Source organism: Schistocerca nitens, chromosome 9 (assembly GCF_023898315.1).
Source record: "Schistocerca nitens isolate TAMUIC-IGC-003100 chromosome 9, iqSchNite1.1, whole genome shotgun sequence".
NCBI lineage: Eukaryota > Metazoa > Arthropoda > Insecta > Orthoptera > Acrididae > Schistocerca > Schistocerca nitens.
The window spans coordinates 200814248-200886336 of record NC_064622.1 but is presented as its reverse complement, the minus strand read 5'-3'; the positions used below and the strand labels follow the sequence as shown (position 1 = coordinate 200886336).

The window sequence follows — 72089 nt, the reverse complement described above, 5'->3', positions numbered from 1 at the left end:
CTGCGGTACACAACACTAGAAAACTGTAATTTGTATCAGAACCAAGCTAGATTCCCCATTTTTGTGAATAGTTAGCTCCCAGTGAACTGAAGTATAATTCAGAAATCGTAGGGGCTGCGGTGCTCGGCAACCCAAGTTGTAGAGATTGTTATATGGGTGTCAGGATCTCAGAAAATACTTGGTAGTCTTCCACGAGGCTCATCTCCTCATTGCGTCCGGTTGGTTGTTGTAGGTGGATTTTCTGTCATGGTGAGTCTCATCTTATGATGTGTGGTCTCTTGTTGCTTGTCTCTCAGCCAGGTACGCTTTCAGTTCATAGGCTGGTACTTCAGCTTCAACCCCAGCTAGTCATTCCTTATTATTGTATTATTGTATTATTTGGTACATCTCTTGCGTGTAAAGGCAAAATCTCAGAATATGTGGCCTAGGATGCCGATTTCTTCACATTCACAAGTAACTGCTGTGCTTTGTCATATTTTTAGTAACTTGATGGGATATGAATCATGTCCCGACAGGGTTGTATAGCTTCTCTGGTTGAAAGGATATATGACATTCTGGCTCATTCTTTTACATTAGCAAGCAACTGGTACCTTCTCCTATTTCTGCCCTGCTCCATATTTCTTGCCATTCTCTGTAAAGGCATGTCTTTTGTTTCTTTAAACTATGAGGCCCTTATACTCAAAATCTCCTTAACTTTATAATATGTGCCGTTTTAGCCAATGTTGTGCACCTTATAGATTGGTCCAGAGGTACCAGTGTATCAGCACCAGCACCTCAGTAGGTGTTGTTCTATACGCGCCTGTCAGGTGCAGCAGTACACCTCCCTATGCTCGCTGTCTTTAACGTTCTGACTGTCTGCGTCCAAACCCTCGACCCGCTGCCCACAATAGAGATTAAGACTGCCTTGTCGTACCTTTTTAGTGCATTTATTGGCAGCTGAGAACTTTGTAAGTACGACTGAAAGTCATGAGCGAGGTGTGCGACCATTTTGAAATTATTTTTAAAAAAGCAGATAGTTCGCAAAATGTATGCACTGGATGTTAATGCAACACGTTTGTTTTCATAACGCGTTTCAGGCGTAGCTTGTCATCACGTGACCTGCAAAATTACGAATGTTAAAGCGTACAGAAACGTATTGATATAGGCACACACTTGCGAAAAAAATGTATTATCTTTTTACGGAAGTCTGTCGTATAGCACAATGTACTTATAAAACTATGACAAAGAAGTCTTTCCACTGATAGTAACATCATAATCTTGTAAGTCGAAAGACTATTTTGTCTCGGCTTCGTAATTACATTGTATTGCTGTACGTATTTCTGTAAAATAATTTTATTATGAATTTTGGCTTCGAAACATTTGTGCCTGTGTTAATAAATGGCATTTCATTACGACCGGGAGAGCGGTGTGCTGACCCCACGCCCCTCCTATCCGCTTCCTCCTCTGAAGATGACACGGCGGTCGAATGGTCCCGATGGGCCACTTGTGGGCTGTAGACGGAGTGGTTTAATACATGGCATTATGCTTTCAAATTTGTGATATAAGAGTGTGTTATTAATTTGTCAGGTCACCTGATGATAGGCTAGGATCGAAACACCTTCTGAAAGTAAAGGAGTTCCATTAACATCTGGTGATCATTACCTTGGGACCTGTCAGCTATTATAGAATAATATTAAAATCAGCTGAAAAATTCTTTGACCAATTCCTGGTATCTTTTTATGATTTCAGTGGCTCTCTAACAAACGACATAAAGTTAGTTCCAAGGTGCCTATATGCTGCTTTTCTTTCCACAGCTTGGTCATTTCTCCTGATTTTGGGGCTTCTCGTTCTCGATAATGTTTCATTTAGTAAGATATAAATTACTTTCTTTGCTGGTGGCGTTAATTATTTTTCTACGCACCAGTAACTTTGACTATCAAGAACGACCACCGTAAGGGGTAGCCACGCGGTCAGGGTCGCCTTGTCACGGTCCGCGTGGCTCCCTCCGTCGGAGGTTCGAGTCCTCCCTCGGACATGGGCGTGTGTCCTTAGCGTAAGCTAGTTTAAGTTCAATGTTAAAAGTTCTTTATTTTTATATAGCTGCTCGATAGAAGCTCAGTCTTCTTTAACGTCCCGATCTCGCCTTTATATGGTTCAAATGGCTCTGAGCACTATGCGACTTAACTTCTAAGGTCATCAGTCGCCAAGAACTTAGAACTACTTAAACCTAACTAACCTAAGGACATCGCACACATCCATGCCCGAGGCAGGATTCGAGCCTGCGACCGTAGCGGTCGCTCAGCTCCAGACTGTAGCGCCTAGAACCGCACGGCCACTCCGGGCGGCTCTCGCCTTTATAGCTCCGCGTCTTAAGGCCTGTAAGATGGGACTGCAGGGAATTTTGAGACATTTTGAGGTCTTCATAGGTGTTTGGATAACCTTGTCTTGTGCCTTCTGTAACACTTGGATTTGGCGGCGCCATCAAATCCACTTCATTGCAGTGGTTTTATCAGCGTCTAAGTCATTATTGTCAAATAATTGTGAAATAGTGAAATAAACAAGATTACTATCGCTTGTTTTAAGTTCATCACTGATCTTCGAGATTGCAATGTGGTCATTGACTTCAGAGTCTGTGAGTGTGACATGAATGTTCGTTGTGACAGCTGCACGATTTTTGAAACCAGACGGATTGAGAGTCCTATTCCCGACAAGAAGGCCACGTTCTTGCACTGAGTCCTGAAGGCAGATTCCTCAATCGTCAGTTACTCCGCCGACCCACACTACTTATTTCGCATCTGTATAACTTTTATACATGATCACATTGAAAATATTGATTAATTACATAAAATGTTCCTAGGGCAGCCATTAATTCCATTGTCACCTAATGTTCGTCACACATATGATTATCTTCTTTGCCAATGTTAAATATTTATCTAGCTCCTTAATATCAGCCATCGGATGATGACCTGTTTTTATGTTCTGTGTTGTAACTGGCATGTGGGGTAATGCCCCGTTTCTGGAATACGGATCCTGTATACATAGTATGTGTAGGTCCATCTCCTGTAACACTTTCCGGAGTTCTTGCATCACCATAGCACAGCGCATAGCATTTATCTGAGCAATTTCCATCGTTTGTCTTCATTGCACTGCCGTTGGAAACGATTATTGTATGTGAATGCTACGGTAACCCAGTGAACGTATTGCGATGATATCTGGGATGTTACTAATTTGAAGTGTAGTTTCAACTGGTTTAGAAGGAGTCACAGTTTCAGTAACAAATCATACAATCTGTTATCCGCCATTAACTGCTATCCACTGAAACCTTCACAGTAGACTTCCTAAAAATGCTAGCAGAGAAATACATACAATTGGAACGTTGGAGGTAGAGAGAAATAGCGGAGCACTATGAGAGTGTATCATGGTGACTGCCATTACCCCACACTCATGGTGTAGTCCAGTGGTGCTATGATGGGTCATCTTAAATGGTGACCAACATTACCCCAATCATGATTACCATCACACCCCGACTGTATGGAGGATACTATTGATCTAATGACGAGCAGCTGAGATGCTGACTGGCATTACTGTTATATCTCTTTTGTATGTATGTGTGACATTATCAGTGCCGCTGATTGAAGAAAATCATTGACTCCTCCGTGGCAGATGTTTTACTTTAGCTGGAAGGCGCTAAGGTGGTGGTTATCAGGTTCGTAACGAAGGAAACTGTCTCAAAACGTTTAATGACTCACCTACGTCTTTGTATCCTGTTCCGTGAATATAGTTCCTAAAAGACGGTTTGCTACAAGAACAGAAAGTTTTACAGTCAGAACAATGAATGATCACATAATAATTTATTTGAATACCATGGGTGTCAGCTTATTTACGCTCTCCCCTTCAAAGTTGTTTGTGACTGTTCATCACGATGAATATCCTGATGATAATTACACCGTTCAGCATCACCTCGTCTAAAAGAAAGATACCATACAAGCCACTTCTAATTACATAGGCCACCCATCCTCCATAGTTTACTATCTCCCTCTTTTTCTGAGTCAAAATAACCAGCTTTTGTCTGCTCTGTACACAGTCATTGCCATCGTTCTGTAAACATAAACTTCCTTGAGTGAACCAACACGATCATTGTTTTCCAGATATTTTTAGTTCTCTTCTCTATTCTGTGTCGACTCTCTCTTCTGTTGTCCCTAGTCATGCACATTTCTCTGTCGAAACTTCAATATTTCAATGTTGCAACCGCTATCACCCCTTTCGGGCCACACATTCATTCTGCTCGTCTCTGAAAAACTGAAACTGCTTCCAACTTCCCCTGAATTTCGGCTCTCTTTCCCACATGCCACCATTACAAAATATGTTCATTTCTCCTCTAACAAGCTGTCTTATCGTCTCCGTCCATCTTCCACTTTATCCCCCCATCGTCAACTGTCTCTTCGTTCTCAATAAAATTAAAAAGATAAGACTTAACTCTGCTGCAACAAAGCCCTTTCTACTGAATGTATATTAGATAGTTAAATTTGAACTCGTATTAGAAACTTGAATAATGGACAACAGCAATGGACAAAATATCCGTCACCGATTCTGAAATACAGTCTCAGAAGTCTGAACAGAAGAGATCGCTATATAATAGCTCCACACTCTACACCACTATTTACAGTACAGTGTAACATGTATACCGTGTTAGTTTGGCTGTTGCTCTTTCCGATAACAGACGTCACATTTTCGATCTATTTATAATAAAATAATTTTATGTATCAAATTTACAGAGTTAATACTGAATGAATCATTTTGTCTGATTTCCTCCTGCAAGGCTTTTCAAGTTCGCTATATGCATTTACGTTTGTCCGAATAGTGTAATGTGACGATACTTGGCATCTCATTTGTCCTTTCGTGAAAAGAGGACATTGTCTCTCTGCACAATGTGCCATAATGATAGGCGAAAGACAAATGAGAACCACGTTGACAGCGCCGCTTGGTGCGAACAAGGGTCGGTTCATGTCGGAACGAAAAAGCTGTGGCACCAACCCGCCTACCGAGAACGAGATATAAATCACATTACGTCGCTACGCTTGTAGCAGTGTTATAAATAGCAAGGTACTGCATGCGATGGGCTTTACACTGAACTCTGAATGGACATAGCCCCTAACGCTGTTTTTAGACGTTTACCGTTCATATTTGTTGAATGGATTGAGATCAGAAACTCATGGTGTCCAGTGGCAACGCTCTAGGCAGTTTTATGTATTACACATGTAATGATTTAGTAAGTGCTTATAAGAAAAGTATTAAAAATTAATTGCAGTTTTTATTTTCCTAATTTTGTAGCAACTGCTGTTTCAGCATGTTCTTAGCGCTTCTGTCCTCACGACAACAGGGTTCAATGTACATATTATAAATATGAGCGGAACGGGAAACGAGTAATGAAGGGCCATGTATATTTTGGTGCACAAAATTTTGCATTAAACTGGCGTTCAGCTCAGTTTAAACAACAACGCAGCATAACACCTGTTTCGAAAGACGATGTCTCAGCTAAAGGACTGAGCCTGGCTGATCTGACCACGACAAGGGAAGTTCGACACGTGTTGTGTTTCACTCTAGGAGAATATCTGTACTTGCGTCGTAAATAATTGAATATTTGCAAATTCACTGGGAATAAAATCGGAGTTTGAGTCTTGATTTTTTATTTGTGCTGTCAAAGAACAGAATAAAGAAACAGTTCGTTTTCTCTTGTTATTCAAGTTATATCTCCTCAGACAGCAAATGAAGCCGTGGACGAGCTCTTAACGACAATACGACACAAACATAGACCAGCGTATCTACAGACATGATGAAGTTGGATACCCAACGACGGAAATTCATAGGGAAGGGATTATTTGCCGAAAATAGATATTAGGTAAATGTAAGACTGTCCGATACTTCCAAGATAGATTCTTTTCTCTACGCACAGAGGAACTGAAAAAAGAAAGAAATTAGCGATGTGTCGCTACGCCGCATTCGATTCCTGATAAAGTCAGCATTGCACCAGCAGATTTTAGAATATTGCTGTTCTTCACAGCTGTATTTACGCGATGCTCTTGTAATCTGGTTACTGCCATCGCCCAGTCTAATGACGGTGTTTACTGCAAGTCTGAGCAGAAAGCATGGGAAAAGCAACGTGACACTCTTTATCAGTGAACTCCATGAGTTGTGATCGGAATTTTATTGATTTAATTTTTCCTCCTTTCCCTAGAACTTTCTGAGGAAACCGAATATGTGGAGACCTTCTACACTGCATGAATTCTTGAGGTTCTAACTAGGTTTACTTCATTAAGTTTCTCAATCAGAGCAATTACTTCGTGATTTGCAGGGGTTCGGTTACATAACATTGCCTACATCACACTCCAATTACTTAACGCCTTTGCACAGGTCGAAGGAGCAAAATAACCTAGGTACAGATAATCGTATGTAATTTGAACGTCACACTTCCGTTACTATTTAATTAATTAGTAGAGAAACTATGCCACAACACAAAATTACTTCAAGGTCATATTCTCAGAAAATTTTAAAGCCAGCATATCCTTTGCTCTCGTATTAGAAAATAATATGCATCAGTACAAAATACTGCTCGTCAGTATACTTTTTATATAAAAATAATATTTAGTACTTTTGTAATATTAATATTTTATGCTTCCGTGAAACGCGATTGAAGCACATCATTTGAAACAGTGAATCTGTTCTGCAAGGGCAACAACTTATAATTGCCAAACATGTATTACAGTCGGAAACCGGACTTTACTAAATGAGGTGCTTACTTTTTAAATATATGGGTTGTACATTATCAAGGAGTTACTAACGTTTCCAAACAGAACAGACTGAGATTCAAAACTGAGGTCACATTTGAAATGTTAGTCTGTCAGTACCGCTGTATGATAGAGAAGCTGTTCAGTTGGCGACCCGTTAACAGGTGTGGTAGCGGGTGGAATGCAAGTAATAGCTAGTATGTTTGTTTGTGAAACAGCAATCGTTTGCATAATGTGTTTCTATTAATTATTGAATTCAGTTCCATCAAGTCAACAAACAGGTCACAAATAGCGATTACGCAACCGGGTGTAAATGAAGGTACCTGTTTACCTTTGCGTGGGTGTTCATTCCAGCACTTGTTTCGTTAAGGAGAGTCACATGTCGCGTTAAAAAAGCGACAAATTGATAAGGGATGATGTAAGTTCTTAGACCGATGACTATTTTCCGATAACATGAATTGTAGACCGAAATAGATACCTTCATCACGAGTTAAGATTTAGTGGTGAAAACGTTTTATGCTCGGACCCTTCAGCGCGATTTCTTACATATGAGTAATAAGGAATGGTGTTAACGAATTGCCGGCCGGAGTGGCCGAGCGATTATAGGTGCGTCAGTCTGGAACCGCGTGACCGCTACGGTTGCAGGTTAGAATCCTGCTTCGGGCATGGATGTGTGTGATGTCTGTAGGTTAGTTAGGTTTAAGTAGTTCTAAGTTATAGGAGACTGATGACCTCAGCTGTTAAGTCCCGTAGTGCTCAGAGCCATATGAACCATATATGTTAACGCATTTATGCTTTGTTTATATTTTCAGTACAAGGTACGCATCAAACGGAAGTAATCGTAATATTTTAGAATTATTTTCATTTAATACGGTGTTCACACAGTGTAGCAAATGGATCGCTCTTTGATGTACTTTTCTATCGAAAATATGCACAGGACAAAATTTTCTTACGTATAATGTAAGCAATCTGTAAAGTCTAGGAGTGCCAATTGATCTTCACCTTCCTTGTACTCTTAGTGGAGCTGCGTTAAGTGCCATCTCTAGCTGTGGGTGCAGTTTCCAACTTTATACCTTCGTCACAGATTCGCTTCAGGGGAGAAGGTGGCACCGCCGCATGCAGAAACAGTAAACGGCTATGCTTGAGTACGTATGGAACGATTCTGACGGCCTAGTAAAATGCAAAGATAGACCACCGCTGCCTAACGGGCACACACATTCTGTGAGAAGAACTATGTGGACAAAAGTGAAGCCTACAGACTATTCCACCTTGACAGAAAACATCTTTCCCTTGTCATCCTGCATATCTTTTTCCTTTAGATCTATAATCTTTTGCAATTCTGACTATTTATGATCCTCCATTCTTTCAATGTACTCCTCGAATTTTCCAGTTTCCTTGTTTCTAATTCTGGTCCTTGGTGTATGCAAAGTACATTTAGTTTGTTCCTTATTTCAGGCATTTTTATTTGATCTCCCGGAGTACACTCTATTTCTTTCCTTAAAAATTTCGTCTCCACTGATTATATGGTTTTTTTGTCTCACTTCTGTATGTGGACATGGGTGCTGGCATTACTTTGTAGGAATTTGTCTTTGTGTGTTTCCTGTTCTTATTGGCTAATGTTCTATGTGTAATGCCACTTATCATTTGAATTTTGTTTAATTTATTGTGGATGTGGTTATCGCATTCACATCTTTTATCACACGCTAATACTTGAAAGTGAGACACCTGTTCAAGTGACCTTCCATTCGGAATTAGTTTAGAACGTATTGAGTTTTTTTCTCTAAAAGTAGGAATTTAGGTTTCATTTTCTGATATTTTCAAGCTATAGAGTTTGCCGTTTTAAGTCCAGACTATGTAGAGCAGTTGTAAATCTTCCTCCAACTTTAGCACAATTATTTGGTCATGAGCAAAGACTGCGGTATTTACAAGTGTGTTTCTAAACATTAATTTTCTTAGTGGATTAACTTCTTGTTTCCATTGTCTAACGATGTCGTCAATATATATTAAAGAAAGTGGATGCAATTGGTCCTGTTCTCCCTTAACCTATATTAATTAAGGTTTCATAATTTCTCTACAAAATGTTTATCTCTTGCATTAGATGTTTAGAACAACTTCGTCTGTACATCATATCCTACAGCATACACCCACTCGTGTATCATCGTATTCTACAGCATAAACCAATTCACACACACTCCTCCTCCTCCCCCGCCCCCACCGATGCAGTTAGCTGTACCGTACGTGCAACCATGATGGAGGAGTATCTGTTGAGAGTGGTACCTGAAGAGAGGCAGCAGCCTTTTAAATAGTTGCAGGGGCAACAGTCTGGATGACTGACTGATGTGGCCTAGTAATATCAACGAAAACGGCCTTGCTGTTCTGGTAATGCGAACGCCTGAAAGCTACAGCCGTACTTTTCCCCGATGGCGTGCAGCTTTAATGCATGGTTAGATGATGATGGCGTCCTCTTAGATAAAATATTCCGGAGGTAAAATAGTCCCTCATTTGGATCTCCGGACGGGGACTACTCAGGACGTCGTTATCAGGAGATGAAAACTGATGTCTACGGATCGGAACGTGGAATGTCAGATCACTTACTCGGGCAGGTAGGTTAATGATAGTGAAGTTAGGTGGCAAGAGGAGCAAGACCTCTGGTCAGGTGAATACTGGGTTATAAATATAAAGTCAAATAGGTGTAACGCAAGAGTAGGTTTAAAAATGAATATAAAATAGGAGTGCGGCTAAGCTACTATCAACAGCATAGTAAACTTATTATTGGAGCCAAGACAGACGCGAAGCCTACGCCTACCACAGTAGTACAATTTTATATGCCAACTAACTCCACAGATGATGAAGAGATTGAAGAAATGTATGATGCGATAGAAGAAATTATTCAGATAGTTAAGGGAGACGGAAATTTAATAGTCATGGGAGACTGGAATTCGATAGTAGGGAAAGGAATATGGATTGGGGGTAAGGGATGAAAGAGGAATCCGTCTGGTAGAATTTTGCGCAAATCATAACTTCATCATAGCTAACACTCGGCTGAAGAATCTTGAAAGAATGTTGTATACGTGGAAAAGGCCTGGAGACACGGGAAAACTTCATATATGGTTCTAAGACAGAGATTTAGGAACCAAGTTTTTAATTGTCACGCATTTCCAGCGGCAGATGTGGCCTCTGACTACAATTTATTGGTTATGAAATGTAGATTATAACTGAAAAAACTGCAAAAAGGAAGGGATTTAAGGATATGGGACCTGGACAGGCCGAAAGAAGAAGAGATTGTATAGAGTTTCAGAGAGAGTGTTAGTGACCGACTGTCAAATACAGGGGAAAGAAATACAGTAGAAGAAGAATGTGTAGTTTTGAGACATGGACTACTCAAGGCAGAGGATCAAGTAGGTAAGTAGGTGAGGGCTGGTAGAAATACCGAGGTAACAGAAGAGATAATGAATTTAATTTACTAAAGGAGAAAATATAAAATTGCAGGTAATGAAGCAGTCGAAAAAGAATACAAACGTCTCATTAATGAGATTTACAGGAAGTGCAAAATGGCTAATTAAGGATAGAAAAAGGACAAATGTAAGGTTGTAGAGGCATATATCACTAGGGGTAAGATAGATACTGCCTACAGGAAAATTAAAGGGACCTTTGGAGAAAATAGAACCCCCTGTATGAATATCAACAGCTCAGATTTAAAACCAGTCCTAAACAAAGACGTGAAAGCAGAAAGGTGGAAGGAGTATATACAAGGGGAATGTACCTGGGTGCAGTATTATAGAACTAGAAGAGGAAGAAAGGAAGATGAAATGGGAGATATGATACTTCGAGAAGTATTTGACAGAATACTGAAAGACGTAAGTCGAAAAAGGCCTCGGGAGTAGAAAACTTTCCATTATAACTACTAATACCCTAGGCAGAGCCAGCCATGACAAAACTCCTCCATCTTATGAGCAAGATGTGTGAGACAGGCGAAATACCCTCGGACTTCAAGAAGAATATAATAATTCCATTACCAAAGAAAGCACGTGTTGACATCTGTGAAAATTACCGAACTATTAGTTTAATAAGTCACAGTTGCAAAATACTAACACGAATTCCTTACCGACGAATGGAAAAACTGGTAGAAGCCACCCTCGGGGAAGATCACTTACTATTTCGTAGGATTGTTGGAACACTTGAGGCAATACTGACCCTTCGACTTATCTTAGAAGCTAGGTTACGTTTCTAGCATTTGTTGACTTAGAGAAAGCTTTTGACAGTGCTAACTGGAATACTCTCTTTCAAATTCTGAAGGTGGCAGGGGTAGAATACAGGGTGAAAAAGTCTATTTACAATTTGTACAGAAACCAGACAGCAGTTATAAGGGAGTACGACAGGGTTGTAGCCTATCCCCAATGTTGTTCAATCTGTATATTAAACAATCAGTAAAGAAAAAAAATAAAAATTAGGATTGGATATTAAAATCCATGGAGAAGAAATAGAACCCTTGAGGTTTGCCGATGACACTGAAATTCTGTCAGAGACAGCAAAGGACCTGGAAAAGCAGTTGAACGGAATGGACAGTGTCTTGAAAGGAGGATATAAGATGAACATCAACAAAAGCAAAACGAGGATAATGGAATGTAGTCAAATTAAATCGGGTGATGCTGAGGGGATTAGATTAGGAACTGAGACACTTAAAGTAGTAAAGGAGTTTTGCTATTTAGGGAGTAAAATAACTGATGATGGTCGTGGTCGAAGTAGAGAGGATATAAAATGTAGACTGGCAATGGCAAGGAAAGCGTTTCTGAAGAAGAGAAATTTGTTAACATCGAGTATAGATTTAAGTGTCAGGAAGTCGTTTCTGAAAATATTTGTATGGAGTGTAGCCATTTATTAAGGTGAAACATGAACGATAAATAGTTTAGACAAGAAGAGAAAAGATGTTTTCGAAATGTGGTGCTGCAGAAGAATGCTGAAGATTAGATGGGTATATCACGTAATTAATGAGGAGGTCGTGTGGCTAGGGCCTCCCGTCGGGTAGACCGTTCGCCTGGTGCAGGTCTTTCGATTTGACGCCACTTCGGCGACCTGCGCGTCGATGAGGATGAAATGATGATGATTAGGACAACACAACACCCAGTCCCTGAGCGGAGAAAATTTCCGACCCAGCCGGGAATCGAACCCGGGCCCTTAGGATTGACAGTCTGTCACGCTGACCACTCAGCTACCGGGGCGGACAATGAGGAGGTACAGAACAGATTTGGGGAACAGAGGAATTTGTAGCACAACCTGACTGAAAGAAGAGATCGATTGGTAGGACACATTCTGAGGCATCAAGAAAATCACCTATTTAGTACTGGAGTTAAGTGTGCAGGTTGAAAATCGTAGACGGAGACCAAGAGATGAATACACCAAGCAGAATCAGAAGGATGTGGCAGCAGTAGTTACTCGAAGGTGAAGAATCTTGCACAGGATAGAGTAGCATGGAGAGCTACATGAGACCAGCCTCTGGACTTAAGACCACAACAACATAATAATAACACACCCATTCACTCCTTCGAAGGCTTCTTCCTAGTCTGAAAATTTAACATTAGTCTCTCGATTATGCTATCGTCTCCTTCTGGTTAGCTGATGCACTACTGTAATATTTTCACATATTGAACTTCCTTTCCCACAATCGTTTTGCTCTTCCAGTAAGAGGGCGTCAGCTATTCATTTTAGTCTATTATTAATTATTCGTGTCTATAATTTGCTGGGAATGTTTAACATACATATTACTCTTTTCAAATACTCTGCTAATTCTTTTGTTGTCGAGTGATGTTACTTCAACCACTCTTGAAGAGTCGGCTACCATCTTCCACTTCCAACTTTGATTTAGTAAAAGAACAGCCTCAGATATATAATAATTTCCACATTTGATATGATCTGCATTGCTATTACCCAGCCCTGCTGGTTTTCTGTTCTTCAGCTGCTTTAATATACCAAGGGGTATACCGTTGGTGAGATACATAAATGAATCTTTGACAACAATTCCGAAGTCTTCGAAATGGAGCAGAGCGTACCGTCCCTCATTTTACCGAACTTTCAGTCTACTTATAAAGCCGGAAGTAGCTGCAAGACTCGTACCCAGTATAGAAAGAAGATGAACAAAAATATGCGGGAGCAGGCTTGATGCTAACTAACACTAAAAATGGTGGCTGTGTTTCGAAAATTTCCTGCCATTAGTGCTGTAGAGGCGCCAGAAGAAGAGTTCAACAACTGACAACCGAACACCCGAGAAGTTTACCTACATACAGCTGCTCACTACACGTTTAGTTCTCCGACCTCAGTCAACACGTGGGAGGGTGAGTCAGATATACGGTTGGTGACACAGAGTAACGAAGGTTATTAAACACTAACAAGCACTTAGATTTGAAAATCTGGAGGTCATCCCTGAGAGTTTTTATTTTTATTTTAATATCCTATCTAAACGGGACTCGCTGACTAGGATACAGCCGTTACTTGCAAGTTTAATCAAGGGTTGTCCAAGTGTAGCTCGTTTTTCTCCGATTATATATCAGTGGATTAATGCTGTACCTCATACTGAAGTGTTGCCGTTGTTCTTCGTGTTTCCCAACCAATGCATTGAGATGAACATTATGGCAATGCGACACTAGAATGCACAACCTGCTACCTGCCACACAGATCCACAAAGTGCCCTTACTTAAACGCCACGTCGCACGCCTACTTCTCTAATGCTCTGTAGCGATCGCTGTAGACATTATCACTATTATAAGCAACCACAAACACATCTCAAACTCATACACAGATTTGTTTCCCTTCTTAACCATTCTCATTTGTTCTAAGTTACTTATCATTGTTATGAAACAGAAACTTTTTTGCACTCGGTATATAATCACGTAATTGTTTTTTTGTCTTTTAAAACAGCTATGATAACTTTCAAATAAGTTAGTAGCAGACAAATAGCCCGTTAACATAAAAATAAAACTTCGGAGCGAATTGCTAGACTGTATTTTATTGAATGGTCTGATTTAAGTTAGCAACTGCAAAGTTTAGTTTCCTTTGTAACCGTGAAGATAGAAAAAAAATTATACTTTCCATCCTTGTACGACCTTGTACAGCTGATTATGCCTCTTGTTGAGTGTCTGATGTAAAGGAGTGGCTGAAAAATATAGTTGTTTTTTTTTTTCAACATGAAAATGGAAAATAGTAGTGTTATCCATTCTTGAGTATTTTTCTCTAATTATACAGGAAAGGTATCTAACGATCAAGATGACTACAAATTTTCTATTATGAGACATACCATTCTTAGATTTGTATAAGAAATGACGTGATAAATATCATACGCCGTACCAGGTGCAATGTATTATACACTGAAGCGCCAAAGAACCTGGTATAGGCATGCGTATTCAAATACAGATGTATGTAAACAGGCAAAAATACCGCGCTGTGGTCCGCAAGTGTCTGGCACAGTTGTTAGATCGGTTACTGATAAAGGTCTAAGTATGTTTGAACGTGATGTTATAGTCGATGCAGCAGTTCGGAGGTAGCGATGAAGTGGGGCTTTTCCCGAGTGACCATTACACGAGTGTACCATGAATTTCAGGGATCCGGTAAAACATCAAATCTCGTACAACGCTGAGGCCGGAAAAAGATCCTGCAAGATCGGGACCAACGACAAATGAAGAGAATCATTCAACTTGACGGAAGTGCAATCCTTCCGCAAATTGCTGCACATTTCAATGCTGGAAAGTCAGCAAGTGTCAGCGTGTGAACCATTCAACGAAACATCGTTGATACGGGCTTTCGAAGCCGAAGGTCCACTTCTGTACCCTTGATAACTGCACAACAGAGATCTATACTCCTCGCCTGGGCCCCTCAACACTGACGTTGGACTGTTGATGACTAGAAAGGTGTTGCCTGGTCGGACGAGTCTCGTTTCAAATTGTATCGATTGTGTGGACGGGTAAGGGAATGGATACAACCTCACGAATCCCTTGAGTCTGCACGATGTATCTGCAGCAACTATTGTACTCTCTGCCTAACCGAATGTACGCAATTATCAAGTTCAGGGGTGTGACCAAGACATTAAGGAAGATGCACAAGCTTGGATTAAGGAAGCATTGCGAAGGAAATCAGCTGTGACTTATTCAGAGCAAAACTTATGGTATATGTCTGAGGCAATGTAGGGACATCATGGAAAATCTGAATGAGGACGGCTAGACACGGGTTTGAACCGTCGTCCTCCCGAATGCGAGTCCAGTTTGCTGACTACTGCACCACCTCGCCCGGTCTCAGGTGTGGAAATACACGTGGTGAGTAATGATTTCTTTAGAGGCGATAATTCTTTTCTTTGCGCTTTGTTTACCTATGAGTATCACGTAAATTGTAATACAGGTGGTGTATATCTTTATATTCAAGTGAAACACGCGCTGTAAACTAGAGAGTAACCCATTAATGAAAGCAGGCATGGTAAGAAATGCATTGCTGCGATTTTATCTTTAAAATATTGGTAAAACTGCCCTTACCCTGCGTCCAATATCATTAAAATATAGCATGAAACGATGATTTAAAGCCCTTAATCATTGGCATTCTTACAGGATCATAGGAAACAAACCGTTTTGCTGCGGGACGATATGTGCCACTGATGAGGATAGAAAGCAAGTTATACTACATAAAATGAAAAAGCTTTTCCAGTTTTACGGCAATATGTAAATAAAACAGCACTGGCATCAAACTAAACAGACTGATATATGTCAGTATCCAGTTCTAAATGTTAGTCAACAGCTTTCTTTACACACTGTCTACTTATAACTAAGATGCCGAGAGTAGATTCTTAAAACTACTCTCCCAGTTCCCTAAAGAGATAGTGAATGAAATATGAAAAGTATAGAAATTTTCAGTTCTTTATTGACTTCTTTCTACACAGAAATCGAATTTTACGAACAGGCAGCAACAGTTCGTTCTGTACTGGTGTGCACCAAAGGAACTCCTTTCAAAATGGAAAACTTGCTTTGTATTTATTTGAAAATTATCAGTGTCATTCAGCAGCTTTAATTGCACATTTAAGGATGAGGTAGTTTGTCATACACGTTCCCGTGCCAGCTGAAACAAACATTAGACAAACTTATAAGTAGTTCTTAAGTTGCAATTATGCACAGAATAACAATTACAAAATAAAAGCAGTGAAATCGTTGCCGGAGTCCACTTTATTGACATTCTCATTAACGTTTTTTTGGGTGATCACCTTACAAGTCTTTGGTATTTGAGGTCTCAGCTGCACCTCTGTTACTTATAGTTCCTGCATTTCTCGATAGCTTGTGTTAACTGACAGACCATCTCTCATGTTATCGAGAAATGCCCTTCTGAGTGGTTGAAGAATATAACTAAATCAGAATTGAAGTGGCTGCTATTATCACAAAGAATTTATGCATTTCTATATTAAAATATTTCCTAAGAACTTGGACACCATTAAATACTTTCCATCTACAGTCAGCTATTGTCACATTGCTTTACTTGAAACAGAACTTGTTGTTCCCTTTTTTCATTTTTGTTCTGGGCATAACACAATATGTAACACAAATGTTCTTTCTTTGTGATTTCAGTCTTAGGTATAGATTCTCTTTGGCAATGTAATACGTAATGAATGATTGTTTCGATAGTCATGACATGTAAATATCTCATGCTGAATTGTCAGTTTGATGATTCAAGGACAAAGTGTTTGGGGACAGTTTGTCTTGGACGATTTTCACTGCACGTAGCGTTGTCTACGTGCAGTTGGCATCGTGCGCTAACATTGTATTGACGCTGTCACCAAGACCAATCACAGTCTCTAATCGCAGTTTCATACACAGGATAGTTCTGAGATTCATTCACCTTTTACTTCTGTATGTAACTATTGCACTACTTTCGTCAGATACAGTGCAGTACTGCCTTTGTAATCAACGAGGGAAGGTACGTTTTAAAACTTTTCCTTACTTCATTTGTTATGGTTTTGAATAGTGTGGTAATCGATTAAATCCTTTTGTCTTGTCTTGTCTTGTCTACTCTAAGCCAGTTTTTGAGATAATCCACAATGCTAACCGGCCCTGGCTGACGTATAAGTCGCATATAAATTTTAATAATATTATTGTTCTACGTTTAAAGAATATTATTGTTGTTGATCATTTCGACAAGCAATATTGCGGCTGTGGTATTTGATATACCATTGATCATGCAGAATAACTGCTGATAAGTGAAAGCTAAAACATTTTTGATTATTAGTCTTGATTACAAAAAATATGTAAAAAAATTTGTATTTTTGTACACGATTCGTTGTTTCTACATGCAGCCCATCGCCTCATAATTTCTTGTTAATTTTTCACAGATGGGCACTGGTGGATTGCTTCACGGCTCCGAGAAATGATTTCATCACAGGTGTTCTCACAAAAATCATCGAAAATTTCTGTGTATCATGGTTGAACCATATCCTTCATCACACATCCCACGGTTTTCTTGTTCTCGGTTTCCAGTACTGGTGCTACAGTTTCACTAGCGTATTGGGGAAATATATCAGAATTTACTCGTATTATTACCATCTCCGATGATTGTTTTATGTGTGGACAATGAGACTATATAGCCAACATTTGTTAGCAGCACTGACGTATTCTAGGAGAAAACAAGATATATAAGGTAACCACTGGAATCACAGTGAACAATATGGTACAAGAAGTACGTTAGTAAATTCTAAATTACTAGTGCGTTATGATGAATTGCTAAGCAAATATTCCACAAGACAGTGGAATTATTAAGATAACTTCCCTTCCCAGAAGCATCATCTTACCCAGTACTCGACTTCATTTCTGTACGAACATTTAAATATAATCTGATAAACTCACCTAACTTCGCACATTCCGCCATTGCCTCTTTCAAGTTGTTCTTCGTGCGTCCCTGCACCTGTAACCACTTTTCCGCTGCTTCCGTAGCATGGTCCACATCAAATACGCCATCGGAGTTGAGCTGTAACGAAAGCATATATCACAGTGTTCATAAATGAGGCACACCTTCACCGTACTATGATGTGTAGGTTACTTTTCAGCGTCTATTCTCTCGGAGGTGTAAACGTGTGAGTAACTGGTCGAACCCATCAGAAGAAAGCAATGAATGTATTTAGTCTGATGTGAAACTAGTTACACTAATGAGTGATTACAAATAGCTGATGAGCTTTCAACGTTCCAGGACCTATTACTTCTAAATTATCCGCTAAGCTTCTAAAAGGGAAAGTAAAATATTTTCTTTAAATCGTTCGTTATCCTGTCAAACGTTTTTCGAAAACCCATTCCTCCTCATGTTATCTCTTCATTTGTTGTTCTCCATTTTGTGGGCGTAACAGGCAGTAACTAACGGTTCGTCATTTCAAGATTGATTCTCTTCTTGCAGAAATGTATGATGATAGAAATATGTCTTTCTTCTTGTAGCTTCTGTACGGTATGTATCTCGTTAGGTTTTCACTTCAGTGAGACCCCAACATCAAGTGCGGAAAGGCAGCTTTATGGAGGGGGATATCTATCTAACTTCTTCCTATGTCTTACTTCTTTTCGGCTGAATACTAGAGAAATGTAACATCTTCCCTCAGTCTCCATTATAGACCCCCAGTCACTCTGATAGACCTATTGAGGAAATTTTGTTGTTCTCAGGTAATAGTATCTGCGTGCCTTTAGTAATAAAAACTGATTGAGTTGCAGTTTAGGTAAAACAGAATAACATATATGTACATGACATGCATATCGTTTTAGCTCCTCTCAGTTCTCTACCAAAGTTTTTGTATGGTGGATTGCTACACAAATTCAGTGTTAGCTGTATCATAGTTAAAGTGATACTCACGTCACCCATTTCTTGAAAAAAACACTGTATGAAGCACTGGAAAAGAAAACAAAATAAACTGTCATAGCCAGAGATCATTTATATTTGTAATTTTGAAACTGAATACAGAGGCGACAATTAATCTTACCCTTTGGTTCTCATCTTTCTCATTCGGCAGAGTGAAGTTGTGGCTTACAATGTATCGAGCGGTCTCTGGCAAAACATAAACAAGTATTTATGAATAGATTAGGTTTTTCTTGGAATAAATATAGCATAAACATTATGTAACACAGGCTACAATTGTCACAGAAATTTTCACTTTTTATTTCTTTGCAGAAACGAAAGCAACCATACTTTATAGATTTAGAAGCCCGGAACACGAATATCAAGGTTAAAATAATCTCCCTGCTTAGGTTTACAAGTAAATAAAGTGTTTCCATCCCATAGTCACACTTATGGGACATGAGAAGAGTTACAAGGAAAGGCAGCGGCGGCCAAAAGTTTTGGTTTGCTGTCCCTCCCCGGTAGGGCTCTTGATAAAATATAGATATATCTAAACATAGATACTTTCCAAAATGATATTGATATATATCGTATTTACGATTTCCTACGATATATCGATATCAGAACGGAAGTATCGAGTTCCGATATTTTTAATTTATATTATACTTTTTTCACAATTTTAGGGAAATATTTGAAGCTATTCTTTTCAAATTGTAGTACGACGTAATTTTACTTTTACCGAGTGAAGGAATCAACTACTTTTTGAGCTTTCATCAAGTCCAATCTTTCTCATTGACTGAGTGAGGCAAGTATATGTGGCATAAAAGAAAAACTCCGATTGCGTGGAGCGGCGTGGCTGTGTGAATGAAATAATAAGATTTCCGACGTGAAGAAACAGCACACCAGTTAAATTAAAAAATAGTTTTTAACGCAGCTAGTGTGCTACTTCTTTACATCGACGTATTCAAAAACAGTTACTGAAATGATGAGCAATCTAAATGACAAGACTGAGAGTTGCAGTGGCTGAAGACGTGAGAGGGGAAATGCTGATGTAATTGGCGCTCGGCGCTATCAATAGAAACTGCAAGGCTAACTTCACCACGCAGTTTTGACACAAGTGCTAGGTCGCTGGCGTTTGACGAAAAAAAAAAAAAACTAGAAGTGGACATGAAGGTTCCGAACAAATCCGCTGTCACGAAATCGAACGATGGACCCTTCAGATACATTTTATTGTGCCACTTACATGCAGATACCATTGTTAACATAATGCTCATTGCCTAGCGCGAACGTGCATCGTTTTCCTTTCAGTCCGTGTTTTTAAAGGGTATAGGCAGGCTACTAGCTTGTTGATTTACAGAATATCTAATAAAAAGAACCAACATACAGCTCTAAAACCAGCAGTATATTTACGATGTGCATCCAATATTCTTGTAGGAAGGTACGCCGAAATTTTTCCTCCGGTATATCGATACTATCTTTCTATATATCCTGTGCCGAGAATGATATTTATTTAAATTTCAGTAATTTTAAAATTATCAACAATACTATTGCTCGGGCATGAGTGTCAAAGGGCTCAGTCTCGCTTCGCATTTACCCTATCGCTACGTCACACTGTTTGAGCATAAGGCGGGGGATGAGGGAAAAACAGTCAATGGGTTGCATTTAAAAGGCAGCCCAGTCGCACTGCATATCACAAATTTTCAATATTATTTACTAATTTTAGGCGCTCTGAGGGAACTGCCAGCATATGGACAGATGCAGACAATTTCACACAGTTTTTAACTCACGTTGCCACATAATAGTGACTTATTTAGATTCATAACCCAAAAGCGGTCTTTAACACAAATTTGTTTATCGAAATATTGTAGTACCTTTGTAATCTCACTATGGAGCATGTGGAAAGCCTACCTGAGGAAAGCAATGTAGATATCCTGGACACTTTTAATCTAAAAAGATTTTTCATAACTGACGTTACCTTGCAGATCAGTCAGTTACATCTGCATACTCAGGTGCGCTTTCAACTGAAACGGTAAACGGTCTCGAAAACAGATCAGAAAAAAATATTGATTGTCCTCAAAATCCTTATAAAACTATCTTTGTAATTTTTTTTTTAGTCCGCAATGATTTCCGCAAACCTTGCATTTTGTTTAATACCAATGAGCTTAGGGAATTGTCTGTCAGAACATGCCTTTTTTACAACGCGATTTTCTTTTTAAATGCATCCTCATCAAATCACAAGGAAGTTACCACGTAATGCCTTCCCGTGGGAAGTGTGCAATCAAGTCCACTTAAAGTGCGAAGTCGGCACTTCGTTCTAGATGTTCTAGTTTTCGCTCTTGCACTTATTTTTCCTTCATAAATTCAATAGCAGCGAGTTGTAAATCGAAAAATCGTAGCATGGCCCTTGCTTTAATATACGAAGTCTACTCTTTGTTCAGTTCCACTGAAACTGTTACAACTGGCAATGTAGTAATGAGTATATCTCTAAAAATTTTACAATTCGCATCACAAACTTCTTCACGTGCTACAATTCTGCAAATTCAGCACAAAGTGCTTTTGATGTTCAAGATAATGAATCCCACCTGTTGATCTTTGTAGCTTGTTGCTGTTTCATTGTCAACTAAAAGGCTCATCTTCTGCACGGTATTGTACTGTCATTTCGTAGGAAATAGCACTATCTGCCACTTACACAAACTGAGATTTTTTGTCAGTTTCTTCTGTCATTCCCATTCATTTTAAATCTTCCGACCACAGCTCGCTATACTGCCTCCTTTGTGCAACTAGCCAAAGAACCATTGACCAGCCTTCATCCCACTAACAAACAGCGAAGATTAAACAGTGCTGGCAGCACATTTCTGCCGAATCGGAGAGATTTGTGCCGACCACCGCACTGCAATGCTAAAAGAAATATTGTGCTGTTCCGGGAACTTCCCAGAAGTACCGAGCAAAGACGAGTGACAGGCCGGGCTTTGCCCAGCCGTGACCCACACGAGCTGCGCGCTTGAAGCCTGGCACGCCTTGTGCGAAGGCAGTTTGTCAAGGATTCCTCTGCTGTAACTGAGGTAGACCCTTCCCGTACCATTCGGCAAATCCGCTTTGCACCATGACTTACGTGCGCAACATTCAGTCACGTGATCATTCTCGAATGTAGAAACAAGATGCGATTTTAATTATCTGTCGGTGGTGTGTGCTCTTGCGCTGCATTAGTATACTTGTGACTGGAACGAGTTCCATGGCGTTTGGCAGCGAATGTATCTGAGGTGAGGTGTTGAAACTGAAGAATTGTGTTATTGTGCAATTGTAGACTTTCACAAATGAGCCTCAGAGCTGCAGCAACAAACATGTAACTTTTGTTACACTTGTGCAGAGTTATTTGTGATTCAAAAAGTCAATCAGTGACTAAAGCACTGAAGTAACCAGTTCCACATTTCAGATGTCTCGTGTTCCTCTACACTGAATGCTTGGATGCACAGCAAAAATGTCTTCATGAAGTTTGGAGTACCTGTTATTTGGCGTAGACCCAAAAATCGTGCGTCCAGTTGCTTGAGGAAAGAAGGAAATACCCAGAAGAAGTGGAATATTTAATGCCATGACTTCCCATCTGCCATTTGCCAATTCCTATTGCCCCCCATGCACCACCATCAAGCAGTGATAGCTATAATGCTGGAATGACACGTTCTGCTGAAAATGTGCAACCATCTGACACCGACATTGATTCTAAATTCACACCAACATTGTTATCTGCAGAACCGCACAAAATCACACAGTCTGAATAGGGATTTATATCGCACAAAGCGTAAGGCTGAACGTTTGACCTCTCGGGTGCAGCAGCGGAATGTTCTCGTTGACACAGTATGTGTGTCTCTATCTCGGCAGCGTCGGAAAGAAACTTGAGTGTCATTTCAGTACTTATGGTGACATTTCGTTCTGCAGTGACACTGGTGGTTTGTTGAAAGTCCTGAGTGAGAGTCCTTGTATGTGGCTCGAAAACAAAACTCAAGGAAACATTTTTACACAGTTCTATGAAATGCCATCCACCCTTATTGCATATGATGCCTTAGCAAAAGAAATTTATACCATGCTGAAATATGTTGTAAGCTGTGTTAATTACAGTAAGCATGAACGGCTGGTGTGTGAAGATTTAAAAGTCATTGCAGTGCTGTTGGATTTGCAAGGGGATTACACTAAGTACTGATGCTACCTTTTGAGTAGGGTAGTCACGAAAAAGAATAACACAAACACAGTCGGAGCAATCTTCACGAACAGCTCTAGTGCCTGTGTCAAAAAATATTTCAAAGGAACCTCTAGTGAACCCAAACAAAAATGTCATTTTACCATTGCACATTTAGATGGCACTCATGAAAGTATTTTTTAAGGCTGTGCACAGGAATGTAGCAGCATTTCAGTGTGGTTCCTCTGTTACTCCTGGCGTATTTTTTGATCAAACAATCCAATGGGGTACCGCCAGTTCAAAGCGTCCAACGGGCACAATATTTTGGGCATCAGACATGTCACCATCGTCGGGTTCTGTGTCGAACTAAGAGAAACTCTCAGCAAACAAAACGATCTGGCGACCAGGGTGGACAGAGATCTTAAATCGGCCCTATCAGAGACTCCGACCCTTGTTTCTCCCCGGCCGCCGACGCACAGATGCGTGCGCGGAGAGCGGAGGGAGCGACTCTAGAAGGCAGGGGATGTCCGTCGGCCGCACCTCCTAAGGAGCTCTTTAGTCAGCGCACCTGATTATGGTGACATGTCTGCTCACTGAAACATGGTGCCCGTTGGACACTGTGAACTGTCAGTACACCCTTGGATTATTCGATCAGCATTTCACTATTTGTGTAAAAAGTTTCCACTACACATGACAGAGAATATCACAAAGGGATTATTCATTGATTCACATTCACGTCAGCTGTTGGGGGACTCTAATCCCTGATCAACTGCAAGCGTGGCACTGTTTTTGTAACGTTACACATTGTTCTTGGGGAACAGGAGACCCAAAAATGACATCGACCTCGTGGACAAACCTGTTCATGCTTATAAGATCATTGATGCAACATGACCCTGATGCAGTTCCTATTCTCTCACATCGATATTTTCCCGCAGAACTGTGGTGCATTCAGTAATGAGCGTGGCGTGCTGTTCCACCACATTTCTCTGTAAGAACGATACAACTGGTACTTTGTAGTCCGATTTCTGCAGGATGCTAAAAATGAATATTCTAGACACCCGCTACGACAAGAAGGGCAATGAATCGGTGAGAATAAACTACCGGGTGATCAACAAGTAAGTATAAATTTGGAAACTGAATAAATCACAGAATAATGTAGATAGAGAGGTACAAATTGACACACATGCTTGGAATGACATGGGGTTTTATTAGAACCTAAAAATTACAAAAGTTCAAAAAATGTCTGACAGATGGCGCTTTATCTGATCAGAATAACAATAATTAACATAACAAAGTAAAACAAAGCAAAGATGATGTTCTTTACAGGAAATGCTCAGTATGTCCACCATTATTCCTCAACAATAGCTGCAGTGGAGGAATAATGTTGTGAACAGCACTGTAAAGCATGTCCAAAGTTATGGTGAGGCATTGGCGTCGGATGTTGTCTTTCAGCATCCCTAGAGATGTCGGTCGTTCACGATAAACTTGCGACTTCAGGTAACCCCAAAGCCAATAATCGCACGGACTGAGGCCTGGGGACCTGGGAGGCCAAGCATAACGAAAGTGGCGGCTGAGCACACGATCATCACCAAATGACGAGCGCAAGAGATCTTTCATGCGTCTAGCAATTTGGGGTGGAGCACAATCCCGCATAAACATCGTACTTTCCAGCAGGTGTTTATCAGCCAGGCTGGGGATGATGCGATTCTGTAACTTATCGGCGTACCTCTCACCCGTACGGTAGCAGTTACAAAATCAGAATCACGCATTTCCTCCAAGAAAAAGGCCCGATAACGGTAGATGTGGTAAATCCAAACCATACCGTGACTTTTTCGTCGTGCAGTGGAGTTTCCACGACATTTCTAGGATTTTTGGTAGCCCAAATTCTGCAGTTGCGGGCGTTGACAGACCCTCGGAGCGTGAAATGAGCTTCGTCGGTCCACAACACGTAACTCAATCAATCGTCATCCTCCGCCATCTTTTGAAACGCGACACCGCAAATGCCCCCCGCTGCCGATGGATGTTGTACGGATAGTATCGGAGGGTACGCCTCAGTGCCAACCAAACATTAATGTATGGAATGCCGGTGCGACGTGCGACTGCACGAGCGCTGACTTCGCCGTGCATAGACGAAGCCGCTACAGTCTCCATTTCTTCCTGAACTGTCTCAGCAGCATTACGCCTTGTGCTCGGTCGGCCACTACAGGGTCTATCGTCTAAACAACCCGTGGCGCCGGCAGGGGTGGCCGAGCGGTTCCAGGCGCTACAGTCTGGAACCGCGTGACCGCTACGGTCGCAGTTTCGAATCCTGCCTCGGGCATGGATGTGTGTGATATCCTTAGGTTAGTTTGGTTTAAGTAGTTCTAAGTTCTAGGGGACTGGTGACCTTAGAAGTTAAGTCCCATAGTGCTCAGTGCTCAGAGAAATTTGAACCAACCCGTGGTTTCGAACTTCGAAATCATTCTCGCCACAGCTGCAGTAGTCAAAGGACCTTTAACCATTCTAATCCCCTTCCTATGGCGTTAGGATCGTACCGCTGAACTAGCACATTCCTCATTCTGATAATACAGCTTCTCTAAAAGCGCCTTTTCAGGTAACGTCAACATGCTGCGACTGCTGGCGCATCTAATTCTCTCTCTCATTACAGCTCCTTTTATACACGATTGCCCTGCGCAGTCACTAACATTTTGTTGTCCAGCGCCATCTGTAGGACATTTTGTGAACTTTGTTTTTCTTTTGGTTCTAATAAAACCACATGTCATTCCAACCATGTGTGTCAATTTTTACCTCTCTATCTACATTATTCCGTGGTTTATGAAGTTTTCTAATTTATACTGACTTTTTGATCACCCGGTATGTAAGTTCAATTAATGTGTATGTGCTATTGATTGCGGAAGCAAAGTATGTGGAACGTAAAGTTCCAACTTACTTGCAAGCTTGAGCTAAGAGACAATTTTCATAGTAGTATGCGTGTTCAGCATACGGAAATCTATAAGGACGGTCTACTTTGGTTCCTGTCAAAAATCCGCTGTGTACCAGAATTACACGACAGTACCTTCAAGTGTAGATAATATTATCAATTATCATGTAATTTGATTCAGAAACCTAGTGACTGCTAAAATAAGTAGGTTACAGTTCCATTTCTGAGTAGGATCTACTAAAGTCAGGCAAATGGATGTATCTATGTCCCGCAGGTGAGCAAAATCGCAATATCAATAAAATACGCTATTTTACGACAGTTTTCGTCACTTCATACGAAACAAGAATGGATTCATAGTTCTGCTTAATGAAGTAGTACGTAGTTGTGGTTTATTAACAAATGTATGCCTCAACTTTGTTTACAGGATGGCCTTACATTAATCCTGCAACTAGGGAACTGGTGAGGGAACTACGTACTGTGACGGAAGTCCATGTCATGGCCACGCGTAATGTACAACGAGAAATCGAAATGAATGTAATTGCAACGAATCTGCTTCGAGTGCCTGCTAAATTGAATAAAGGTAACAACTGAATGTGTTTCGCAGTTCACAAAGTAGGAATCAAGTGCTGAGCCTGAGGACGCTAAGACATAATTCTCTTGATAAAGAGTGGTCTGGTATTTAGAACGTTCAATTGAAACGGTAAATTTTGCATGGGTAATAAAATGAAATGGATGGGGAAAGTCCGTGCTATTCAGTTAGTTTTGTTGAGGGTGAAGACAGCACCTGATATATGATCTATGGCTCATCATATTGTACACGAAGAGTCAGAAAAAAACTTGAGTATTGATACCAGTGATTCATGTTTTATTGAGCTCTTGTGGTAAACTTTCTTGCCCTCAGGGCAGAAACTGCTTTTAGGTAGGTCAATCTACAGTGATCAACTGTCTGAGCGTTCAGAAGGCAATATAACTAGTGCATTAAAAACATTGTACGAGTTATGTGGAATGCATTGAAAAAATGTCTTGAGGATCACTTTCTTTCCAACAGAATCCCCATTAGTTCCCTATTTGAATATCTGGGAGGGGACTGCCAAGAGTGAGGGAACAATAATAAAAAAATGGAATAATCAACGAAATGGTAAAGTACAGCGAGGGACACAGAGGAATATCAGAAGTTTCAAAGAGCTAAGAAAGCTATAGAACTGAAAAGAAAATTCAAAAGGCTCAATCTAATTATAGTGCAACCAGTGAAGTTAAATGAAAATAAGAAAAGGTATTCTCGTCAGAATAATATAGGATAATATCAACACAAGCAAAAAAGTTATCAACAGGGCTAGGATCCATTACGCGCACGTATGTAGTGCATGGGTTGGGTTTCTGTGAACAGTTCAATGGCAATGAGATGTGACTGCAGGTCAATCACAAATACAATAATTCAGGTATACATGTCGGCGTCAAAACCAGATAATGAAGTAGAGGAAATGTATGAGGATAGTGAATGTGTAATTTAGCATATAATACTACATGAATATCTAACAGTCATGGTGAACTGGAATGCGGTGTTAGGAGAGGGAGTAGAGGAAAGGATTATGGGAAGTTATGGGCTAGAAGTAGAAATGAAAGAGGACAAAGAATAATTAAATTCTGCAATAACTTTTAACCAGTAATAGCGAATACTCAGTTCAAGAATCACAAGAGAAGGATCTATACTTGGAAATGGCAGGTAGATATGAGAAGATTCCAGACAGATTAATTGTTGCCAGATAGAGATTCCGAAATCGGACATTGGACCCCAAGGCGTACCCAAGTGGAGCTATAGACATAGATCATAATTTGGTAATAATGAAGAAGTCAAAAGTTTAAGAGAATCGTCCGGAAGAATCAGTGTGAAAGAGGTTGGATACTCAAGTACTCATAAATGGTGAGACAGGTTTCAAGTTCGATGACGATATGGATACTACGACAAGAATACCAGTTCAGTTGAAAAGAAGTCTACGTCAATGAAAAAGACAGTCACAGTTGTTGGACAATTAGCCACTGCTACAAACAATATAACTCCGAAGAATTCTTGTACAAATGAGGAAATGCTTCAATTGATCGATGAAAGCAAGAAGTACAAAAATATTCAGGAAAAGACGGGAATGCAGGAATCAAAATCACTTAGATTTGAAATAAAAAGGAAGTGCTGGGCAGTCAAAGTGAAATGTATGCAGGCAAAATGTGAAGAAATCGAAACATAAGTAATCATCGGAAGGACTAACTCATAACGTAGAAAAGTCAAAACAATCTTCGATGAAATTAAAACCAAGTGTGGTAACAATAAGGACGCAGTAGGAATTACCCTGTTACAAGGAAAGAGCGGATAGGTAAAAAGAGTACGTTGACGATACAGATAAAAAATGGCTCTGAGAACCATGGGACTCAACTTCTGAGGTCATTAAACCCCTAGAACTTAGAACTAGTTAAACCTAACTAACCTAAGGACATCACACACATCCATGCCCGAGGCAGGATTCGAACCTGCGACCGTAGCGGTATCGCGGTTCCAGACTGCAGCGCCTAGAACCGCACGGCCACTTCGGCCGGCACGATACATAAAGATACATAAAAACTCGAATGAACGAACCGTTCAACAGGAGGCGAGAGTTTCGTGAGAACGATAGTAGAAACTTGACATGATTTGCTATATTAAACAAAAATCTTCGAGAGAATGTAGCAAGCTAAAATGAAAATTTATTATGAATTGCAATTAGAAGGAACAAGAATAAGAAGGAAACCAATCGGAAATTACTACAAGGTAAACACAATTTTTCATAAGATGATGGGTGACACAGTACCTAACAACTAAGAGAAAAACGTCTGTTTTCTAATTTCTCTGAAATGAATGCACAGTTCACGAGATGAAATGTAGCATTTCAATGTGAATAAGAAAGAAATACGTTCCTGAAAAAACTCAGGGAGTCATATATTGGGATATGTGAGATATGAAGAATGAAATAGCGTCGGCAGACAGTGGGTTTACAACACAAATGATTAAACTTGAAGAAAATGTTAACGACAATAACTTGCATAAGTATTTATAAAATATTGGACGAGGTAGACAGTTTCACAAAACTGGAACAATGCTGTACTTATACTACAGTACAAGAAATGAGAAGTCAAGACCCACAATACCCACCTTCGTAATGTTAATATTGTTGACGACATTCATTACCAACCACACATGAGAACACGCTGCACAGTATAGCATAGGAACAAACCTATTTCAGAAGTGATTTAATCACTATCGTCTGTTTGCAACTAGTGGATAAAATTACGCGATGTAGGACTGAGTAAGAATTGCTGTGATGTATAGTTTTCATAGCTTTTTAATAGCTTGTGACCCATCTTGAACAGTATTTGTCCTAGAAGTCCTTCACGTTAATTAGCGTGGTGCCTTACAATTATTAGGTAACATCTCGAAAGGGAATGTAACGAAACATTTATGGCTTCCCCACTTGTTTTTCCGACGCCGAAACATTACGCGTTTATATTATTCTAAAACAAATACAAACGAGCAAGCGGTGCGTATAGAATGTAATGTTTAAGTGTTAATACAAAGAAATATACTTAAGTGATAAATGGATGTTTCGTTATGTTTCCTTTCGAATTGTTACCTAACAACTGCGTCACGCCCCTGATTCAATTCTTCGGGCAGAAGTGGATGAGTTAAACACTTCAGTTGAGGCAGAGAGAAAACGGAAACGGTACGTTTGCAGACATTGGTTCCTATTCAAAATTTTACGCACTCACTCCTCTCTACAAGTCCTAGAAAGTTGTAACTGGAATTTCCGAACACCCTGTATACTGTGTTGAATACTACTTGTTGGAACACGAAAACACAGAAAGGTTAAAAATGGCTTGAAATATTTTTATGAGTACACTAAGAATAGTTCTCAAAGTGAAGTTTATCTTATATTTGAGACTGAGTGCGTTATTAGTTTACTGAATGACAGGAGGATACAGACTGTTGAAAACAGCACGTGAGGGAGATTTGTGCTAAGAAAGAAACAACCAAAAAGATGAGGGGGATACATAATCAAAACTGCAACGTAACTGAACTGGAGGTGCACGGGCTACTGGGATGATTGTAAATGTCATTAGAAAGCATAACGAACCAAATTTCATGCATATTGCTGAAAACTGTAATGCTCCGAAAGGTCATAAGAAGACCTTCCTCCAGCAAACAAACGTCCGACATCAGATGATACTTGGTGCGCATTAACGGTTCTGTGAAACCAGTATTACTTTTCTATGTATTACTCAGACTAGCTTAAAAATCGTCAGTTGATAGTGCTCCTGACCAGAATCGAAATCACCTACTGAAACTGAAACTCTGATTCTCATAATTGCTGTCATCTCACTGAAAGAGTATGAAAACATGAAGAAAATTATTTGCATACTGACCTCTTGACAAGCCGTAGCCGGTAGCGCATTTGTACACGGATGCTCGTAAAGCCTGGCCAGTCTGTAAACACAGAATTCTGTATTACAAATGTACTATCACAAAAGGTGAGCAGTTACATTAAAGTAGCAAGCATTCTCTCAACGTAATTTATGAAAGTATGCTAAGCGAATCATAGGCAAAATGTAACATTCCTTATTTCTAGTTTCTTTCACTTCAATACACCCGATCAAAGTCATTTCGGTTCCTTAAGCTATGGATTGATAGATATCCATTCCAGCCACTGGGCATTCGGTGCTAGAGCTTAATCTCTAACAAATATAGACGTAGGCTGTATGGTAAACCTTCCTTCGCCCTATTACACGTCACTAAACCCTGCTGAGGTAGAAAATACATTACATACACCAAGCATAATGACCGATTAATAGTTCTTGACTTACGGATTTTTGACATTGCGAGTAGACATATTTGAAAGGAAGAAAGGGACAGTGAAGGAAGGAAAGATAAAGATTGGCACATGGAATGTGAGGACACTACTGCAAGCAGGAAAGCTAGGGAAAACAAAACAGGAGATGAAAAGGAACAAATTAGATGCCTTTGGCTTTTGTGAAATGAGGTGGGGAGAGAATGGGGAGATAGAAAGTGGAGATTATAAACTCTTTTACTCGGGGTAAATCAAGAGTGGTGCAAACGGAGTAGGAGCATTGCTAGGGCAAAAACTAAAAATAAGGTCACGAAAGTACAATATATTGATGGACGACTAATGATGATGCGACTGAAGAGTAGTTCAAAAGATTTGGTGTTAATACGAGTATATATGCCAACCAGCCAGTATAGAGATGGGGAGGTAGAAGAATGTTATGAGAAAATAAAAGAACTCAACGAAAAAGAAAAATAGCTGCAAATGTGGAAATGCCTGCATTATCATCATGGGAGACTGGAATGCAGTGTTGGGTGAAGGAAGAGGTCAAGATACAGTAGGAAAATTTGGATCAGGAATAAGAAATGAGAGAGGTGAACGACTAATTAGTTTCTCTAAAGAAAATTCATTAGCAAAGGGTAACACATTATTTGAATGCCATTAAAGGAGACGTGACACATGGATATCTAATTTGAAGAGGGAGATAAATTAGTTGGACTACATCCTGATACGAAAAAGGTTTAGGAACTGTTTGAAGAATGCCAAACCTTATGCAGGAGCGGATATTCGTTCAAATGGCTCTACGCACTAAAGGACTTATCATCTGAGGTCATCAGTACCCTAAAGTTAGAATTACTTAGACCTAGCTAACCTAAGGACATCACACACATCCATGCTCGAGGCAGGATTCGAACCTTCGTTCGTAGCAACAGCGCAGTTCCGGACTGAAGCACCTAGAACCGCTCCGTTACTGCGGCCGAGCGGATATTAAATCAGCCCACAACTTAGTAGTGGAAGAAATACAAGTGAAGTTGAAAATAGTCGGGAGAGGTAAAGCAAATGAAAGACTAAACACAGAAAGACTCAAAGAGGTAGGAAAGGCACCAGATTTCGAAAACGGATTTATGGAAAAATGGGAAAGAGGTAGTTTTGAAGAAAGTGTTAATGACAAATGGACAAAAATGAGGGAAGGACGCATGGACTCTGCCAAAGAAGTACTAGGAATTAAAGTATCCCAAAGTGCGAGGAAAGAATGGATAACTGAAAACACGTTAAAAAATGGAAGAGCGGAGAAAGTGGAAAATGTAGAAACTTAAAAAGACAAAAAGAGGTAAAGGAAACTGAATAATGAATTAAGAAGAGAAGCTGAAGATGCCAGGGATAAATGGATGAAACAGAAATGCGACGAAACAGAGAAAGAGGGAAAGTATGAAATGATGCATAGACTGGATAATGAGATAGTTTATGAACGTAAAAGAAAGAGGAATAACAGGGAAATAGAAAGAGCGGATGGTACTCTAGCAGAAGAACACGATGAGGTTTTGAACACTTGACAAGAATATATTTAATATCTGTATAAGGGGGGATGAAAAACAATGTGAAATTAAGGTTGAAGGGGAGCAATATGTGCCGGAAAATGGAAAGGGATTCACCATCTTGGAAGCGGAAGTAGAAAAGGTGCTGAAGAAAGTGAAGGATAGGAAGGCATGTGGAATTGATGATTTGCCAGCAAAACTGTTGAATAATCTCGAAAACAAGACTAGAAAACAAATAGTCTACCTCTGTAACGAGATATATGACAAAGGGGAATGGCCTGAGAACCTCCTTGCTACACTTATGATACCAACAGAGGAAAAGGGAAACACCAAAAAGTGTGAAGAGCATAGAACCATCAGTCTAATTTTGTCATTCAGCTAAAGTCTTGCTGAGAGTGTTGAATAGAAGGCTATATGGCAGACTGGAGAGAGGCAATGCAAATGATCATTTCGGATTTAGAAGAGCAAAAGGAACAAGAGATGCAATTGGAAGGTTAAGAACTATAGGAGCAAAATATATGGAAATAATAAGAGAAATCTTTGCTGTTTTTATAGATTTAGAAAAGGCTTTGGACAGAGTTCAGTGGAACAAGCTGATGGATATTTTGAAGTGGAAAGGAGTGGATTGGAAAGAGAGACGACTGGTACAGAATCTATATTTACATCAGAAGGTAAGGTAAGGATTGGAAATGAAATGTCAGAAGGAAACAGCATTGGAAGAAGTGTTAGACAAGGTTGTTGCCTTTCACCACTGTTGTTTAACATATACCTTGAAGAGATTATTGGGAAAGGTTTAGATGGGAAAAGAGGAATATCTATTGGTGGAAAGAGAATAGAACGTATACGATTTGCTGATGACATGATATTAGTGGCAGAAAGTGAGCGGACAGTGAATAACATGCTGAAAGATCTGAATGAAACTTGTGTCGAATATGGAATGGAAATAAACACAGCAAAAACGAAGAGTATGGTCATCAGTACAAGACGCACAACGTCCGTTATTAAAATAGCATAATCTACCATTAGCCAAGTAAGTGCATTTAAATGTCTTGGAAGCACAATAACTGAAGACTTTAGATGTCACAAGGAGGTGAAAACTCGAATTGTCATAGCGAAGAAGGCATGCAACAGAAAGAGGAGACCCTTAAGTGGCAAATTAGATAAAGGTCTAAGGAAAAGGCTGGGCAAATGTTTTATTTGGAGTGTGGCACTAAATGGGGCAGAAACATGGACGCTGAGACGAGAGGATGAAAAAAGGCTAGAAGCATTTGAGATGTGGATGTGGAGGATAATTGAGAGAATAGGCTGCATGGGAAAAGTGAGTAATGAAAGAGTATTGGAAAGGGTTGGTGAGACAAGATGCCTGCTGAAGGTTGTAAGAGAAAGGAAAAATAACTGGTTGCGACATTCATTGAGAAGGAGTGTTTGCTAGCAGATGCTGCGGTAGAAGATTGAGAGGAAGAAGGAAATACAAGATGATAGGCGACATAAAGCAAAGAGGAAATTATGCAGACCCGAAGAGGATGGCAGAAGACTGGACAGCCTGGAGAACTACCATGTGAAACCTGGCTTTTGGCAGAACTGTGATGATGATGATAATGAGATGTGGCTGACAGTTCACAAATTGCATGCGTCAAAACTCTTAAAACAAAGCTCTTAACAAACATTCATCCATGATTCAGAATTCGTTGTGCTACTTAGTTTTGGCTCGAAGGCTTTTCGAAAGATTAGAAACTATGTAACCAGTAATGTTATACGGCTGTTAAGAGCTTAAGTGTAGAAACAAAGACGGAGAAAAACCATTATTGTACGAAAGGAAAATATTAAGAACAATTTTGGACCTGTAACAAATGAAAGTAGCACATTATGAAGGTTAAGAATAAATTATGCACTCCAACAGTTGAACAAACACAGTAACATTTTTAAGGTATAGTTGGCCTGGTGACGTAGCAGTAATATCGAAACTAGCATGCTTGCCACACGAAAATGTATATCTACGTTATTTCTCGTTAGGAATTTGTTTCATTATTGGATAAAATGAGACCTGCCAAAAATGGCATGCAGTGGTGAGGGACTTAGTGACGTTCTTTCCGGTAAATTTACTCCATTAAGTTACGCAAATAGCTAAAAAGAGTGAAGAAAGTAGATTACCTGTCTGGACATGTACATTAGTGAACATTTCTTGTTCTGCTAAAAAAAGAGAATTTAATAATGAAGCGAATAAGTAAAGAACGAAATGGAAGGAAATCTGAAATAATGGGTGAAAGAAAAGGTCTTCTGAGGCATACGCTCTGGATACCACTGATTCAGTTTGTCAGCGGTTGCTATCGATAGGCCGATAGTGCCTTTGAATGGGACATGGCCGATTTTCCTCAGCAGTCTCGTCCTACTGAGAAAGCGTTATTACTGAAATATATAAGAATAGGCATGTATAATACAGATATTTCATGTAGTATACAGAGATTCACTTACTTTGTCCAAGTCACCCATGCACTGGGCTAAGACAGCGAATATAAGTGCAGAAATCTGGAAGGCTCTCATGTCACGATTGAAATCTGAGAAGGTGCTTTAAACCGTGGTGCGATAGGACCGACAGATTTTTCCGTAGTTCCCAAACTGTTAAGGTTTGAATGTTGCAGGTATTTTTTATACATCCCAGTGACGTAACTCCAGTGGGAAGGACAATCAGTCATTCTCTGTAAACTGAAGTTGACCTTTTTTTATGAAGCCACAACGATGACAGCACAATTGCGATCTGTCATTCCCGTGGCACAGTCGGATGGTGTAAACATAGCTTTTCGCACCTGGCGACAAAGCAAATGTCACCTCGACACGATTGGGTGGAGGCGGAAATAATAAGGCAAGTAACGTATTTGATTTTGTAACTGTTCCGTTAGTAAAAGTAAAAACTCGATAATTTTACAGATATGAGTTTCACCACTGGATACCTGGCAGTAGTTACATTTATATAGGAGCATGTTAATACTCGTAAATGGTACTACAGGTAATTGGCAACAACTGACGCTTCTGCTGATATATTATAAGCATGCACATAGTGTTAGTGCGTATATGACTGATGTCAGTGGAAGCTACTAAGTGATAAGGCAATTTTACTGTTGGCAAAATGGTGTATTAATTTACGTTTCACTTTGATTAATTAATTCTCAGGTTATTATCATCTGCTGATAACATGTGCCTTTTCCATCCAGAATCAAAGATTTGTTTAAGTAATCTTCTGAGCTATATCAGTAAAAATAAGATATTTGAGAACGTTAGGTACGTTTAAGGAACAGCTGAAGAAATTTCATTTATCTAGTTCCTTCTGCAACATTGTAGAGTACGTAATAATGTACGTTCGCACAAGACTGCCAAATTATTCGAGAACAGAAATGACACGTCTTACCGTGTCTTACATACAAACAATATTTCTGCTCTTATGCCTCTGTTCGGACTCTTTCACGCGGTCGGGCACCCAGAAAGCAAGTGAAATTATGTTGGAAACGATCTACAATAACTGGGTTTAATTATTTTATTCACAGTCGTTGTTATTTCAGACACTGTGGTTTATGTATTTTCGCCAGAATAAAATTCATTTGTGAGTAGCAGAACTCCAATATTTACACTACTGGTCATTAAAATTGCTACACCAAGAAGAAATGCAGATGATAAACGGGTACTCATTGAACAAATATATTATACTACAACTGACATGTGATTACATTTTCACGCAATTTGGGTGCATATAACCTGAGAAATCAGTACCCAGAACAACCACCTCTGGCCGTAATAACGGCCTTGATACGCCTGGGCATCGAGTCAAACAGAGCTTGGATGGCGTGTAAAGGTACAGCTGCCCATGCAGCTTCAACACGATACCACAGTTCATCAAGAGTAGTGACTGGCGTATTGTGACGAGCCAGTTGCTCGGCCACCATTGACCAGACGTTTTAAATTGGTCAGAGATCTGGAGAATGTGCTGGCCAGGGCAGCAGTCGAACGTTCTCTATATTCAGAAAGGCCCGTACAGGACCTGCAACATGTGGTCGTGCATTATCGTGTTGAAATGTAGGGTTTTGATGGGATCGAATGAAGGGTAGAGCCACGGGTCGTAACACATCTGAAATATAACGTCCACTGTTCAAAGTGCCGTCAATGTGAACAAGAGGTCACCGAGCCGTGTAACCAATGACACCCCATACCGTCACACCTGGTGATACGCCAGTATAGCGATGACGAATACACGATTCCAATGTGCGTTCACCGCGCTGTCGCCAAACACGAATGCGACCATCATGATGCTGTAAACAGAACATGGATTCATCCGAAAAAAAGACGTTTTGCCATTCGTGCACCCAGGTTCTTCGTTGAGTACACCAACGCAGGTGCTCCTGTCTGTGATGCAGCGTCAAGAGTAACCGCAGCCATGGTCTCCGAGCTGATAGTCCATGCTGCTGCAAACGTCGTCGAGCTGTTCGTGCAGATGGTTGTTGTCTTGCAAACGTCCCCATCTGTGGACTCAGGGATCGAGACGTGGCTGCACGACCGTTACAGCCATGCGGATAAGATGCCTGTCATCTCGACTGCTAGTGATACGACGCCATTGGGTTCCAGCACGGCGTTCCGTATTACCCTCCTGAACCCACCGATTCCATATTCTGCTAACAGTCATTGGATCTCGACCAACGCGATCAGCAATGTCGCGATACGATAAACCGCAATCGCGGTAGGCTACAATCCGACCTTTATCAAAGTCTGAAACGTGATGGTGCGCATTTCTCCTCCTTACACGAGGTATCAGAAGATCTTTCCTTATGTGAATACTCTGAAAAGCTAATCATTTGCATATCACAGCATCTGCTTCCTGTCGATTAAATTTCGCTTCTGTAGCACCTCATCTTTGTTGTGTAGCAATTTTAATGGCCAGTTGTGTATTTCATTTAACCAGTTTCGATGGTTTAATGTCTTCCTTGGATCTCTATGCATAGTACAAGAAGAACCTACACATTCTGGCTTAGCAGTTGCAAACGCCGTCGTGAATTAAATATGAGGCCATGACACATATCGCATACACTACATCCATTTTGCGACATGTGATGGCGTTATTCTCCATTTCAAAAAGATTTTACGTCTGCTAAGCTATCGCTGTGCACTTTTTTGTAACTGTTGTTCAGTTATTGTGATCGCTTCTCAGATTTGGTTATTGATAACTTGATACTAGTGTCTGAGTTTAATTTGTACAGCACTGAAGATGATCACAATGTGATCGAAAATTGATTCAGCTATCAATAAAACATCAATATTACGGCGAACGCTGACCTTCCTTTTAATTTAACATATAAGGTTGTTGTGCACACAGCACTCCATGGAGTCGCCAGTCAACTTTCACATTAAATTGTGATTCCACTCCTGTACCTTTCATCTATTTCCAACATTGCTTCTTCGATCTACACATTGAAAAGTAGGGGCGAAAGACTACACCCTTGTCTTACACCCGTCTTAAACCGAGCACTTCTTTCTTTCACTTCCACTCTTATTATTCCCTCGGCTCTTGTACATAGTGTATTAGCCGTCTCTTACTACCACTTACCCCATTTTTCTGAGAATTTCGAACGTCTTGCACCAGTTTTACATTGTGGAAGGCTTTCTCTTGGTCCACAGATCCTATGAGCCAGTCTTGATTTTTCTTAAGTCTTGCTTCCATTTCCAACCGCAAAGTCAGAATTACTTCTCTTGTGCCTTCACCTTTTCTAAAGCCAAACTAATCGTCATATAACACTTCCTCATTTTCTTTTACATTTTTATGTATATTTTTCTTGTCAGCTTCTTGAATACATGAGCTGTTAAACTGATTGTGCGATAATTCTTGCACTTTTGACCTCTTGCAGTCTTCGGAACTTTGCGAATGATATTTTTCCGAAAGTCAGATGGTATGTCGCCAGACTCATACAGTCTGCACACCAACGAGAATAGTTGTTTTGTTGCTACTTCTCCCAATGAATTAAGAAATTCTGGTGGAATGTTATCTTTACCTTCAGGCTTATTTGATCCTAGGTTCCCCAAAGTTTTCTTTAATTCCAATTCTAATACTGGGTCCCCTATGTCCTCCAAATCGAATCCTCTTTCTTCTTCTATCACATCTGACAAATTTCCCCCCTCATAGAAGCCTTCAATGCACTCTTCCCACCTGCTGGCACTCTCCACTGCGCTTAATAGTGGAATTCCTGTTACACTCTTAATGTTACAACCCTAGCTTTTAATTTGAGCGAAGGTTGTTTTACTTTCCTATATGCTGAGTCAGTTCTTCCGACAATAATTTCATTTTTGATTTCTTCATCTTTTCGTGCAACCATTTCGTCTTCGCTTCCCTGCACTTCCTATTTATTGCATTTCTCATTGCGTAGTATTTCTGTAATCCTGAATTCGGCTCAACGTTTTTGTACTCTCTTCTTTCACCGATCACCTTAATTATTTCTTCTGTTACTCATGGTTTCTTTGCAGTTATCCTCTTTATACGAATGTTTTTCTTTCCAACTTCAGTGATTGCTCTTTCTACAGATGTCCCTTCCTCTTCATTCGTACTGCCTAATTAAATATTCCTTATTGCTATATCTACAGCTTTAGAGGTCTTCAAGCGTAACTCGTTATTCCTTAGCACTTCCATATCAAACTTCTTTTCATATTGATTCTTCCTGCCCATTGTCTTAAACCATACTCAACTATTCCTGACTACTACATTGTGTTCTGAGTCTCTATCTGCTTCTGGGTGAGCCTTTTCACGTACTCTTGGTAGTCTCCTCTCGCTGACCGAATGGAAGAGTATTCCGGAATCTTTTTCTCATTGAGAGATCACAATTACAATTTTTCAGCTGCATGCCATGTGGCCCGGGGATACAAGTTTTGCGTTTCAAATGCAGTGGTGTTCATTGCTTTCGGCCTCTTCGTGCCGTTTATGGAGTGCGGCGCTGTTTCGCTGAAGCCGCTCACGCGCGCAAACCTTCCGCGTTGTCACGTGAACGACCCTGGTAGAGAAGGTGCGCTCGGTGGGCGTGCAGTTACTCTACGCTGCGCGATGTGACAGGGCACGCAACTCCTACAGTTAGCGTTGTGGCAGACGCGGCTTCGTTGGACCAGTAGGTATCAATTCCTTCGGATATGGAACGAGATGGACAATTGATTCTTGCAGGTATTTCATTGATGAACACAGCGAGCAGCGAATTGGAATTGTGGGTGCTGTTTTACACTACTTGTCTTACCACCATGACTGTTAGCAGTGTAGGTTGCTACTGTCCGTTCCACATCGCTAAAGGGGGATATAGATTGATTCTTTGGGTTTGTGGTTTATACTCTCTTAGATTGAGTATTTAGCTGAACTGTGGATGTCGTGCTGAGGAGGCATAGTTGTTCAGTTAACATTCCTTACTTTGCGAGGGTATGCCAGTTCCTTCATGCTACAAGTTTGCATTATCTCCTGGTGAACGATAAGTGTCTTAGCTGTGACTTCAACATAAACAAGCGTAACTTCAGGACAGCGTAATAGGTTCGCTGCTTTTTACGATTTGCGTAAACTATCTGGTTGATGGTACTGACCGCAACATTATACTGTTTGCCGATGATGCTGTAGTCTACAGAAAAGTAGTATTACACGAAAGTTGTGAACAAATCAATGAGGATTTGCACAAAATAAATGCGTGGTGTAATGACTGGCAGTTATACCTCAATATTAGTAAGTGTAACCTACTGCGTATATCAAGGCGAAAATCCCCATTAATGTACGAGTACAAAGTAAATGTTCAGTCTTTGGAAGCGGTAACATCCGTCAAGTATCTGGGTGTGACTATTCGAAATTATCTCAAATGGAATGATCAGATTACACAAGAAACGGGCCAGACGAACTCTTGATTGCGGTGTATTGGCAGAATCCTGAAGCAATGCAGTCTTTCAACAAAGGAAATTGCCTACAATACGTCAGTTAGTCCAGTCTTAGAGTATTGTTCGTCTGTATGGGACCCTTGGATCTGATTCAAGAGCTTGCGAAGGTGCAAAGAAGAGCGGTAAGATTCGTGACGAGTACATTTAGCCATCGCGAGACCGTTACAAATCTCATAGGAAGTTTGAAGTGGGACACACTTGCAGACAGACGACGCGCTGAACGGAAGGGACTGCTCAGTAAATTCCGAAATCAGATCTTCGCCGAGGATGTGCAGCATATATTATTACCACCAACTTTGAAATCGTGCAATGAAATTAGAGCTCGTACTGAGGCGTTCAGACAGTCGCCTTTCCCAGGCGCGATCCGCGAGTGGAACAGAAGGGGTTAAATATGACTTTGGCGCGAATTGTGCCCTCCGCCACGCACCGCTTGGTGGCTAGCGGATTATATATATAGAAGTAGATGTAGATGAACAGTACCTGTGCTCCCTGTTTTTGTACACGTATTGCAGCAGGGCAGAACTTTCTATCACCTTTTCTGATGGCACAGCAGTGCCTTGTGACGTAGTTTTGTTGTTGCTATTTTATGACAATTTCGTAAATTTCGTAGGTTCGTTTCAAGAAATAAAAATTGGTATTATACGTTACTTGAGTTAGAAAGTACGTCATATTGTCTACTATGAATTAACGAAAAGAGCATCTCATTGTAAAGCTATTACCTCGTCTACTGTAAGTAGGCTGTTTAGGTTTTTTTATTGGTAACGCCACCTCAGTATGAAAATCACCGGCTGTGCTGTGTGCAGTCTGTGGCTGCTTTGCATTGTTGTAATACTCGCCATTGTAGTGTTAGGCAGCTGGCTGTGAACAGCGCGTAGCGTTGGGCAGTTGGAGGTGAGCCGCCAGCAGTGGTGGATGTGGGGAGAGAGATGGCGGAGTTTTGTAATTTGTCATGATATCAAGGTAAATACATTGTTGGTTCTCTATTAATATCTTTTATTTGCTAACTATCCCTATGAGTAGTTAGTGCCTTCCATAGTTCGAATCTTTTATTTAGCTGGCAGTAGTGGCGCTCGCTGTATTGCAGTAGCTTGAGCAGCGAAGATTTTTGTGAGGTAAGTGATTTGTGAAAGAGATAGTTTAATGTTAGTCAGGGCCATTCTCTTGTAGAGAATTTTGAAAGTCAGATTGCGTTGCGCTAACAAAATATTGTGTGTTGAAAGTCAGATTGCGTTGCGCTAAAAAATATTGTGTGTCAGTTTAAGCACAGTCGTGTAAAATTGTTCAAAAGGGGACGTTTCATACGTCGACCCTTAGCCTAGGATACCTCACTGGAATCTTCTGATTTTTTCCTTGTAGTTTGTGTAATTAGTGTAGATTTTGTTTATTGCTAGCGCGTAATTATAGAGAGAATTTCCTTTGTAGTTGTAGTTTTTCATTGTTGTACAGTAAAACAGTTGTGGCATGCATGTAGATTTGCAGCAAGTATTTCGCAGCTGCGCTTGCAATTAACTAGATATTATTTTCAGTGCTATGTTAATGTGTTTTCTTATTTTTGCTCTTCAAATTGTGCTTTTCTGTGTTATCGTGTGAAATATTGTGTCAATAATGGCGTGTGAAAAACGTAACACTAGGCTCCAAAGTAAATTGAGAAATGACAGCGAAGACGAAAGCAGTGTGTTAGCGCCATCGTGTAATGAATTAACTAATATTCAAAGTAGTAATTTGGTAATTGTGCATACGGAAATGGAGCAGGCGTCAAACAATGGTGTGGACAGCGAAACAATTAGAGAACAGGGAAGCATTATCGACCGATCGGTCGGCGACGGCTCGGCTCGGGAATCCGAAATGACACGACGCGATCTCGCAAATACTGTGGATTCGGGATTTGGGCCCTCTCCGTTTTCTCAAATAGGTCAAGACGCGTTTTCTGCTTGTCAAAATGTGAATGTTGCCGGTGAGAGTGCACTGCCAAAAGGCGTGGAGAAGCAGATTCCGGACACTGATACATTGTTATTGCAATTAATACAACAAATGGGACAAATACAGCGGCAGTTAGACGGAATGGTGCAAAATCTTCAAAGGTTCGACACAATGGTAGAAAATCTTCAAAAGTTAGACACCACACTTGAACAAACACGTGAAGATTTGGCTACTGAGTTGCATTTCCAACCTGTTTTTTCGCGTCATGAAGATGCACTGCAGAGTCGCGAGGCAGCCATGAAAGAGCTGCAAACTGCTGTTCATGAAAATCATGAGACCTTGCAAGCTAGATTTGACTCAGTTGCATCTGCCGATTCGGTTGCGCAACTTGCAGGGGCTCAGGAGGGCTTAAAGGACACAGTAAATACTCTGAAACTTGGTTCAGAAAAACACACTGAGGAGATGTGTTCACTATCGGATAAAGTAGCCGAACTTTCAGATCAGTTCACTAATTTATCTACGAAGGTAGATGATAATCTGAATGACACAAAACCGGTAGTCTTTAATGACACAGAAAAGTGCGAACAAATTAGGAAATTCAATCAAAATCAAATCAATATACAGTACAAAAGAGAAATCCGGGAAGTACAAGATCAGTTGGCACAAGTAATACAAAAATTACAAATTTCAGAGGACACTCGCGCTCCAACACGGGAAGAGGGACTTAGAAATACGGAAAAGCCGCAACATAATAACACAGGGCATTTCGGAAGTTATGAAAGAGGTTGGCGGTGTGCGCCGAATTTTGAGATGGAACCGCCGACGCGACCTAGCAATGACCGATATGCTACTCGCCGACACAATGATTTTTACTATAAGCTGTTGGGAAAAAAAAAAAAAAAAAAAAAAAAAAGGGGAGGCAGAAGGACTTTAGACGCAACGGTCCAGCGCGCAGTTACGATTCAGGGAGAAATTCTCCACCACTTAACCGACAAGAAAGAAACCACAGAAACTACCGACATGACGACAGACGATGTGATCGTAACGACAGACCTGAATTGCATCAGAACTGGCGGGATTTAAACAGAGCAGGGCCCTCTCGAGGAGGTGAATTTGTAGAAGTTAGGTCTCCGAATCCCAATAACGACGCGCTCCAACAAAGAAACAGGCACTGACCCGCACCGCAGGCAGACACCTGCGCCGGCTGGCTCCGAGAAAAATAACATAGACGCTAACCTTGAGAAAAATTCCAGTATTCTTTAACGATGTATACCGCATGATAATTGCATTGTTCAAACTCTGCGTGCTAGGAAGAGCAAAGGTTTACACCACCTTTCTCACGTTAAACCGTTTATTGAAAGATAATCTGCTTTTTTTTTATGCAACATATTGGTTTACTTGCAAATACATTATGGATTCAAGGTGCTTTCTGAGAGATACCAGGTGACACAGTGGTTAGTCTATTTGACAGCTACACGACTATATCACGACGCTACTAATGTGTGACACAATTCACCTTGTTGCTTTTGCGGTGTATCTGTTTTATATCTGCACAGTTTTTCTGAATTCTTCTGGAAAGTAAAACATGTTTGGTAGTAACTTTTGTGGTATAGCAACAATGAGACAGCCTTTTTCTGTAGCACAACAATACGTTACAGCACAGTACTTTCTTCATCACGGCAATAAGCGTAATAACTAAGATATCTATACACAAAGCATTTCACTTTTGTTTATCATAAGGTAAGTGCATTGACTTCTGCAGAATTTAGCTTTCGGAGGACGATAACTACGACACTTCCACAGAGATTATGTTGCGACATGACACACAGTTTAGCGCTACAGGACACGTATTTGAGTGATTAATTTTGTACTTAAAACATTTATTTTTAAAGATTTTTAAATTGCAAAGAAAGTTTTCCGTGATACATTTCATTCCATTGCTGTAATCTGTAACACCTGAGGGTATAATTACATTAATCCTCAGGGGGGTACACGCTTACTTTGTGTACCATGTGCTTGGCAAGCACAAGGAGCCCTAGCTAATATGGTATTTGCTTATACAACTTTACACATCGGTACCATATTTCTCTAACACATAAATTACACAGCTACCTGATCATTTAACAGAGAAAGAAACATTTTTTTTTACTACGTCAGTGATAGATGTTTACGTAATTACACAGTTGGATAACTTCACACTTACGAAATTGTATGTTGTTTGTACTTTGTGAACTGTTCATATTTTTTTTGGAACCATTGTGATACTATGAGAGCTTTGAATGATATATTTGGTATGGGATCACGATTTTTAAAGTACGTTTGAGGCAGATGACACTTTTGACATGAGCAGAGAATTTTTTTTTAGGTTTTGAAATTATTGGAGGAAGCTACCACGATTTTGAGAGTTGACTGAGGTGTTATGATATTATTACGATGACTATGTGTATTATGCTGTTGCGGTATGTTTATGATCAATAAGCTGATGCTATATGAGTTATCTGAGTATGCTATGTATTTATTACGATGAAGTATTGAAGTGTCGTCGCAAGATTGACGTGTCGACGAATATGTATATGTGTACTAAGGTAAGGAATAATGAATAGTGGTTAGGGACTCTGACTTGTGAAAAAGGATGTTGGAAACCAAGAATCGTACTTTAAGAGTTATGAAATGTATGTAAATGTGTGAATGTATTACAATGCCGACGAAAACTTTTTGGACACTGTTATATCAATAGGATTTTGTTTCTACAGATTTGTAACGCAAATTCTTGACCTGTGAAATATTTTTATATGAGACTGCCACTTTAGCAGAAACTGTTGTCGTAAATATTTCGGTAAGAAAGGTAAGTGACCTTGACGTAATGCGTCTTGAGCGGCCACCTGTGCCAGCCACCTGTGCCAGCCACCTGGAGAAACAGCCATTAGGTGAAAAAAAAAGAGGCCATTAACCTCGCTATTGACATTCCTTTGTAGAAAGCATCGCAAATGCGACACGCTCATTACTTGGAAACATATGATTACTCGTATTTTGTGCTACTTACTGAAATGCTTATGAATTGATGGGAAATATTCGTACAACTGCACACCTGATTAGGACAAGTGTCTTTCTACGAGAGTTGAGAGAATTTCTACTAACTTATGAAATGTCACATGACTATTGAATGATATTTTTATGCTTTGCTTTTCATAGTTGCTTATTTCATTTGATATCTGGTTTCCAGCTATCTTGCAGCATTGGTTTCATAAAATAAAATTAAATGCATTTGCTAATGTGAACACTTTCTGTCAACAGATCTATTAAATAATTACTTTATGATCCACATTCTTCGAAAAAGGAGCTATTGGAATGGAAAGAACAATAAGAAGGGACTAGTAACAGGAACTGCATACATAATTTTCTTTTCAACTACTTGGTAATTTTTTGGTAGAGTAAGTTATCGTGATGCATCACTCTAGTGTTAAGATGTGACATAGGTATTAGACATGGCCATTTTTACTGTAATATTTTTTCTGCTTGAGCTATGTCATGTTTAGGTATAAGTTGCTGCTGTTTGCCAGGCATAGTGTTATTGAATTTGACTTTGTATTATTCTGTTAAGCCAGTTTTACTAATGATTTATTTTTATTATTTGCTGCACATTGCCTTAGATTAGTTGTAATATTACAATTGCTTTGCTAATTTCTTAATGCTGCTTGCTTCGCAAATCTGCGCTTTTTTTATTGCTGTTTATATTAATTGTTTTATGTGATGCTACATTGCCTCGTCCATTAGTTTAGCATCTGAGATCAGTAGATTTAAGTTAGCTTAAGAGGGGTAGACTACACAAGAAACAGATATGGCAAAAATGAGTATTTTGCACTGAGAAATAATTATTTTGAAAGAAATATGAATAGAATACAGGAAGGAGGTATAGATAGGACTTTTTGGAAATAATGAGGAATGAAGGGAGATCTCCGAGAAGTAAAGAAAGTTTTTTTTGCAACATACTGCAGTAAAAGAAACCCTGTCCTTTCCTTGTGTTATCCCACTATGTGTTTGTGTTCCCTTGTGTATTTATGTTTTTCCTGTATTTATATGTATATCTGATAATACTTATGTTGTAGAATTTTTCTAATACTAAGCTACATTCACTATGATGAGGAATACTGTGATCCTCAAATATAATTTGCATTGATAATATGTTATTTACTTTGTAAAGATGTTTAGACATTTATCTGTTCTGTTTTAATGCTCATGTGTGATGTTGATGTTTCAAAAGTTGTTCTGATCTTTATGTATGTACTTATGTCATTATTTTTGTAACACTGATGTATATATTTTTATTCTTTTGTAAAGCCCCTATTACCGCAAATGTTATTTGTATTGTTATGTTCTTTAATGATGTGTTTTGTACCTTTGTTATTGTGTTCTTATGTTATAAAATTGTATAGACACCAGTTCACCATATTATTAACTTGTAAGTTACATTTCACTGCACACGTTTTGTTGGTCATAGTATATGGACAATATGTAAGAAGTAGGGACTGTTAGTGTTTGTATGTGTGTTAATAATTCAGCAAGGGACTGGATGACAGCATTGCTGGTTCTAAGGACAATTCCAAAAACTTTGTGAGTGCACAAGTGGTGGTTATGGACTTGCTATATTATCCGCAAGACTCTTCAATGGTGATTGTGCACCTGCACAGTCACAACGGATGGCTGCTGGCCATCTCTACAAGGACTGCAGTGGGTCTGCGCCTCTGGTGGCCCACCAATACCGTAATCTCTACCAGGACTACAGTGGGTCTGCTCTGTGATGACCTACCAAACGATATTCTTCAAAACTTCGATTGACTCCGCTGTGGGTTTGCTCTGTTGTGGCCCATTACCTGTCAGCATGTCAAGAGTCAGCACTGTCTTTCTGTTGGAAGGACAACACTACTTCTTCAAGACTGTATGAAAATCCACTACTTCCGTGTGCATTTTCTTTTACTGCTCAGACTTTGAGAAAAACACTGCAATGTGATGAATGATCAAGACTGTCTTTATGGACTGTGAGAAAATTTTAGCTTTTGACCAACATTGTATCAATAAGTGTGTGCATTTGATTTCTTTGTTATCGTAATTGTGAAAAAATTTTTAACAAATATGTATTGGGCAGTGCCCAACAAAATTTGTAAAATTTTTTGTGGGGAGCATGGGGGCTATGTAAGTAGGCTGTTTAGGTTTTTTTATTGGTAACGCCACCTCAGTATGAAAATCACCGGCTGTGCTGTGTGCAGTCTGTGGCTGCTTTGCATTGTTGTAATACTCGCCATTGTAGTGTTAGGCAGCTGGCTGTGAACAGCGCGTAGCGTTGGGCAGTTGGAGGTGAGCCGCCAGCAGTGGTGGATGTGGGGAGAGAGATGGCGGAGTTTTGTAATTTGTCATGATATCAAGGTAAATACATTGTTGGTTCTCTATTAATATCTTTTATTTGCTAACTATCCCTATGAGTAGTTAGTGCCTTCCATAGTTCGAATCTTTTATTTAGCTGGCAGTAGTGGCGCTCGCTGTATTGCAGTAGCTTGAGCAGCGAAGATTTTTGTGAGGTAAGTGATTTGTGAAAGAGATAGTTTAATGTTAGTCAGGGCCATTCTCTTGTAGAGAATTTTGAAAGTCAGATTGCGTTGCGCTAACAAAATATTGTGTGTTGAAAGTCAGATTGCGTTGCGCTAAAAAATATTGTGTGTCAGTTTAAGCACAGTCATGTAAAATTATTCAAAGGGGAAGTTTCACTACTATGAATTAACGAAAAGAGCATCTCATTATAAACCTATTACCTCGTTGCCGGTTTAAACGTGGTTGTGCTTCCTTACCCGCCTCACTCTGGATAAAGTTATAGATGATAATATTCCTGTTGAGCGTTACAGACTTACCAGACAACTACACATGTACCTAGAAACGTATTGGCTTGAAAGAGGCATTTTTATGTTGTTTGGTGACTTTAGACTGTCAATAGGAACGGAAAAAGTTGGCTCAATTTTCATTCCACTGAGATAAATAAAATCGTGACTAAGACCTTGGCGAGTAGGAGAGCTCAAACTCCATTTAGCCATCTTAATTTTGGTTACCAATGGTTTCCAAAGCCACTTCACAGTTCCTTGGCAGTTCTTCGCTTCCAAATCTATATGAGTTTGTATCGTGTTTCCGGCTACATCACTGAATCATTAAATCTGAAACTTTCCTGGAATTATGAATGTCAGAGGTGGAAATGTCCGAGAGGACATTACAGGGTTTATCATTGTTTAAAGCCAAAAAAGACTTAAAAGCGAAATGACATGCTGGGCGCGCCCTTACAGTGCCCCTAAAGTCTAACATAGTTCGGCTGTGGTTCCTGGTGACGTCTCTCGGCATACCACAAAGTTTATTTCTTCTCCCTCAACTTTAAATCATTCAACAAATTTTTCTTTGGTTCCCTTAATTGACTGGTCAAGGTACAGCTGAAGAACATCCCGGATATGCTACAGATCTTCCTCACTCCATTCTGAATCACTGTTTCCTTTTAATACCCCTCGATTCTTGTAACTGGTGCAATAAAGTGAGAAGAATTATTTTAGCGACTAGGTAGGTTAGAATAGAATGATACAGACCACATAGCGGATTTCTCATGCGAATCTCAAAGCCGTGATTTTTTGTTTTCTACACATTAAGTAAAAGCTTTAGTTGGTTGGTTGCTCGATTTGGGGGAAGCGACGAACCAGAGAGGTCATCGGTCCTATCGGAAAAGGGGAGGATGGGGAACGAAGGCAGCAGTGCCCTTTTAAAGGAACCATCCCGGCATTTGCCTTAAGCGATGTAGGGAAATCACGGAAAACCCAAATGAGGATGTCCGGTCGTGGGTGTGAACTGTCGTCCTCCGGAATGCGAGTCCAGTTTCTTTCGCCGGGCGATAAGGCAGAGAAACGTGTCGGTGTCATATCACTGTTGTCTCAGTGTGATCCAATTAAGACGGTATCTGTTCTTTCGGACATGTCGTCGGTGGCTCTGATGGATATAGCGTGTGCCAAGTAATCAGGAGATCCCAGGTTCGAGTCCCGGTCTGGGCACACATTTTCAACCGTTCCCGTTGACCTATATCAACGCATATATGCAGCTAAGGGTATTCATTTCATTGTAATTTCAACCCGTTAAGTCATTTCAGCTACTTTTGTGTGATCTCCAACAGTGCGGGTTGCTTCTGCGTCATATCGAACTTCGCTCTCTTGTATTGTGTTACATCCGTGGGAACTGTGCCATAGTTGTTATGACTGAGATACGGAGAAGACGAAAACTTGAATGTTACATTATGAGATTGCGAAGTTTCTTTATCAATCCGCGGATTAGCAAACTGACACATCTACTGAAAATATAGCAGTTGAAAGGGGATGCTGTAGTTATTACTGCAAGGAAATTTTCTTTGATCGTCCTACACTCTAAGACACATCATAAATTAATTATCCGAATGGAACTGAAATCGGCAGATGTATGTGAAGACAGTACTGTTCTAGAAAGAACAGAATACTGTTGATGACCGTGCAGCTTTTTCCTGGAATAAATGATGATCCTTTATTCCAGGAAAAAGCTGCACGGTCATCAACAGTATTCTGTTCTTTCTAGAACAGTACTGTCTTCACATATATAGTTAAAAAAGGCTACCCAGCCATTGACCTTCGTCTGTGCGAATGCGCACAGGTTGCCCAAACTCTTACGGGAATCGCCAAAGCGTGCGCGAGTAATGAGTGGATGGGTAAATGTCTATGAGGTACATTACATATGTAGAATTGTGGACAGTTGGGAATGTGAGTCTCACGGGAAGCGTGCAAGGGATAAGTCCCTGCAGTCGCGTTATTCATCTGTGTCCGTGGTGGCTCAGATGGATAGAGCGTCTGCCATGTAAGCAGGAGATCCCGGGTTCGAGTCCCGGTCGGGGCACACATTTTCAACTGTCCACATCCAGGTATATCAACAACACCTGTCGGCAGCTGAGGGTTTCAGTTAGTCATCATTTATCGGCAGATGTGTTGCAAAAGTACAACCAAACAAATTATTACAATGATAGAAAACATGGATGATTAATTGAAGATAAAGAACTTCACAAATTGAGTAAGTCAACAATACGTTGTTGCACCGTTGGCCCTTATGCTTAATCTGTGTCGCATTGTTTGATAGAGTTGTTGGGTATGAGCCTCCTGAGGGACACTCTGTGCAAATGGCGAGTTAGACCGTGAAAATCCCAAGCTGATTCGAGGACCCTGCCCAAAATGCTCCAAACTTTGCTTGTCAACCGTGAAGAGATCTAGTACCTTAATGGACAAGGTTGACCGGAGACCAGTGAAGACCATGTCTGAAGACCTCACAGACAGCGATGGGAGACCAGCATTATTGTCGCCCGCCATAATGGCCCGACAACCTGGAGTGATGGTCTGGGGTGCCATTTCTTTTGATAGCAGGACCCTTTCGGTGGTCATTTGAGGAGCCCATACAACTCAGCGCTATGTCGACGATATTCTACACCCAGTGTTGTTGGCCTTCAGGGCAAACCATCTTGGGGATATGTTTCAGCAAGGTAATGTCCACCCGCACACGGAGAGAGTTTCTACTGCTTGTCTTTACGCTTGGCAAACCCTATCTCGTCCAGTAAGGTCGTTGGATCTCTCCTCAATTGAGAGCGTTTGGAGTATTTTGGTCAGCGCACTCCAACCAGCTCAGCGCTTTGACGATCTAACCCTTCAATTCGACAAATTTGGTAAGATATGCCTCAAGAGGACATACATCCATTCTGTCAATAAACCCAAAGCAGATTCATTATTTGCATGAAGGCCAAAGGTGTACCAACGTGCCAATAATTCTGTGGTGCAGCTCTCTGTCTCTCTTTTTTCCCTTTTTATTCTACCGTCGTCCTCAGGAATTGCTGATGTAGATGTAACGTTGCCTGAAGACTGTCGGACATTACTTAACCATTGCTATAGAGCCGAGAGGAAAGAAGGAGTGAAGGAATGTTATATATAATGAATCGTCGCGTACATGGTCGTTAGAACACTAGCGAGGGTTGCTGTAATACGGAGAAGAAAGCCTGTCTATTCCGTTTCAAAGGCACAACCTCGACCTTCTCATTAAGCGTTTTTGGGAAGGTAGAGGTAACGCAAATCTGCTTCACCAAATGAAGATTTTTTCCGTACTTCTCTCGACTGCGAGAGCATCTCCAACCCTGCGCCACCTCGTGCGGTGCCAGAGGGTCTAGAGAAAAGCGAAAGTACGCTAATAGTACTTCAAAGGCATTAACCTAATATTGTGTCAAGGCCGTAATTTTACAGCTGGTTGGCGCAATTGTTTTTCCGGTGCAGTTCTTTGAACCGCCCTTCGCAGAGCTACTGAGTTTGCCGTATTGCTGGCTGCCGTTTCCGTCGGTCATGAATATTAACGGCAAAATTATGGTCTAAATAAGTCTCTTAGAAGTTGCGGCGGCAGCGGTGGCGGCAGTGCGGGCAAACACTGAGGAACGTCGGTTTCCTAAAAGACTATAGTGTCCGCAAGTTGGCGGGTGTGCGAATGAATAATTCAGAAACAGGGCGCCCCGCTGCCTCAAGCTTCAAAGTTATGGGGCGCCAAGTTGGTCTCGTTCTGTTTGCTCCACTTAAAATTTGTTGGAACTCGACTGTGACTTTTATGTGCTTGAGAAAAAGTGTAGGGACCTTGTGTGTTGAACAGAATGCCTTTGTTTACTAGTTTATTCTGGGCTCTCGAGCAGCTATGGCTGTGAATTCATTTGTTTTTACTCATAGGACGCAAATGGAAAGAAACCAGGCGTTGGAAACTATTTTTTACCTACAAGTAAAATTATGCATCGTTGATATACAATAGACACTTCTTATACGTGAGTTGAAACAACTGTTGATCTGTACAGACACTTTACATCACCATAAAAGTACCCCTGATACAAATGACTCTTTGTGCATTTTTAAGTTGGTGAGTATTTTAACCTTGAAATAATACATGCAATTGATAACTCTGCTTGTCTGAGACGTTTACTTAGTCTATTACCTTTCACCTGTCGCCAACAGTTTTTAACTCAGCGTGAAACCTTAATTACAGTAACAAATATTTGACTTGTTATTTTTATTTATCACATGGTATATTTACATTTGCTCTGTATGTTGTAGTTGCTGCTGCTTTTACTGCTATCGTTAGATGAGTTCTTCACGCTATCCTGTCCAATGGTCAATGGTAACCCTCTTATCTCTGCAAGCACAGTGCAGCCTACATACACTTGAACATGTTCACTTAATATCACTCACCTCCCACACCTGATATATTACTAAATTAACTGTTTCTTGAACTCTTAGGGTGTGTTAATCAATGCCTGCCACGTAACTCTTTTTGCCAGATTCGACTCACACACACTCAGCCTTGCGATCAATAGATTTTCCCCTTCAGCGATCTTACGTAATGAAAGGACACCTACTCCCTACATGCCTGAACTGTATACTGTCCACATTTCACTTGCATGTAAGAATACACTGCAAATATTATCTAGTGACTACCAAACAGTTAAAATTCGGTTTCATGTAAAACGTTTCTGTTTCCCAGCAAAACTTGCGATTGTAGCCTACATTTTATACTCACGTTATTTCAGACGTCGTCACTAATTTTGCATTCGGAGTTGTTGAACTCGTTTACTACTGAGAGTTGATTAACTCGTGTACTAATTTCATAATGTATTTTCCCTAGCAGACATTAATTTCAGTCGACGGATCTTCATGAGCCCTGTTTCATTTTTATTAATGTTAATTTTAAAACCTCTTTCGCAGGTTAATCTGCTTCTGAACTCCGGAAATCACAGTAAATGATATGACAAAAGTGCTAAATATAGCATAAGGCACAATCAAAAAACTTTCATTCAAAGGCAGCTCTAACTTCTTTCGATTCGAAGATTAATCTGCTTTTCTAATCCGTATTCGAGCTGTGTTGCGTATATATCGCAGCAACGACCTCAAACGAAAACTTTTTGATCACCACTTATATCAAACATTTCTTAATTTACGATCATTCGGTAGCTGTAGGAAGAACAATCTGAGCGAATTAATACTAAAAGGGAGTGTAGAGACACGAAATAATCCATGTGCCATAATAATAATCCATTTCTTCCTCATGTTGATGTAGACAATAGTTAGGATGGAATGTGACTACCTGGTAGTGTGTGCCCGTTTAATACAGTACTTTGAGTATTTCTCTCTTCGGCACATCAGGTAAGCCAATGACAATATGAATAACCTCTCTCGTGCATGATTAATTTTACTTGATGTTACAAAAGGTATCATCACCTAAGTGATCACTTACGTATAAAACTATAACACCTATGAGTTTTGGCCTGCCCTTTGCTTTTTCCAGTCTACGAGCTCGTTCGCCTCCTCAGGTACTGTTATGTCACAAATGTCAATAACCTGAGTTGCACTGTGAATATTTGTTCATATACTAAATGGTTACTGACTTTCACAGAGTGCAGAAATACGTACTTATATACTGAAAAGTTTCTTCTAGCATTTGAAACGCTCTGCTGTATAGCAAAACTTCGCCCTAAAAGTTATAAAAGTCTTTGTCATGTAAAATTTCATTGTAAGCCAGCCCATCGTCGACAAAATCAAAAGTTCCGGTCAGGTGGAAAGACCCTACGATACGAGCAGTCCTTAATATCAGAAACAATGTCTTTTGCTGCCACTCAGCCTGCCTAATGTATTGTGTTTAGCAAACTGACTGTCCCAGACCTGACTAGGACATATTTTCCTAAACAGATGCACCTGTACCAATGAAGCAAAAACTTTCCAAAAGTCGCGAAGTACAGAATCCGCCCGTTATCATTTGCATCGTGTGTGAATTTCTTAATTACATGTTTTCCTAAAGAGACCCCCACTACCAATTAAGCAAAAACTTTCCAAAAATCGCGAAGTACAGAATCCGTCCGTTATCATCTGCATCGTGTGTGAAGTACTCGAGCACTGGTGCGCAAGGAAAGTATTATAAGAGTTCATACATGTTACTAAGAAAACATTCGTTTTAGTTCCATGAAGATATTTGTGTATTAACTGAATTTATAATGTTGTAGCTTTACTTTCAAGAGGCTCAGGTTAGTTCACTTGCACCCGTATTACTCGTTTTATCTCTGCTACCTTCTATTTCCTGCCTTATGCTTCAGTGTTTAAAGACGTTGAAATGGACTAGCGTGTTTCATAAGTAATAACTAAATTCGATCTATCACTTAGCTGTTTTCAATTGAAACCACATGCTCGCGAGAAATATAAAGTATATACTACAAGATGACAGATTTAAGGAGAGACATAAACGAACCTTACGGCATAATCAAATGAAACTGTTTGGTTATAGAGATATCTATGACAAATACATGCAGACTGAAGCGACGAATGGAAATTTGAGCCAATCCCGGGCTTCAGTCTAATATTCATTGGTTTTTTTAACACTTCGTACATACATCATTATTGTACAATCTGACTAACTGATGATGCGGTTAAAAATATAAATGTGGCAGTCGCTATACTGCACTAAATAATCTACCTCCAACTAAGAGCTTAGGGATACAGTCCAATTCCATTTAATATTCTAATATGTTCGAAGTTTGCGTAAGAGATACGTTTTTAACCATCGGCCGGCCGCGAAATGGACACTACAGTGAAAATGAAAAATGTTTCATTTGCAACATTTAGCTACACGTTCTAGCTATTTCTCTATATAGACGCCGCTCCGGCTTAAACTGTCATCACTTGTTACCAATAGCCTCATCATAGAGAGTAACCGCTGGTGATTTATGGCCGACCGCGGTGGACGTGCGGTTCTAGGCGCTACAGTCTGGAACCGCGAGACCACTACGGTCACAGGTTCGAATCCTGCCTCGGGCATGGATGTGTGTGATGTCCTTAGGTTCGTTAGGTTCAAGTAGGGGACTTATGACCTCCGCAGTTAAGTCCCATAGCGCTCAGAGCCATCAGAACCATTTTTTTTCTTTTTTGTGTTTTATGCCCAATTCCTCCGCTGGTCTGCAGATCGCTATCTGTGTCAAAATACTGTCCCCATAGCCAACATTTGATGTTACCGAAGAGATGAAAATCTGAGCCTAGGAAGTCCGAGATTTTTGGTGACAATAAAACAAAAAAAAATGCGGCAGGGACCACTTTCTTGCACTTACACTCTGCAGCCTAGATTTTTCATGAAGAAGGAACCGCCTGACAGGTAGGTTTTATGGGCTGCATGAAATCAGGGGATCCTTTCCGTATGCACTTCACACTTTGTGAGACAAACCATTCTCTGGGCATGTTAAGTGCTTACTGTGCCCTCTGAACTGGAAAGTGCGACATGGCGCGACAGACAGCATTCTAGCGACGCTGTGCAACACATCTACGCAAAGCTTCACGGATTTTCAATGTAGTTTTAATTTCCCGACCCACCGGATGTTAGAACATACAGCCCTCGCCGTTGCTCGGATTTGTAGAGGCTGCATCTCTTGTACTTTAACAATACACCTTGCATTAAGCTGTGATATGTAGATAAGTTTACATTTCAAGTACTGCCTGCCAGTGGGTACTCTTACCCAAGAAGACAGATTTCGATCATAGGGTAACAGCCATTTCTGAGTCCATTGAGGAGCATTTACTTTCGTCTTGGCATTTGGAAAGATGTGAACCATATTAGAAGTATAGCCTTTCTTGATCGCAGCTTGTGGTTCTTGCGATCTTTTCCCAGCACATTGTCCCGTCAATATTAGCGTGGTGACAGCACACAGGTGGAAAGGCTTCATACAGACATTCGTAGGAGCGTCTTTGTCGCTTCTGTGATATAATTAAGCTGAGGTTGGAGAGACAGTTACAGGCGGGGCGGATGTTGCAGGGCCCGGCAGCCAGTGCTGAAACAGGGCGGGGTCGCTGTTGGCTCGCAAGTTACGGACTCCGCACCGCTGAGTGGGACTGCGCGGCGCGGCGCGGGGCATTCTTCGCGCAGCGGAAAAGGAATAGGCAGTGTCCGCATTGGAAGCCCTTTCGGTCCGTGAGCGGTTTACGCCTGGGTGCGCCACTACTGCCAGCTAAATAAAAGATTCAAACTACGGAAGGCACTAACTACTGATAGGCATAGTTAGCAAATGAAAGATTTTGATAGAGAACAAACAATGTATTTACCTTAATAGTCATAATATATATATAGCAGTTCATGACATCCAGTCTTACAAATTTCAAAACTCCGCCATCTCTCTCCCCACATCCACCACTGCTGGTGGCTCACCTCCAACTGCACAACGCTACGCACTGTTAACAGCCAACTGCCCAACGCTACAATGGCAGACAACAATGCAAACTAGCCACAGACTGCACACAGCACAGCCAGTGATTTTCATACAGAGCGCTACGTGGCGTTACCAATAAAAAACCTAAACAGCATACTTACATAGCCCTCATGCTTTCCACAGAAGATTTTACAAATTGTTTTGGGCAGTGGCCAATATAGATTTGAAAAAATTTTTTCATAATTACAATAACAAAGAAATCAAATGCACACACTTATTGATACAATGTTGGTCAAAAGCTAAAATTTTCTCACAGTCCATAAAGACAGTCCTGATCGTTCATCACAGTAAAATTGCAGTGTTTTTCTCAAAGTCTGAGCAGGAAAAAAGAATGCACACGGAAGTAGTGGAATTCCATGCAGTCTTGAAGAAGTAATGTTGTCGTTCCAACGGAAAGACAGTGCTGACTCTTGACATGCAGACAGGTAATGGGCCACAACAGAGCAAACCCACAGCAGAGTCAGTCGAAGTTTTGAAGAATATTGGTCGGTAGGTCATCACAGAGCAGACCCACTGTAGTCCTGGTAGAGAGTATGGTATTGGTGGGCCACCAGAGGTGCAGGCCCACTGCAGTCCTTGTAGAAATAATGGTATTGCGGGTCATCAAAGGTGCAGACCCACTGTAGACCTTGTAGAGACGGCCAACAGCCATCTGTTGCGACTGTGCAGGTGCACAATCACCATCAAAGAGTCTTGCGGAGAATATATCAAGTCCATAAACCACCACTTGTGCACTCAGAAAGTTTTTGGAATTGTCCTTAGAACCAGCAATGCTGTTATCCAGTCCCTTGCTGAATTATCAACACATGTGCAAACACTAACAGTCCCAACTTCTCACATATTGTGCATTACTATGACCAACAGAAATGTGTGCAGTGAAATGAATGCTTACAAGTTACTTAAATTGATGAACTGGTGTCAATTACAATTTTATAACATGAGAATACAATAACAAAGGTACAAAATACATCATTAAAGAACATAACAATGCAAATAACATTTGTGGTAATGTAGGCTTTACAGAAGAATCGAAATAACATATACATCAGTGTTACAGGAATTATGACAAAATTAAATACATGAAAGATCAGAATAACTTTTGAAACATCAACTTCCCACATGAGCATTAAAACAAAACAGAATAAATAATGTCTAAACATCCTTACAAAGTAAATAACATAGTATTTGAAAAATTCTACAACATAAATCTTATTAGCTAAACACTTAAAGACAGGAAAAAGACAAATACACAAGGGTACATAAACACATAGCGGAATAATACAAAAGGAAAGACGGTGTTCGTTTTCAGTGTGACATTTGGTACTGCAGTCCAACCCAAAACTTCATTCTGTAGATCTTTCCCCTTATTTCAACATTTGTTTCCACAAAAAAAATACTATCCAAGCATGCTTTCTGTATTCTGTTCACATCCTCTTTCAAAGTTATTTTTTGGCCAAACCATTTTCTTATAGCTTCCCAATGCATTTCTTCCATCACAACTCGTTCTCACATATAGCCTACCCCATCTTAAGCTAACTTAAATCTACTGAGCTGAAATGCTAAAGTAAGGGACGAGGCAATTCAGCAGCACAAAACAATTAACACAAACAGCAATGACAAAAAAATGGAAATTGGCAAAGCAAGCAACAGTAAATCTAAATTACCAAGCAAATGCAACATTTCAACTAATATGAGCCAATTTGCAGCAAAAAGAAAAATAAATCAGTAGTAAAACTAGCTTAACAGATTAATACAAAGTGAAATTTAGTAGCACTATGCCTGGCAAACAGCAGCAGCAAATGCAATAACTTATATCTAAACATGACAAAGCTCAAGCAGAAAAAATATTACAGTAAAAATGGCCATGTTTAGTACCTATGTCACATCTTAACACTAGTGTGATGCATCACCTTGACTTACTCTTGCAGACAAGTTACCAAACTGTTAAAAAATTATTTTCGCAATTCCTGTGAAGGGAAATGTCTATTTGTGCTCTCTTTTCTACGAAAGTACATCATAAAATTATTCTTTACTGGGTCTGTAGACAGAAAATAGTGATATTAGTAAATCTATTAAATTTTATTTTAACCAATGCTGCTGCAGCTAGAAACTTGATATTAGACAAAATGAGCAAATATATATATATATATATATATATATATATATATATATATATATATATATATATATAAAGCAACATATGAAACATCATTCACTAGGCAAATGGCGTCTCCAAAGGCAAAAAAATTCTCTCAACTAGAAAGACAATAGATGTAAAATGTTTTTCATCATTTCATTAGGCATTTTTGTAAATATCATAAATGAAGAGCTCCACAGTATAATTATATGTTTTCACGTTTGAGCGTGTCGTATTTGCGATGCTTTCTACAAAGAAATGTCAATAGCGGGGATAATGGCTGGTTCAAATGGCTCTGAGCACTATGGGACTCAACATCTTAGGTCATAAGTCCCCTAGAACTTAGAACTACTTAAACCTAACTAACCTAAGGACATCACACACACCCATGCCCGAGGCAGGATTTGAACCTGCGACCAAAGCAGTCCCACGCTTCCGGACTGCAGCGCCAGAACCGCTAGACCACCGCGGCCGGCTGAGGATAATGCCCTCTTTTTTTTTTTTTTTTTCCTCCACCTGTGCCTCTGAAAGCCACACACTAATGGCTTTTTTCCAGGCGATTGTCACACAGCTGGGTGCGCACCATGCATTACGTGAAGGTGGTCACTTAACTTTCTTCCCGAAATATTAACGACAGCAGTAACAGTCTCATATAAAAATTTCACAGGTCGAGAATTTGCCTTACAAATGTGTAGAAACAAAATCCTATCAATATAACAGAGTCCAAAAAATTTTTTCCGGCATTGTGATACATTCACGGATGTACACACATTTCATAACTCTTTGAAGTACGATTCTCAGCTTATTGATCATAAACGTACCTCAACAGCATAACACACATCGTCATCGCAATAATAACATCATAACAGATCAATCACATCTCAGAATCGTCGCAGCTTCTTTCAATAATTTCAAGACCTTCAATAAAGTCATCTACCTCAAACATACTTCAAAAATCATGATCCCTTACCAAATACCTCATTCTAAGCTCTCATATTATCACAATGGTTCCGAAAAAATATGAACAGTTCACAAAGTACAGACAAAATACAATTTCATAAGTGTGAAATTATCCAACTGTGTAATTGCGTAAACATGAGTCACTGACATAAATAAAAATTTTGTTTCTCTACTAAATAATCAGATAGCTGTGTAATTCTGTGTTGGAGAAATATGGTACCGATGTGTAAAGTTGTATAAGCAAATACCGTATTAGCTAGGGCTCCTTGTGCTTGCCACACACATGGTACACAAAGTAAGCGTGTACCCCCCTGAGGATTAATGTAATTACACCCTCAGGTGTTACAGATTATTGCAATGGAATGAGATCTATCACGTAAAAACTTTTTATCATTGTACTTCAAATATCTTTAAAAATAAATGTTTTAAGTACAAAATTAATCACTCAGATACGTGTACTGTAGCACTAAACTGTGCGTCTTGTTGTAAGATAATCTCTGTAGAAGTGTCGTAGTTATCGTCCTCCGAAAGCTAAGTTCTGCAGAAGTCAATGTACTTACCTCATGATAAACAAAAGTGAAATGCTTTGCGTATAGATATCTTAGTTATTACGGTTATTGCCGTGATGAAGAAAGTACTGTGCTGTAACGTATTGTTGTGCTACGGAAAAGGCTGTCTCCTTGTAGCTATACCACAGAAGTTACTACTAAAACATGTTTTACTTTCCAGAAGAATTCAGAAAAACTGTGCAGATATAAAACAGATACACCGCAAAAGCAACATTGTAAATTGTCACTCATTAGTAGCGTCGTGATAATATCGTGTAGCTGTCACATAAACTAACCACTGTGTCATCTGGTATCTCACAGAAAGTACTTTAATTCCAGAATGTATTTTCAAGTAAACCAAAATGTTGCATTAAAATCTCATTACACTACTGGTAAATGTTCTAAGTATGTGAGCCTTATAGTCGTTACGTAATCGTGCAACTAACAAGCAAGAATGTACACACACAATAACACTGTGTCGTCTGTTCACAATAACAATGCATTCGTAATTTCTGTTTAAATAAGTTCTCTTGGTTCTTGACTGGATATTCAACTTCAAACATTGTTGCATGTTAACAGTTTCTCAGAGTGACAAATTGTACTAGTAGTGTGAAGTGAAAAGCTTTATGACAAAGACTAAGTTAAAAATCAGATTATCTTTCAATAAACGGTTTTACATGTGAAATGTGGTGCAATCCTTTACTCTATAGTGCGAAGAGTTTCAACTTCAGCGCAATTATCATGTGGTATACGTCGGTAAGGAATGCTAAAATTTTTCTCAAGGTTAGCGGCTATGTTATTTTTCTCTGAGCCAGCCGGCGCACGTGGCTGCCTGCGGTGCAAGTCATTGTATGTCTCTTTGTTGGCGTGCGTCGTTATTGGGATTAGGAGACCTAACTTCTACAAATTCACCTTGTCGAGAGTGCCCTGCTCTGTTTGAATCCCGCCAGTTCTGATAAAATTCAGGTCTGTCGTTATGATTATATAGTCTGTCGTCATGTCGGTAGACTCCATAGTTTCTTTCTTGTCGGTCACGTGGTGGAGAATTTCTCCATGAATCGTAACTGCGCGCTGAACTGTTGCGTCTGATATTTTTCTGTCTCCCTTGATAATAATAGTTCTGGTTACCATATTGTCTGTTTCTATGATTGTCTCTGTCATATTCATTACTACGGAAATGCGAACTTTCTCTGTAACTATTACTCTGCCTGTGGTTGTCATACGGGTGGTGTCTGTTTTGGTCACGATTTACGTTGTAAGAATAGCCTTGTCGTGTATTATTTCTGTTATCGCGGAATTGTGACAGATGTGACCTGTAATTGTTGTGCTCCTGTTTTCACGTTCCGCGATTATCAGTGTCAATTTCCAGTTCTTGTAACAGTCCCTGAAAAGCTTCAATGCCGTCTTTGCAACGTCCTACCAAAATAATATGTCGTAAATGTTCAGGTAATTTGATTAAGCAAATTCGGATGAGTTCTGAGGGGCTATATGGGTTTGACAGGTACTAATTCTTGTGCAACATGTCTTCAAAATATTTCACAAGACTGGAGAATTCAGATTGTTCGAAATGTTTCATCGTTATGATACTATGTTTTACTCGGTCTTGTGTAGCTTGAGACCAATAAGCTGAGAGGAAGGCATGATAAATTTCTCCTTCACTGTGACAATCGTGAATGACCGATCGCATTCTTACAGCTGGTTCATTCTCTAAGTAGCCACACATAAATTCTAATCTGTGCTGCAATGACCAGTTGGGAGGAAAACAATGAGAGAATTGATGAAGCTATGCTCGTGGATGAATGTCGTTGCCAGAATTCTTAAATGTTTTGAATTTACGTGTAGTAATGAACAGCTTATAGTTAAAATCATCGTGTCGGCGAGTCGCATATCGCTCATTGTTATTTCGTTTCGGCGGTTCCATCTCAAAATTCAATGCGCCTTGCCAAATTCTTTCATAATTTCCGAAGTGTCCAGTGTTATTATTTTGTGGTTGCTCCGTATTTCTATGTACCTCTTCCCATAATGGAGCACGAGTGTCCTCTGAAATATGTAATTCTTGTATTACTTGTGCCAACTGATCTTGTACTTCCCGGATTTCTCTTTTGTACTGGGTATTGATTTGATTTTGAGTTTGTTTGAATTTTCTAATTTGTTCATACTCTTCAGTGTCAGTGAAAGCTACAGGTCTTGTGTCATTCAGATCATCATCTACCATTGTAGATAAGTTAGTGAACTGATCTGAAAGTTCGGCTACTTTATCCGATAGTGAAATTATTTCCTCTGTGTGTTTTTCCGAACCAAGTTTCAGAGTGTCCATTTGTGTTGAAATCGTATCTACTGTGTCCTTTAAGTTTTCCTGAGTTTTTGCAAGTTGAGTAACCGAATCGGTAGATGCCACTGAGTCAATTTTAGCTTGCAAGGTCTCATGATTTTCATGAACAATAATTTGCAGTTCTTTTAAGGCTGCTTCGTGATTCTGTAATGCATTTTCATGCCGCGAAAAAATAGGTTGAAAATGCTCACAAATTTGTGTTTTTACGTCGTTACAGGCTTTTTGACATTACGATCCAATGATATGTAACTCAGTAGTTGAATCTTCACGTGTTTGTTCAAGTGTGATGTCTAACTTTCGAAGGTTTTGCCGTGTTTGTCTCTGATTTTGTTCCATTGTGTCTAACTGTTGCTGTGTTTGTCTCTGATTTTGTTCCATTGTGTCTAACTTTTTAAGCTTTTGCTGTGTTTGTCTCTGATTTTGTTCCATTTGCTGCATTAATTGCAATAATAATGTATTAGTGTCAGGAATGTCTTTCTCTATGCATTTTGGCAGTGCATTTTCACCAGCAACATTCACGTTTTGACAAGCAGAAAATGTGTCTTGACTCATTTGATAAAACGGTGAGGAGTCAAAACCTGAGTCTACAGTATTTGCAATATTGTGTTCTGTCATTTAGGATTCCTGAGGCGAACTGTTGCCGACCGATCGATCGATAATGCTTCCCTGTTCAACAATTCTTTCACTGCCTACACCATTATTTGCAGCCCGCTCCATTTCCTTATGAACAATTACCAAATTACTACTTTGAACATTAGTTAATTCATTACTCTGTCGCGCCAACACACTGCTTTCGTCTTCACTGTCATTTCTCAGTTTACTTTGAAGCCTAGTATTACGTTTCTCACACGCCATTATTGTCACAATATTTCACACGACAACACAGAAAAGCACAATTTGAAGAGCAAAATAACAAAACACATTAACATAGCATTGAAAATAATATCTAGTTAATTGCAAGCGCAGCTGCGAAATACTTGGTGCTAATCTACATGCATGTCACAACTGTGTACAACAATGAAAAACTACAACTACAAAGGAAATTCTCTCTATAATTACGCGCTAACAATAAACAAAAGCTACACTAATTACACAAACTACAAGAAAAAATCCGAAGATTCCAGTGAGGTATCCTCGGCTAAGGGTCGACATATGAAACGTCCCCTTTGAAAAATTATACATGACTGTGCTTAAACTGACACATAATATTTTTTTAGCGTAACGCAATCTGACTTTCAATTATCCCTACAAAAGAATGGCCCTGACTAAAATTAACTTATACCTTTCACAAATCACTTACCTCACAAAAATCTTCGTTACTCGAACTACTGCAATACAACGAGCGCCACTACTGCCAGCTAAATAAAAGATTCAAACTACGGAAGGCACTAACTACTGATAGGCATAGTTAGCCAATGAAAGATTTTAATAGAGAACAAACAATGTAATTACCTTAATAGTCATAATATATATATAGCAGTTCATGACATCCAGTCTTGCCGGCCACGGTGGTCTCGCGGTTCTAGGCGCGCAGTCAGGAACCGTGCGACTGCTACGGTCGCAGGTTCGAATCCTGCCTCGGGCATGGATGTGTGTGATGTCCTTAGGTTAGTTAGGTTTAAGTAGTTCTAAGTTCTAGGGGACTGATGACCACAGCAGTTGAGTCCCATAGTGCTCAGAGCCATTTGAACCATTTTTTAACATCCAGTCTTACAAATTTCAAAACTCCGCCATCTCTCTCCCAACATCCACCACTGCTGGTGGCTCACCTCCAACTGCGCAACGCTACGCGCTGTTAACAGCCAACTGCCCAATGCTACAATGGCAGACAACACTGCAAACTAGCCACAGACTGCACACAGCACAGCCAGTGATTTTCATACAGAGCGCTACGTGGCGTTACCAATAAAAAAACCTAAACAGCCTACTTACAACACTACTGGCCATTACAATTGCTACACCAAGAAGAAATGCAGATGATGAACGGGTATTCATTGGACAAATACAGGGTGTTACAAAAAGGTACGGCCAAATTTTCAGGAAACATTCCTGACACACAAATAAAGAAAAGATGTTATGTGGACATGTTAGAGCTCATTTTAGTTTCGTCAGTATGTGATCAAATTGTAAATTTTCACAATCAACATGTGTGGGCTGACGAGAATCCGCACGCAATTGTGCAGTCACGTCATCAACACAGATTTTATGTGAACATTTGGGCAGGCATTGTTGGTGATGTCTTGATTGGGCCCCATGTTCTTCCACCTACGCTCAATGGACCACGTTATCATGATTTCATACGGGATACTCTACCTCTGCTGCTAGAACATGTGCCTTTACAGGTACGACAGAACATGTGGTTCATGCACGATGGAGCTGCTGCACATTTCAGTCCAAGTGTTCGTACGCTTCTCAACAACAGATTCGGTGACCGATGGATTGGAAGAGGCGGACTAATTCCATGGCCTCCACGCTCTCCTGACCTCAACCCTCTAAACTTTCATTTATGGGGGCATTTGAAAGCTCTTGTCTACGCAACCCCGGTACGAAATGTAGAGACTTTTCGTGCTCATATAGTGGACGGTTGTGATACAATACGCCATTCTTCAGGACTGCATCAGCGCATCAGCGAATCCATGCGACGGAGGGTGGATGCATGTATCCTCGTTAACGGAGGACATTTTGAACATTTCCTGTAACAAAGTGTTTGAAGTCATGCTGGTACGTTCTGTTGCTGTGTGTTTCCATTCCATGATTAATGTGATTTGGAGAGAAGTAATGATATGAGCTCTAACTTGGAAAGTAAGCGTTTCCGGACACATGTCCACATAACATTTTTTTCTCTTTGTGTGTGAGGAATGATCCTGAAAGTTTGGCCGTACCTTTTTGTAGCACCCTGTATATTATACTAGAACTGACATGTGACTACATTTTCAGGCAATTTGGGTCCATAGATCCTGAGAAATCAGTACCCAGAACAACCACCTCTGGCATTAATAACGGCCTTGATACGCATGGGCATTGGGTCAAACAGAGCTTGGATGGCGTGTACAGGTACAGCTGCCCATGCAGCTTCAACACGATACCACAGTTCATCAAGAGTAGAGACTGGCGTATTATGACGAGCCAGTTCCTCGGCCACCATTGACCAGACGTTTTCAATTGGTGAGAGATCTGGAGAATGTGCTGGCCAGGGCAGCAGTCAAACATTTTCTGTATCCAGAAAGGCCCGTACAGGACCTGCAACATGTGGTCGTGCATTATCCTGTTGAAATGTAGGGTTTTGATGGGATCGAATGAAGGGTAGAGCCACGGGTCGTAACACATCTGAAATATAACGTCCACTGTTCAAAGTGCCGTCAATGTGAACAAGAGGTCACCGAGACGTGTAACCAATGACACCCCATACCGTCATACCGGGTGATACGCCAGTATAGCGATGACGAATACACGCTTCCAATGTGCGTTCACCTCGCTGGCGCCAAACACGAATGCGACCATCATGATGCTGTAAACAGAACATGGATTCATTCGAATAAATGACGTTTTGCCATTCGTGCACACAGGTTCGTCGTGGAGTACACCATCGCAGGCGCTCCTGTCTGTGAGGCAGCGTCAAGGGTAACCGCAGCCATGGTCTCCGAGCTGATAGTCCAAGCTGCTGAAAACGTCGTCCAACTGTTCGTGCAGATGGTTGTTGTCTTGCGAACGTTCCCATCTGTTGACTCAGGGATCGAGACGTGGCTGCACGATCCGTTACAGCCATGCGTATAAGATGCCTGTCATCTCGACTGATAGTGATACGAGACCGTTGGGATCCAGCACGGCGTTCCGTATTACCCTCCTGACCCCATCGATTCCATATTCTGCTAACAGTCATAGGATGTCGAGCAAAGCGAGCAGCATTGTCGCGTTACGATATACCGCAATTGCGATAGGCTACAATCCGACCTTTATCAAAGTCGGAAACGTGATGGTACGCATTCCTCCTCCATACACGAGGCATCACAACAACGTTTCAACAGGCAACGCCGGTCAAGTACTGTTTGTGTATGAGAAATCGGTTGAAAAGTTTCCTCATGTCAGCACGTTGTAGGGGTCGCCACAGGCGTTAGCCTTGTGCGAATGCCCGAAAAGCTAATCATTTGCATATCACAGCGTCAGTAGCACGTCATCTTCGAGGTGTAGCAATTTTAATGGCCAGTAGTGTAAATACTGCGCTCCGAAGTATTAAGATGGTATCGGCTCATTTCTTGTCTGAAACGGTACAGTGCTGTCACTGCAGTGTCTGTTCTGGTTCAGCAGTGTCCGAATTCTGTACCTCCTCTAGCGCAGCCGCAGGAAAGCTTAAGCCGGTTGGTTGTGCCTGTTGATGAGGCCAGTGTTAACGGATGTGCCTTCGAAGTGGATTGGCGATCGCTGTGGAAGGCGCGTACTTTTAAGGTGCTCTTGTGTGAAACCAGTGCAAATCCTGATTACCAGTAATTCTGCCGCTATTCGAAAACTGATTTTAATTCGGAAGTGTCATTATAATCACTGTATGAATCAAAAGCTGTCCGTTTCACCTTACAGCAAATTGGCCTTGCTTAGGTGAGTCTGCATTTTCTTAATTACCTAGTGCTTTCGTCGATTGACTTATGTTATTAAATACTGATCCCCTGCCTCCTTTGGTTGTAGTTACATCAGAAAAGTGGAGTAGTGGTTTCATTGATTTTCATTTTCTTGGGTGGCTGTTTAAAAATAGAATTATGTTGGCGATAAGAACCACGACAGCTGCCCTTGTTGAGAATTGTTAAAAATATCCTTGCTCTCTCTAGCTGATTAAATGCAAGGTTCGTTGCCTTATTCTGATGCTTCCTAGAGCTTGGCGGCTAGGCGAATACCGCCACACTTGGCCGTGAAACTATTGTTTCTTTCTGTGTTGTAGAGTGGGATCTGGTTCATCGCTGTCGTGTTGGACGCTGCCTCAGGCGTTGTAGCAGTCCTGACTGCACTGCACTGCAGTCAGGTGGGCCCTGCTCTCTGAAGGGTGCCATAGTGGAATGGCACAATAAATGATGTGTTGCATGTTGCCAAGAAAATGCTCTCTCTTTAAATTACATAGTTTGTAAGTCATATTGTTTTAAGTTAAAGCATTAAAGAGTTCCGATCCTACTGGGCCCATCCGGCCAGAGGTTTGATAAATTAACGTGTTGCCTAAATGACTTTCCCCGCAGTAATTTTGATTGAATGAATTTTTCAGAATTGTATTTTGCTTAAATTTCCCCTTTCGGAAGCGCTGGTTATATCATTGTTGCTTATGATTTAAGAAATTATTATTTTTGGACTTAAATTCTGAATTTAGTTGGAACATAATTTTAGTTACGACACGTCGCTGCCCTCTCGCATTAAAAATGTGTCACGTATGATTGTTAATTTGCTATGAACTAAGAAATATGTATACATTCATACATATTTTGAACTCAAATTTTTGTAGATTGAATTTTTTTATGGGCTAAACACCGGCTGTTATAATCTGGATGTCGACGTTACTACCAGTGTGTAGTACACTTATCTTTTGTTGAATAATAAAAATTTTTACATACTTTCGTGAATTGGATTCGGATATTCCACTACATCAGCCCTGTGCCCTGTTTTCAGCTAATAACAATGAGTCTAATATTCCAATTTTACATAAAGAAATTTAATTTCTTTTGTTTAGGATGCTAGAATATTTTCACCAATGTTCTAAAGCGTTTTGATGGTTGGGTACAGTTCCTGTACTGAGCAGACATGACCGAGAGCTTTCCAACGAATGCTGTTTCTCATACGCTCAAGCGTGTCCTGGATAACGTGAAGCACTGCGTCGTGTATGCTACACATGTCAGGGACATTTAACAAATTTTTTTTTATTATGAAAAGGAATGGGCATCAGGAAATATCCGTCTTCTGCGGCTCACCAGTAAATACAGCAGCAAGTTCACGATGCAGCTTTAAAATACAGTTAAAACTCCTAAATAACGAGTTATCGTATTTTGTAACCACACCAAATAGCATTTGTCAAGAATGTTGCATTCCGAGCTGTAATGGGAAGAAATATGTTCTACAGACAATAAGAACGGCACAAGAGGTGCTGCATTAACTCATGCATATCACCTGGTGGCTCAACCTTAGCAAATCACTCGTTCATCAGCACGGGAAGGTAAACACGCAGTTCAGTACTAAGAAACCAAGTAAAAGTACTCGGTTCCTTCTAAGGAGACAGCATCATCGAAAGGGCTGTGGAAACCAGTCTTCCACGAATCATCATCCCATAGTGGCAATGGGGACAAAAACTGAAATATATGCTTCCCTAGGTCTGTAATGGAATAGATTGTTACATTTTACGCATCATCTCTCTTCCAGCTATAACAGCTGTTTTAATGCAACCGCTGCATAGTTAGGTGACATAATGATTTGGTCTCTATGTCAACCAGAGCTCAGTTGCAACCGCCGCTTCTTAGGCTTATATAGGTAGCTCATATATGAACTACTTACTCTGCGGTGTTGGTTGATCATTTAGCACATCTCTCAGATGCTACAGAATTTATACGCGGTGATACACAGCGATAGACCACTCTCCATTAAATCATACAAATTAAGAGAAAACGAAGTCGCACAAATGAAATGGGTGTGTATAATTAAATTTCCAGGGTCGGACAATTAAGCATGAAAATATGGGCGCGACGTCTCACACGGACACGTTGGTAATAGGATCCATCAAACCATGGAATGAAACTGAGGGTCTCTATAGCAAACTGATTTATTGCTAAATGATAGCAAAAATCTTTTATCCGCTGAATCAAGAATACAATCAGTTATCAAGGGAATAAGAAACTGAAAAAACCAGAAATAGAAAACAAGTACGACAGCCTTCGTACAAATAGGCAGATACATTATGCGTATGATACAAAACAGTGTTTGCAGATGTGGCCAACGACTGGGGACCTAGACTTCTGTAAAAGAATGATCGATCATCAGTAGCCTCAAAAATGGTTCAAATTGTTCTGAGCACTATGGGACTTAACTTCTGAGGTCATCAGTCCCCTAGAACTTAGAACTACTTAAACGTAACTAACCTAAGGACATCACACACATCCAAGCCCGAGGCAGGATTCGAACCTGACACCGTTGCGGTCGCGCTGTTCCAGACTGTAGCGGCTAAAACCGCTCGGCCACTTCGGCCGGCTAAGTAGCCTCCCCTAAGCGCATAGAAGGCTCAGCTAACTGTCTCCGAAAATTATATCACCAAAATGCAACCTTGACGCAAGATAAATGGTTTCTTAAATTTTATTATTTTTTAAATGGAAGTACTGCCATTCAGCTGTATACACCGTTTATTCTACTGTATCATGATTTCGGTCTTTGGCCAGTTTGCTTGCCAAAACGGTGGGCATGACCAGACTTCTATCAAGCAAATTATCATCGAAATATTGGTTATGTAATCCAGGTGTCAAACAAGTTTAATATGTACTGATCATAACCAACGTTGCGATGATTGAAAATGGCGAAGGCTAAAATCATGATCGTTCAGTAGAAAAACGTTCTATATAGTCAAATGGCGGAACTTTCATTTAAAAAGTATTATACGACTGTGGCCTCAAACCATGATAAAATAATCAATATAAACGACTTCGCATTTGCTTTGGCTGGGTCAATGCTGATATGGCCATGCTCACAATGTTATGACGCATGACAATAAGGGATCGCTGCAGCAATCACTGAGAAGGTCAGGCCTCGAATTTGACTTATGTTCTATGTTCGAGACGTCTCACTGTCCAGTTCTGAGATGAAGCAAACTGTACTTGATGATGCCTATGATGCAAATGCTCACTAACCTGCCCTAAGGCCTATGAGGTCTGTGGAGCAAGTATTTTCTTAATTCCTCTACAAAACTTAGCTGGTTTTGCCAGCACCAGAATCTTGCTGACCAATAGCTACAGCTCTTTCGAGTGCTGGCCAATGACAGTTTAATAAATATGCTAACAAATTCCCTATTATTATGGATTCTACCACGGTTAACCAAAGCAGTACTTGCGCCTTTGGAGTGCAGTAGAAGATTTCTGGTTATGCCCAATGAGAAGGTGCGTAAGTACACATATGTGAGAACTCTCCTGTGTAATAAAAATAATTGTTATATGCCAATCATGGGCCTCCTTGCTAAATTTCAAACAAAAATTACAGTTGGACTCATTCTAGTCTTATGTACAGGCTCCTACCAGTATCACGTTTTGTCTTTTAGATCTTATCTCTGGCAAAAGAGATTCTTTGCACTACATGCACAGTGAAACTTTACAACAGGCTGTGCGACCCTTGCTCGTCGCCATACTAGGTCCAGCTTTCAATAATGCTCTTTTCAGCGTGTAGCTGGCTGAGACTTGGGCTTTCAGGAGAGATACTTTTATGACATGTGCAGATCCTGTAGTGAATCGCCCCCTTCGCCAGCCAGCCAAAAGCCCCAGGCCGCAACACACCACATGGACCATTCACCTCGTCAAAAGGCAAAATGATGGAGCGAATTAGAACTGCAATCGTTCGCATATGTCATTATTGCTTGTAGTCATCATGTACAGTTGTAGATACGATTTGATTTACTAATGCATTGTGCCTACAAAAGTATTTAACAAGTTAAGAGAATGTTTTGGAGAAAACTGCCAAGAAAGGTTATTTGTGAGTCAATTAAAGTTTTTGTTTTAAGTTAGTACCCTGGACAGTATACTTAGGCTTGGGAAATCAGGATGTGGTTCACAGAAGACTGATAATTTGGCAGGACATTTTGTAAAGATCTAAGTATTAGTTATTGCAGTCAGACAATTGCAAAGCTGGAAGCCAAACATAGCTCACAACTGCAGTAATTTATGAACCAGAATATCTGATAAGTGAACTAAGATTAGTCACGTAAGAGCATATTTACGATTTTCATTTTATTCTCAACCTGATAACTTTATGGAAATTCACTTGAAGGACTTCCCACTATTGCTACACTTCTTGATACTTCACTACCCTAATATCAAATATTCCAGGTTAAACTTGTAAATTCGTAATATTGGAAGGTCAAAGAGTTCAAATAGCTCTGAGTACTATAGGGCTTAACATCTGAGGTCATCTGTCCCCTAGAACTTAGAACTACTTAAACCGAACTAACCTAAGGACACCACACACATCCATGCCCGAGGCAGGATTCGAACCTGCAACCGTAGCGATCGCGCGGTTCCAGGCTGACCCGCCTAGAACCGCTCGGCCACTTCGGCCGGCTTGGAAGGTCAGAGATGACTATGTACCAGTTACTATATACCACCTCTGTAGCATTGTATTCAGCTGAGATTTTATCTCCAAGTTTCCAGTCAATATTATGATTAATCTAATTGTAAAATCTCAAATCATCTTTATTTACGAAACATTCGAAGAAATTTATTACACCAACACAGTTCTCTTCAACACTTTAAACAGTTTTATTATACAGAGCTACATTCTTTTGCCACATAAGAAATTCGTCAGCAGTTATCTTAAAGTAATTGTGGCTAATACTCACGCTATGACGGCAAAATACGCTGCAAGTGCCACACTTCCGCCCTGTGCCACACGTGACTTCGGTATCTATCGGCACAGACGGGAAACAAAGAGTTACTGAATTGGATACTTGTGGGATTTTAATATTAGTCTTCCCTTGTGTAACTTATTATAATGGTATATTTAGCAAACACAAACGTGAGGTGCATTTCTTCCATTGCCTGATGATATTTATTCCTGTTTCATGCCTGATGCTTTACAAGATAACAACTGCTGAAGATAGGAGGACAAACGGAAATAGTTT

At 40.3% G+C, this 72089-nt stretch overlaps 1 protein-coding gene across 1 annotated transcript; it reads right to left on the bottom strand.

The window, feature by feature from the left end:
• Positions 1-15681: 15681 nt before the first annotated feature.
• Positions 15682-34695, bottom strand: LOC126203783 (uncharacterized). Its single transcript, XM_049938153.1, has 6 exons — positions 34557-34695; positions 30131-30191; positions 18739-18803; positions 18612-18647; positions 17627-17747; positions 15682-15854 (listed from the first exon to the last, which is right to left on the bottom strand). The coding sequence occupies exons 1-6, from the start codon at positions 34623-34625 to the stop codon at positions 15790-15792; spliced, it is 417 nt and encodes a 138-aa protein (XP_049794110.1). The 5' UTR covers positions 34626-34695; the 3' UTR covers positions 15682-15789.
• Positions 34696-72089: the final 37394 nt, after the last annotated feature.

What these genes read in the sequence shown, in the direction of transcription:
- LOC126203783 (XM_049938153.1), bottom strand. Translation starts at nt 34,625, where the DNA reads ATGAGAGCCTTCCAGATTTCTGCACTTATATTCGCTGTCTTAGCCCAG. An exon ending in CGGCTACGGCTTGTCAAGAG is followed by an intron (nt 18,804 to 30,130) that starts GTCAGTATGCAA and finishes ATGTTTTGCCAG; the next exon opens with AGACCGCTCGATACATTGTA. An exon ending in AGAAAGATGAGAACCAAAGG is followed by an intron (nt 18,648 to 18,738) that starts GTAAGATTAATT and finishes TTTCTTTTCCAG; the next exon opens with TGCTTCATACAGTGTTTTTT.